At 45.9% G+C, this 69,170-nt stretch overlaps 23 non-coding genes across 23 annotated transcripts; all 23 read right to left on the bottom strand.

Annotated features, from left to right (window-relative positions):
• Positions 1-920: 920 nt before the first annotated feature.
• TRNAL-AAG (transfer RNA leucine (anticodon AAG)) lies at positions 921-1,002 on the bottom strand. The gene has a single exon. It is a non-coding gene; the product is annotated as a tRNA-Leu (tRNA).
• A 1,730-nt stretch (positions 1,003-2,732) lies between these two features.
• Positions 2,733-2,814, bottom strand: TRNAL-CAG (transfer RNA leucine (anticodon CAG)). Its single transcript has one exon. It is a non-coding gene; the product is annotated as a tRNA-Leu (tRNA).
• A 3,811-nt stretch (positions 2,815-6,625) lies between these two features.
• TRNAL-AAG (transfer RNA leucine (anticodon AAG)) lies at positions 6,626-6,707 on the bottom strand. Its single transcript has one exon. It is a non-coding gene; the product is annotated as a tRNA-Leu (tRNA).
• A 1,776-nt stretch (positions 6,708-8,483) lies between these two features.
• On the bottom strand, positions 8,484-8,565 carry TRNAL-CAG (transfer RNA leucine (anticodon CAG)). The gene has a single exon. It is a non-coding gene; the product is annotated as a tRNA-Leu (tRNA).
• A 3,758-nt stretch (positions 8,566-12,323) lies between these two features.
• TRNAL-CAG (transfer RNA leucine (anticodon CAG)) lies at positions 12,324-12,405 on the bottom strand. The gene has a single exon. It is a non-coding gene; the product is annotated as a tRNA-Leu (tRNA).
• Positions 12,406-16,220: 3,815 nt separating this feature from the next.
• TRNAL-AAG (transfer RNA leucine (anticodon AAG)) lies at positions 16,221-16,302 on the bottom strand. Its single transcript has one exon. It is a non-coding gene; the product is annotated as a tRNA-Leu (tRNA).
• A 2,479-nt stretch (positions 16,303-18,781) lies between these two features.
• TRNAL-CAG (transfer RNA leucine (anticodon CAG)) lies at positions 18,782-18,863 on the bottom strand. Its single transcript has one exon. It is a non-coding gene; the product is annotated as a tRNA-Leu (tRNA).
• A 5,374-nt stretch (positions 18,864-24,237) lies between these two features.
• On the bottom strand, positions 24,238-24,319 carry TRNAL-AAG (transfer RNA leucine (anticodon AAG)). Its single transcript has one exon. It is a non-coding gene; the product is annotated as a tRNA-Leu (tRNA).
• A 1,765-nt stretch (positions 24,320-26,084) lies between these two features.
• TRNAL-CAG (transfer RNA leucine (anticodon CAG)) lies at positions 26,085-26,166 on the bottom strand. Its single transcript has one exon. It is a non-coding gene; the product is annotated as a tRNA-Leu (tRNA).
• A 3,817-nt stretch (positions 26,167-29,983) lies between these two features.
• TRNAL-AAG (transfer RNA leucine (anticodon AAG)) lies at positions 29,984-30,065 on the bottom strand. Its single transcript has one exon. It is a non-coding gene; the product is annotated as a tRNA-Leu (tRNA).
• Positions 30,066-31,797: 1,732 nt separating this feature from the next.
• Positions 31,798-31,879, bottom strand: TRNAL-CAG (transfer RNA leucine (anticodon CAG)). Its single transcript has one exon. It is a non-coding gene; the product is annotated as a tRNA-Leu (tRNA).
• A 3,815-nt stretch (positions 31,880-35,694) lies between these two features.
• TRNAL-AAG (transfer RNA leucine (anticodon AAG)) lies at positions 35,695-35,776 on the bottom strand. The gene has a single exon. It is a non-coding gene; the product is annotated as a tRNA-Leu (tRNA).
• A 1,765-nt stretch (positions 35,777-37,541) lies between these two features.
• TRNAL-CAG (transfer RNA leucine (anticodon CAG)) lies at positions 37,542-37,623 on the bottom strand. Its single transcript has one exon. It is a non-coding gene; the product is annotated as a tRNA-Leu (tRNA).
• Positions 37,624-41,438: 3,815 nt separating this feature from the next.
• On the bottom strand, positions 41,439-41,520 carry TRNAL-AAG (transfer RNA leucine (anticodon AAG)). The gene has a single exon. It is a non-coding gene; the product is annotated as a tRNA-Leu (tRNA).
• A 1,758-nt stretch (positions 41,521-43,278) lies between these two features.
• TRNAL-CAG (transfer RNA leucine (anticodon CAG)) lies at positions 43,279-43,360 on the bottom strand. Its single transcript has one exon. It is a non-coding gene; the product is annotated as a tRNA-Leu (tRNA).
• Positions 43,361-47,125: 3,765 nt separating this feature from the next.
• On the bottom strand, positions 47,126-47,207 carry TRNAL-CAG (transfer RNA leucine (anticodon CAG)). Its single transcript has one exon. It is a non-coding gene; the product is annotated as a tRNA-Leu (tRNA).
• Positions 47,208-51,015: 3,808 nt separating this feature from the next.
• TRNAL-AAG (transfer RNA leucine (anticodon AAG)) lies at positions 51,016-51,097 on the bottom strand. Its single transcript has one exon. It is a non-coding gene; the product is annotated as a tRNA-Leu (tRNA).
• Positions 51,098-52,884: 1,787 nt separating this feature from the next.
• TRNAL-CAG (transfer RNA leucine (anticodon CAG)) lies at positions 52,885-52,966 on the bottom strand. Its single transcript has one exon. It is a non-coding gene; the product is annotated as a tRNA-Leu (tRNA).
• A 3,831-nt stretch (positions 52,967-56,797) lies between these two features.
• TRNAL-AAG (transfer RNA leucine (anticodon AAG)) lies at positions 56,798-56,879 on the bottom strand. Its single transcript has one exon. It is a non-coding gene; the product is annotated as a tRNA-Leu (tRNA).
• Positions 56,880-58,647: 1,768 nt separating this feature from the next.
• Positions 58,648-58,729, bottom strand: TRNAL-CAG (transfer RNA leucine (anticodon CAG)). Its single transcript has one exon. It is a non-coding gene; the product is annotated as a tRNA-Leu (tRNA).
• A 3,815-nt stretch (positions 58,730-62,544) lies between these two features.
• On the bottom strand, positions 62,545-62,626 carry TRNAL-AAG (transfer RNA leucine (anticodon AAG)). Its single transcript has one exon. It is a non-coding gene; the product is annotated as a tRNA-Leu (tRNA).
• Positions 62,627-64,390: 1,764 nt separating this feature from the next.
• Positions 64,391-64,472, bottom strand: TRNAL-CAG (transfer RNA leucine (anticodon CAG)). The gene has a single exon. It is a non-coding gene; the product is annotated as a tRNA-Leu (tRNA).
• A 3,777-nt stretch (positions 64,473-68,249) lies between these two features.
• On the bottom strand, positions 68,250-68,331 carry TRNAL-CAG (transfer RNA leucine (anticodon CAG)). Its single transcript has one exon. It is a non-coding gene; the product is annotated as a tRNA-Leu (tRNA).
• Between the last annotated feature and the right edge of the window lie 839 nt (positions 68,332-69,170).

Here is a 69,170-nt window from a genome sequence, read left to right as displayed (position 1 = left end):
TCATCCTAGTGTGAGTACTAAACACATCAGTGAGACCAGTCAGGATGGCTGAGCAGCCCAAGGTGTTGTGTTATGGTTGTATTCTTTTTGGAGTTGTGGGTTCAAGTCCCACTTCTGATATGGATTTCTTGAGCTTTGTTTGTGTGAGAAAAACTGTTTTGATGTAGTTTCAACAATGTGTGAAATATCTTCCTTGCTTTGTTCAGGATTTTTCTTTTTCCAAAACATTTTGCAATCATTCCTGCAACATCCCTTCATTGTGAGCCAATTTTGTGAGGTCGGGGTTCAAACCCCTCCGAGTCATCACAAAGGCTTTTGAAATGGTTTGTGCTGCTTCCTTGCTTGAAGTTCAGCGTTTAAAAAGGATCGAGCCTGAATCAAAAACTACAGGTTGGCATCCATGGAAAGAAGACATTCCTCCTTGGGAAATGCCACACTGAGTATTGTGAGAAAGCCGGTGCCATTGTTGTGTCGTCGCTGGGACCCAGAGTGCCCTGAAAAGTGACGACACTTCTCCCAAACTCAGTGTCAGTCACGTCCATCAGTCTTGTTTTGTGTCGCTTCTGCTAACCCTAACAGCATCCGTGTGTGTGTATGTGCGTGTGCGTGTGCGTGTGTGTGTGTGTGTGTGTGTGTGTGTGTGTGTGTGTGTGTGTGTGTGTGTGTGTGTGTGTGTGTGTGTGTGTGTGTGTGTGTGTGTACCAGGTCCACAACGAAACTTGCATCATGGAAAACAAATTTACTCACAAATGAAAGGATGGGATGCAATTGATGCACAAAAATTTGGAGGACAAAGAAACTTTCACAGTGTCTCTGGAAGTGGAGACAGAAATGAACAACGACTTTGACAACGCATGGAAGTTGTTGTTGCAGCTTGTTGAAACCACCTCAAGACTTGTCAAAGAAAAAAACAAGTTTGATGTCAGGAGTGGGATTCGAACCCACACCTCCAAAGAGACTGCAACCTTAACGCAGCGCCTTCGACCGCTCGGCCATCCTGACTGTTCTCTGAGTTGCTCGAATCAAACTTGGTGATTGGAACTCAAGCCATTGGAGAAGAGGAAGGATTTGATGTCGGAAGCATGATGGATTCCATGACTGCTGATGATTGGGGGAAACCTGACTCGTCTGTCGTTTCAGGGATCTGTTTTTGCACCTTTTTATGCAGAGTGGTCATATTTGCTGACTTCCAGCCAGATGGCAGATGACCTTGTGCAAATGAGAGGGTGAATAGAACAGAGAGGGTTCATTGAAGCATCAGAGCAGGTTCTTCGGAAACATGGGCTGATGCCGTCTGGGGCGAGGTTTGAGAGCAAATTCTCCACCTTGTCTTGACACAAGGGCACAGAGTCCAGGAGCAGCTCCGTGCAATGGTGCCAGGTGGGAACAGAAAGCGATGGGTTTGGGACACACCCTTTGGTCATTGATCCCAAATTCAAAGTTTGCATTGATCGGATAAGCAGTTTGAGGTAATATGATTCATATTTTTCCTGAAATCCAAAATGGTGCCAAAGCAAGGTCAAAATTCAAGAACTTTAGGGACCTTCAAACCTGATGATGACCTCTTTATTGGTGGATGTGGGTGGGATGCCATGAACAAAGCTGAGTTCCACCACACAAAAGATCATTTAAGCCAAGTTGAGTCACAATCTCATCAGAAGTGTCAGCGAAGTTGTTGTGAGTGTTTCCGGATGGAAGGATGACACACCATACCACAAACTCACTTGAACTGTTTCAGGTGGGCAAAAAAAATATGGAATCTGGGCGGTCGGTGGTTCAAATCCTGTCTGAGTCACACCAGACTTTCAAAAGGGTGTGTGCTGCAACGTCACTTGATGATGTTTTCCTTTCTTATGTGAATCCTGAAAAACTCAATAAAACCAGTCAGTTTGGCTGAGGAGTCCAAGTTGCTTTGTTCAGGTTGTGTCCTTTCTGGAGATGTGGGTTCAAATCCCAATTCTGATGTGAATTTCTTGTTGTGTTTTTTTCAGGTGAGAAGACTGTTTTGATGTGGTTTCAACAAGGTGTGAAATATGGAACACGATTTTGAAAGGATTCATCTCCCAAAATTTTGGGAAATCATTCAAATGCAATCCTTTCATTGTGAGCCACTTTTGGGAGGTCGTTGGTTCAAACACCTCCGAGTCATTACAAAGGCTTTTGAAATGGGATGTGCTGGTTTTCTGCTTGAAGTTCAGCATTCAAAAAGGACAGAGCCTGGATAAACAACCATCGGTTGGCATCCATGGTAAAGAAGACATTCCTCCTTGGGAAATGCTCCACTGAGTGTGGTGAGAAAGCTGGTGCAATTGTTGTGTCGTCGCTGGAACCCAGAGTGCCCTGAGAAGTGACGACACTTCTCCCAAACTCAGGGACAGTCTCGTCCAACACTCATGTCTTGTGTCGCTTCTGCTCGTCTGTGCATCCACGTGTGTGTGTGTGTGTGTGTGTGTGTGTGTGTGTGTGTGTGTGTGTGTGTGTGTGTGTGTGTGTGTGTGTGTGTGCGTGTGTGTACCAGGGCCACAACGAGGGTTGGATAATGGAAAACAAATTGGCTCACAAATGAAAGGATGGGATGCAATTAATTACAAAAATTTTCAAGGAAGAAGAAACTTTTCCAGTGTCTCTCTGAAAGTAAAGATAAATCACCTCCGACTTTTACATAGAATGCAAGATGATGCTGCACTTTGTTGAAACCACATCAAAACTTGTCACCGAAAAATAAAAATCCATGTCAGGAGTGGGATTCGAACCCACGCCGCCAGAGAGACTGCGACCTGAACGCAGCGCCTTAGACCGCTCGGCCATCCTGACTGGTCACTTTGCTGCTTGAATCCAACTTGGTGATTGCAAATCAATCCATTGGAGAAGAGGAAGTCTTTGATGTCGGAAGCAATGATGGATTCCATGACCTTGCTCATGATTGGAAGCAAGCTGATTGATCTGCAGTTTCAGGGATCTGTTTTTGCACCTTTCTCTGCAGAGTGGTCATGTTCGCTGACTTCCGTGCAGATAGCAGATGACCTTGTGCAAACGAGAGGGTGAATGGAACAGAGGGTGAGGAAGAGCAGCAGAGCAGGTTTTTCGGACACGTGGGCTGAAGCCGTCTGGGAAGAGGTTTGAGAGCAAACTCTCAACCTTGTCTTGACACATGGACACAGAGTCCAGATGCTGCTCGGTGCAACTGTGTCAGGTGGGTACAGAATGGGTTGGGTTTGGGACACACCCTTTCGTGGTTGATCCCAAATTTAAAGTTTTGCATCGATCGGTCATCAGTTTGAGATAATATGAATCAAGTTTTTCCTGTGATCCAAAATCGTGGCCAAGCAAGGTCAAAATTCAAGAACTTTTGGGGACCTTCACACCTGATGATGACCTCTTTGTTGGTGGATGGGGGTGGGATGCCATAAACAAAGCTGAGTTCCACCACACCAAAAATCATTTTAGCCAAGTTCAGTCACAATCTCGTCAGCAGTTTCAGAGAAATCTTTGAAAGTGTTCATGGACGGAAGGATGACACACCATCCCACAAGCTCACCTGAACTGTGTTCCAGGTGAGCGAATGAAAATGGAGTCTGGGAGGTCGGTGGATCAAATCCTTTCCGAGTCACACCAGACTTTCAAAAGGGTATGTGCTGCTGCCTTGCTTGACAATATTTTAATTTCTCGCGTGAGTTTGCCTGGTGTTGTCTTCACGGTGAGAGTAGTGGACTTTGGATCCTCAGTTCCTGAGTTTGATTCCTGCTGAGCTGTTGAATTCATACCAGGTGGGCATAACTTAGCCCGTCATCCTTCCGAGGTCGGCAAAATGAGTGCCAGCATGCTGGTATGTGAAGTCCACCATCGACGAGCTTGACCGTTTTCACCAAGAAAATAAGCATGCAGCAGCTTGGCAGGTCCTGAGAGAGATCACCAACAAGAAGGCTTCCGCAGCTATCAGTATCAAAGGTAACACCACAGCAGAACATCTGTACTGCTGGTTTAAACATTTTAGCAATCTGCAAGGTTATCCTGAGCAGAACACCAATCCTGACGATCCACTCCTCAATCACAGAGTTGTTGACATTGTTTCCATCAACACCGGTCCGTTCTTTGTGGAGGACCTCCAGAAATTCCTGAGAAAGTTCAAACAATTCAAGACTCCTGGCCTCACCAACATTCCAGCTGTCGTCTGGAAGAGCCCACTTTTTCATCAAGAGCTGCCAGACTTTTACAACGAAAGCTATGGAGGCAAAAAACCAGCGACCTTCTCCAAATTTGCCATCATTCCTCTGCCTAAAAAAGGCAAACTCTCTCTTCCATCTTATTACAGAGGTATAACATTGTCACCTCTCGCCTCAAAAATCTACAATTCTATGCTGCTTCATCGGATTATCCCTCAGCTCCATCCTATTCTCTGACGCAACGAGAATGGTTTCTGGAAAGGCAGATCTGCAGCACCACAGATTCTTGCCTTAAAGAGGATGATAGAAGAACTAAAGATCTGCAAGAGGAAAGCAAGCTTCGTATTTGTGGATTTCTCAAAGGCCTTTGACAATGTCAACAGAAGGTCATGCTTCAAATTATTTTGAACTCGGGCATCCCAGAAGAAACAGTGCAAGCAATTGCCATGAGGTACAACAACTCCTCGAGCGCTGTTCAAAGTATGGATGGCTCAACAATGGAGTTTCTCACAACTGCAGGCATCCTCCAAGGGGACACCCTTTCTTCTTATGTTTTTGGAAGAGTTGTGGATTCCATTCTCAGGCAGTCATTGGAGACCATGAAAGAGAAAGGAATTGACAGCAAGCCAAAAAGATCAAATAATGACAGAGATAAGCATCTTGCAGACATTGACTCAACAGATGGCATCGCCTGACAAGCGACACTTTTCAAGGATGCTCGAGACCTTCTAATTTCTGTTGAGGATGCTTCAGCGAAGGTCGGTCTGTTTCTCAATGCCAAGAAAACAGAATACATCACAATAAGTGAGGGTGCTAATCATCTACCAATCTTCTCCAAGAATGGCTCATAACTAAATTAAGTCAAAGACTTTATGTACTTCGGGTCTTATGTAGCTAACTCCAAGAAGGACTTCATATCACGCAAAGGTCAAGCCTGGAGTGCATTTCACAGGCTGCAGCACATCTGGTCGTCTAACATTTCAAGATCTACTAAACTTGCATTCTTTAGAGCTTGCGTTGAGAACACACTCTTGCGTGGATCAGAGACATGAACGATGAAGAAGGCCGTGCAGGACCGGCTCGATGGCACAAACACTCGGCTTCTTATGAGAGTTCAGAACATCAGCTGGCGGGAACACAGAACAAAAGCAGAGATATACGGAGACATATCACCCATTTCTTCCACTGTAGCTCGTCGCAGAACATGTTTTGCTGGTCACTCTTTCCACGCCAAAGACCAAATAATATCTGACATGATCTGCTTGAGATTGCCTTGTCCAACAAACAGAAGAAGGCCACGGAACGACATCGACTGCGCAGCAAGGGATATCCAGCATGACATGACGGACATGCAGAAACTGATGATGGACAAAAACTCATGGCGCGGCATTGTGAACACGATCTCGGATGCGTCCGCTGAGTCGGAGTAGTATGCTGGTATCCTGTGTCGGTGTGCCGACCCATTCAGGATTGTGACCAATAGCCAAGGAGACTGCTTCAGCAGCAACAACGCTCTGCACAGAGGATGGTTCCAATCCCCTCATCCTAGTGTGAGTACTGAACACATCAGTGAGACCAGTCAGGATGGCTGAGCAGCCCAAGGTGTTGTGTTATGGTTGTATTCTTTTTGGAGTTGTGGGTTCAAGTCCCACTTCTGATATGGATTTCTTGAGCTTTGTTTGTGTGAGAAAAACTGTTTTGATGTGGTTTCAACAATGTGTGAAATATCTTCCTTGCTTTGTTCAGGATTTTTCTTTTTCCAAAACATTTTGCAATCATTCCTGCAACATCCCTTCATTGTGAGCCAATTTTGTGAGGTCGGGGTTCAAACCCCTCCGAGTCATCACAAAGGCTTTTGAAATGGTTTGTGCTGCTTCCTTGCTTGAAGTTCAGCGTTTAAAAAGAATCGAGCCTGAAACAAAAATTACAGGTTGGCATCCATGGAAAGAAGACATTCCTCCTTGGGAAATGCCACACTGAGTATTGTGAGAAAGCCGGTGCCATTGTTGTGTCGTCGCTGGGACCCAGAGTGCCCTGAAAAGTGACGACACTTCTCCCAAACTCAGTGTCAGTCACGTCCATCAGTCTTGTTTTGTGTCGCTTCTGCTAACCCTAACAGCATCCGTGTGTGTGTATGTGCGTGTGCGTGTGTGTGTGTGTGTGTGTGTGTGTGTGTGTGTGTGTGTGTGTGTGTGTGTGTGTGTGTGTGTGTGTGTGTGTGTGTGTGTGTGTGTGTGTGTGTACCAGGTCCACAACAAAACTTGCATCATGGAAAACAAATTTACTCACAAATGAAAGGATGGGATGCAATTGATGCACAAAAATTTGGAGGACGAAGAAACTTTCACAGTGTCTCTGGAAGTGGAGACAGAAATCAACAACGACTTTGACAACGCATGGAAGTTGTTGTTGCAGCTTGTTGAAACCACCTCAAGACTTGTCAAAGAAAAAAACAAGTTTGATGTCAGGAGTGGGATTCGAACCCACGCCTCCAGAGAGACTGCGACCTTAACGCAGCGCCTTAGACCGCTCGGCCATCCTGACAGTTTTCTGTGTTGCTCGAATCAAACTTGGTGATTGGAAATCAAGCCATTGGAGAAGAGGAAAGATTTGATGTCGGAAGCATGATGGATTCCATGACTGCTGATGATTGGGAGAAACCTGACTGGTCTGTCATTTCAGGGATTTGTTTTTGCACCTTTTTATGCAGAGGGGTCATATTTGCTGACTTCCAGGCAGATGGCAGATGACCTTGTGCAAATGAGAGGGTGAAGAGAACAGAGAGGGTTCATTGAAGCAGCAGAGCAGGTTTTTCGGAAACATGGGCTGATGCCGTCTGGGGCGAGGTTGAAGAGCAAATTCTCCACCTTGTCTTGACACAAGTGCACAGAGTCCAGGAGCAGCTCCGTGCAATGGTGCCAGGTGGGAACAGAAAGCGATAGGTTTGGGACAAACCCTTTGGTCATTGATCCCAAATTCAAAGTTTTGCATTGATCGGATAAGCAGTTTGAGGGAATATGATTCATGTTTTTCCTGAAATCCAAAATGGTGCTAAAGCAAGGTCAAAATTCAAGAACTTTTGGGACCTTCAAACCTGATGATGACCTCTTTATTGGTGGATGTGGGTGGGATGCCATGAACAAAGCTGAGTTCCACCACACAAAAGATCATTTAAGCCAAGTTGAGTCACAATCTCATCAGAAGTGTCAGCGAAGTTGTTTTGAGTGTTTCCGGATGGAAGGACGACACACCATACCACAAACTCACCTGAACTGTTTGAGGTGGGCAAAAAAAATATGGAATCTGGGCGGTCGGTGGTTCAAATCCTGTCTGAGTCACACCAGACTTTCAAAAGGGTGTGTGCTGCAACGTCACTTGATGATGTTTTCACTTCTTGTGTGAATCCTGAAAAAACTCGATAAAACCAGTCAGTTTGGCTGAGGAGTCCAAGTTGCTTTGTTCAGGTTGTGTCCTTTCTGGAGATGTGGGTTCAAATCCCAATTCTGATGTGAATTTCTTGTTGTGTTTTTTTCAGGTGAGAAGACTGTTTTGATGTGGTTTCAACAAGATGTAAAATATCGAACACGATTTTTAAAGGATTCATCTTCCAAAATTCTCAGAAATCATTCAAATGCAATCCTTTCATTGTGAGCCAATTTTGGGAGGTCGTTGGTTCAAACACCTCTGAGTCATTGCAAAGGCTTCTGAAATGGGATGTGCTGGTTTCCTGCTTGAAGTTCAGCATTCAGAAAGGACAGAGCCTGGATAAACAACCATCTGTTGGCATCCATGGTAAAGAAGACATTCCTCCTTGGGAAATGCTCCACTCAGTGTGGTGAGAAAGCTGGTGCAATTGTTGTGTCGTCGCTGGAACCCAGAGTGCCCTGAGAAGTGACGACACTTCTCCCAAACTCAGGGACAGTCTCGTCCAACAGTCTTGTCTTGTATCGCTTCTGCTCGTCTGTGCATCCACGTGTGTGTGTGTGTGTGTGTGTGTGTGTGTGTGTGTGCGTGCGTGCGTGCGTGAGTGCGTGCGTGCGTGCGTGCGTGCGTGCATGCGTGCGTGCGTGTGTGTGTGTGTGTGTGTGTGTGTGTGTGTGTGCCAGGGCCACAAGGAGGGTTGGAAAATGGAAAACAAATTGGCTCACAAATGAAAGGATGGGATGCAATTAATTCCAAAAATTTTGAAGGAAGAAGAAACTTTTCCAGTGTCTCTCTGAAAATAAAGATAAATCACCTCCGACTTTTACATAGAATGCAAGATGTTGTTGCACTTTGTTGAAACCACATCAAAACTTGTCACCGAAAAATAAAAATCCATGTCAGGAGTGGGATTCGAACCCACGCCTCCAGAGAGACTGCGACCTGAACGCAGCGCCTTCGACCGCTCGGCCATCCTGACTGGTCACTTTGCTGCTTGAATCCAACTTGGTGATTGCAAATCAATCCATTGGAGAAGAGGAAGTCTTTGATGTCGGAAGCAATGATGGATTCCATGACCTTGCTCATGATTGGAAGCAAGCTGATTGGTCTGCAGTTTCAGGGATCTGTTTTTGCACCTTTCTCTGCAGAGTGGTCATGTTCGCTGACTTCCGTGCAGATGGCAGATGACCTTGTGCAAACGAGAGGGTGAATGGAACAGAGGGTGAGGAAGAGCAGCAGAGCAGGTTTTTCGGACACGTGGGCTGAAGCCGTCTGGGACGAGGTTTGAGAGCAAACTCTCAACCTTGTCTTGACACATGGACACAGAGTCCAGATGCGACTCGGTGCAACTGTGTCAGGTGGGTACAGAATGGGTTGGGTTTGGGACACACCCTTTCGTGGTGGATCCCAAATTTAAAGTTTTGCATCGATCGGTCATCAGTTTGAGATAATATGAATCAAGTTTTTCCTGTGATCCAAAATCGTGGCCAAGCAAGGTCAAAATTCAAGAACTTTTGGGGACCTTCACACCTGATGATGACCTCTTTGTTGGTGGATGGGGGTGGGATGCCACAAACAAAGCTGAGTTCCACCACACCAAAAATCATTTTAGCCAAGTTCAGTCACAATCTCGTCAGCAGTTTCAGAGAAATCTTTGAAAGTGTTCATGGATGGAAGGATGACACACCATCCCACAAGCTCACCTGAACTGTGTTCCAGGTGAGCGAATGAAAATGGAGTCTGGGAGGTCGGTGGATCAAATCCTTTCCGAGTCACACCAGACTTTCAAAAGGGTATGTGCTGCTGCCTTGCTTGACAATATTTTAATTTCTCGCGTGAGTTTGCCTGGTGTTGTCTTCATGGTGAGAGTAGTGGACTTTGGATCCTCAGTTCCTGAGTTTGATTCCTGCTGAGCTGTTGAATTCATACCAGGTGGGCATAACTTAGCCCGTCATCCTTCCAAGGTCGGCAAAATGAGTGCCAGCATGCTGGTATGTGAAGTCCACCATCGAAGAGCTTGACCGTTTTCACCAAGCAAATAAGCATGCAGCAGCTTGGCAGGTCCTGAGAGAGATCACCAACAAGAAGGCTTCCACAGCTATCAGTATCAAAGGTAACACCACAGCGGAACATCTGTACTGCTGGTTTGAACATTTTAGCAATCTGCAAGGTTATCCTGAGCAGAACACCAATCCTGACGATCCACTCCTCAATCACAGAGTTGTTGACATTGTTTCCATCAACACCGGTCCGTTCTTTGTGGAGGACCTCCAGAAATTCCTGAGAAAGTTCAAACAATTCAAGACTCCTGGCCTCACCAACATTCCAGCTGTCATCTGGAAGAGCCCACTTTTTCATCAAGAGCTGCCAGACTTTTACAACGAAAGCTATGGAGGCAAAAAACCAGCGACCTTCTCCAAATTTGCTATCATTCCTCTGCCGAAAAAAGACAACCTCTCTCTTCCATCTTATTACAGAGGTATAACATTGTCACCTCTCGCCTCAAAAATCTACAATTCTATGCTGCTTCATCGGATTATCCCACAGCTCGATCCTATTCTCTGACGCAACGAGAATGGTTTCTGGAAAGGCAGATCTGCAGCACCACAGATTCTTGCCTTAAAGAGGATCATAGAAGAACTAAAGATCTGCAAGAAGAAAGCAAGCTTTGTATTTGTGGATTTCTCAAAGGCCTTTGACAATGTCAACAGAAGGTCATGCTTCAAATTATTTTGAACTCTGGCATCCCAGAAGAAACAGTGCAAGCAATTGCCATAAGGTACAACAACTCCTCGAGCACTGTTCAAAGTATGGATGGCTCAACAATGGAGTTTCTCACAACTGCAGGCATCCTCCAAGGGGACACCCTTTCTTCTTATGTTTTTGTAAGAGTTGTGGATTCCATTCTCAGGCAGTCATTAGAGACCATGAAAGAGAAAGGAATTGACAGCAAGCCAAAAAGATCAAATAATGACAGAGATAAGCATCTTGCAGACATTGACTCAACAGATGGCATCGCCTGACAAGCGACACTTTTCAAGGATGCTCGAGACCTTCTAATTTCTGTTGAGGATGCTTCAGCGAAGGTCGGTCTGTTTCTCAATGCCAAGAAAACAATACATCACAATAAGTGAGGGTGCTAATCATCTACCAATCTTCTCCAAGAATGGCTCACAACTAAATTAAGTCAAAGACTTTATGTACTTCGGGATCTTCTGTAGCTAACTCCAAGAAGGACTTCATATCACGCAAAGGTCAAGCCTGGAGTGCATTTCACAGGCTGCAGCACATCTGGTCGTCTAACATTTCAAGATCGACCAAACTTGCATTCTTTAGAGCTTGCGTTGAGAACACACTCTTGCGTGGATCAGAGACATGAACGATGAAGAAGGCCGTGCACGACCAGCTCGATGGCACAAACACTCGGCTTCTTATGAGAGTTCAGAACATCAGCTGGCGGGAACACAGAACAAAAGCAGAGATATATGGAGACATATCACCCATTTCTTCCACTGTAGCTCGTCGCAGAACATGTTTTGCTGGTCACTCTTTCCACGCCAAAGACCAAATAATATCTGACATGATCTGCTTGAGATTGCCTTGTCCAACAAACAGAAGAAGGCCACGGAACGACATCGACTGCGCAGCAAGGGATATCCAGCATGACATGACGGACATGCAGAAACTGATGATGGACAAAAACTCATGGCGCGGCATTGTGAACACGATCTCGGATGCGTCCGCTGAGTCGGAGTAGTATGCTGGTATACTGTGTCGGTGTGCCGACCCATTCAGGATTGTGACCAATAGCCAAGGAGACTGCTTCAGCAGCAACAACGCTCTGCACAGAGGATGGTTCCAATCCCCTCATCCTAGTGTGAGTACTGAACACATCAGTGAGACCAGTCAGGATGGCTGAGCAGCCCAAGGTGCTGTGTTATGGTTGTATTCTTTTTGGAGTTGTGGGTTCAAATCCCACTTCTGATATGGATTTCTTGAGGTTTGTTTGTGTGAGAAAAACTGTTTTGATGTGGTTTCAACAATGTGTGAAATATCTTCCTTGCTTTGTTCAGGATTTTTCTTTTTCCAAAACATTTTGCAATCATTCCTGCAACATCCCTTCATTGTGAGCCAATTTTGTGAGGTCGGGGTTCAAACCCCTCCGAGTCATCACAAAGGCTTTTGAAATGGTTTGTGCTGCTTCCTTGCTTGAAGTTCAGCGTTTAAAAAGGATCGAGCCTGAATCAAAAACTACAGGTTGGCATCCATGGAAAGAAGACATTCCTCCTTGGGAAATGCCACACTGAGTATTGTGAGAAAGCCGGTGCCATTGTTGTGTCGTCGCTGGGACCCAGAGTGCCCTGAAAAGTGATGACACTTCTCCCAAACTCAGGGACAGTCTCGTCCAACAGTCTTGTCTTGTATCGCTTCTGCTCGTCTGTGCATCCACGTGTGTGTGTGTGTGTGTGTGTGCGTGCGTGCGTGCGTGCGTGCGTGCGTGCGTGCGTGTGTGTGTGTACCAGGGCCACAACGAGGGTTGGAAAATGGAAAACAAATTGGCTCACAAATGAAAGGATGGGATGCAATTAATTCCAAAAATTTTGAAGGAAGAAGAAACTTTTCCAGTGTCTCTCTGAAAGTAAAGATAAATCACCTCCGACTTTTACATAGAATGCAAGATGTTGTTGCACTTTGTTGAAACCACATCAAAACTTGTCACCGAAAAATAAAAATCCATGTCAGGAGTGGGATTCGAACCCACGCCTCCAGAGAGACTGCGACCTGAACGCAGCGCCTTAGACCGCTCGGCCATCCTGACTGGTCGCTTTGCTGCTTGAATCCAACTTGGTGATTGCAAATCAATCCATTGGAGAAGAGGAAGTCTTTGATGTCGGAAGCAATGATGGATTCCATGACCTTGCTCATGATTGGAAGCAAGCTGATTGGTCTGCAGTTTCAGGGATCTGTTTTTGCACCTTTCTCTGCAGAGTGGTCATGTTCGCTGACTTCCGTGCAGATGGCAGATGACCTTGTGCAAACGAGAGGGTGAATGGAACAGAGGGTGAGGAAGAGCAGCAGAGCAGGTTTTTCGGACACGTGGGCTGAAGCCGTCTGGGACGAGGTTTGAGAGCAAACTCTCAACCTTGTCTTGACACATGGACACAGAGTCCAGATGCGACTCGGTGCAACTGTGTCAGGTGGGTACAGAATGGGTTGGGTTTGGGACACACCCTTTCGTGGTGGATCCCAAATTTAAAGTTTTGCATCGATCGGTCATCAGTTTGAGATAATATGAATCAAGTTTTTCCTGTGATCCAAAATCGTGGCCAAGCAAGGTCAAAATTCAAGAACTTTTGGGGACCTTCACACCTGATGATGACCTCTTTGTTGGTGGATGGGGGTGGGATGCCATAAACAAAGCTGAGTTCCACCACACCAAAAATCATTTTAGCCAAGTTCAGTCACAATCTCGTCAGCAGTTTCAGAGAAGTCTTTGAAAGTGTTCACGGACGGAAGGATGACACACCATCCCACAAGCTCACCTGAACTGTGTTCCAGGTGAGCGAATGAAAATGGAGTCTGGGAGGTCGGTGGATCAAATCCTTTCCGAGTCACACCAGACTTTCAAAAGGGTATGTGCTGCTGCCTTGCTTGACAATATTTTAATTTCTCGCGTGAGTTTGCCTGGTGTTGTCTTCATGGTGAGAGTAGTGGACTTTGGATCCTCAGTTCCTGAGTTTGATTCCTGCTGAGCTGTTGAATTCATACCAGGTGGGCATAACTTAGCCCGTCATCCTTCCGAGGTCGGCAAAATGAGTGCCAGCATGCTGGTATGTGAAGTCCACCATCGAAGAGCTTGACCGTTTTCACCAAGAAAATAAGCATGCAGCAGCTTGGCAGGTCCTGAGAGAGATCACCAACAAGAAGGCTTCCACAGCTATCAGTATCAAAGGTAACACCACAGCGGAACATCTGTACTGCTGGTTTAAACATTTTAGCAATCTGCAAGGTTATCCTGAGCAGAACACCAATCCTGACGATCCACTCCTCAATCACAGAGTTGTTGACATTGTTTCCATCAACACCGGTCCGTTCTTTGTGGAGGACCTCCAGAAATTCCTGAGAAAGTTCAAACAATTCAAGACTCCTGGCCTCACCAACATTCCAGCTGTCATCTGGAAGAGCCCACTTTTTCATCAAGAGCTGCCAGACTTTTACAACGAAAGCTATGGAGGCAAAAAACCAGCGACCTTCTCCAAATTTGCTATCATTCCTCTGCCGAAAAAAGACAACCTCTCTCTTCCATCTTATTACAGAGGTATAACATTGTCACCTCTCGCCTCAAAAATCTACAATTCTATGCTGCTTCATCGGATTATCCCTCAGCTCGATCCTATTCTCTGACGCAACGAGAATGGTTTCTGGAAAGGCAGATCTGCAGCACCACAGATTCTTGCCTTAAAGAGGATCATAGAAGAACTAAAGATCTGCAAGAGGAAAGCAAGCTTCGTATTTGTGGATTTCTCAAAGGCCTTTGACAATGTCAACAGAAGGTCATGCTTCAAATTATTTTGAACTCTGGCATCCCAGAAGAAACAGTGCAAGCAATTGCCATGAGGTACAACAACTCCTCGAGCGCTGTTCAAAGTATGGATGGCTCAACAATGGAGTTTCTCACAACTGCAGGCATCCTCCAAGGGGACACCCTTTCTTCTTATGTTTTTGGAAGAGTTGTGGATTCCATTCTCAGGCAGTCATTGGAGACCATGAAAGAGAAAGGAATTGACAGCAAGCCAAAAAGATCAAATAATGACAGAGATAAGCATCTTGCAGACATTGACTCAACAGATGGCATCGCCTGACAAGCGACACTTTTCAAGGATGCTCGAGACCTTCTAATTTCTGTTGAGGATGCTTCAGCGAAGGTCGGTCTGTTTCTCAATGCCAAGAAAACAGAATACATCACAATAAGTGAGGGTGCTAATCATCTACCAATCTTCTCCAAGAATGGCTCACAACTAAATTAAGTCAAAGACTTTATGTACTTCGGGTCTTATGTAGCTAACTCCAAGAAGGACTTCATATCACGCAAAGGTCAAGCCTGGAGTGCATTTCACAGGCTGCAGCACATCTGGTCGTCTAACATTTCAAGATCTACTAAACTTGCATTCTTTAGAGCTTGCGTTGAGAACACACTCTTGCGTGGATCAGAGACATGAACGATGAAGAAGGCCGTGCAGGACCGGCTCGATGGCACAAACACTCGGCTTCTTATGAGAGTTCAGAACATCAGCTGGCGGGAACACAGAACAAAAGCAGAGATATACGTAGACATATCACCCATTTCTTCCACTGTAGCTCGTCGCAGAACATGTTTTGCTGGTCACTCTTTCCACGCCAAAGACCAAATAATATCTGACATGATCTGCTTGAGATTGCCTTGTCCAACAAACAGAAGAAGGCCACGGAACGACATCGACTGCGCAGCAAGGGATATCCAGCATGACATGACGGACATGCAGAAACTGATGATGGACAAAAACTCATGGCGCGGCATTGTGAACACGATCTCGGATGCGTCCGCTGAGTCGGAGTAGTATGCTGGTATCCTGTGTCGGTGTGCCGACCCATTCAGGATTGTGACCAATAGCCAAGGAGACTGCTTCAGCAGCAACAACGCTCTGCACAGAGGATGGTTCCAATCCCCTCATCCTAGTGTGAGTACTGAACACATCAGTGAGACCAGTCAGGATGGCTGAGCAGCCCAAGGTGTTGTGTTATGGTTGTATTCTTTTTGGAGTTGTGGGTTCAAGTCCCACTTCTGATATGGATTTCTTGAGCTTTGTTTGTGTGAGAAAAACTGTTTTGATGTGGTTTCAACAATGTGTGAAATATCTTCCTTGCTTTGTTCAGGATTTTTCTTTTTCCAAAACATTTTGCAATCATTCCTGCAACATCCCTTCATTGTGAGCCAATTTTGTGAGGTCGGGGTTCAAACCCCTCCGAGTCATCACAAAGGCTTTTGAAATGGTTTGTGCTGCTTCCTTGCTTGAAGTTCAGCGTTTAAAAAGAATCGAGCCTGAAACAAAAACTACAGGTTGGCATCCATGGAAAGAAGACATTCCTCCTTGGGAAATGCCACACTGAGTATTGTGAGAAAGCCGGTGCCATTGTTGTGTCGTCGCTGGGACCCAGAGTGCCCTGAAAAGTGACGACACTTCTCCCAAACTCAGTGTCAGTCACGTCCATCAGTCTTGTTTTGTGTCGCTTCTGCTAACCCTAACAGCATCCGTGTGTGTGTATGTGCGTGTGCGTGTGTGTGTGTGTGTGTGTGTGTGTGTGTGTGTGTGTGTGTGTGTGTGTGTGTGTGTGTGTGTGTGTGTGTGTGTGTGTGTGTGTGTGTGTGTGTGTGTACCAGGTCCACAACAAAACTTGCATCATGGAAAACAAATTTACTCACAAATGAAAGGATGGGATGCAATTGATGCACAAAAATTTGGAGGACGAAGAAACTTTCACAGTGTCTCTGGAAGTGGAGACAGAAATCAACAACGACTTTGACAACGCATGGAAGTTGTTGTTGCAGCTTGTTGAAACCACCTCAAGACTTGTCAAAGAAAAAAACAAGTTTGATGTCAGTAGTGGAATTCGAACCCACGCCTCCAGAGAGACTGCGACCTTAACGCAGCGCCTTAGACCGCTCGGCCATCCTGACAGTTTTCTGTGTTGCTCGAATCAAACTTGGTGATTGGAAATCAAGCCATTGGAGAAGAGGAAAGATTTGATGTCGGAAGCATGATGGATTCCATGACTGCTGATGATTGGGAGAAACCTGACTGGTCTGTCATTTCAGGGATCTGTTTTTGCACCTTTTTATGCAGAGGGGTCATATTTGCTGACTTCCAGGCAGATGGCAGATGACCTTGTGCAAATGAGAGGGTGAAGAGAACAGAGAGGGTTCATTGAAGCAGCAGAGCAGGTTTTTCGGAAACATGGGCTGATGCCGTCTGGGGCGAGGTTGAAGAGCAAATTCTCCACCTTGTCTTGACACAAGGGCACAGAGTCCAGGAGCAGCTCCGTGCAATGGTGCCAGGTGGGAACAGAAAGCGATAGGTTTGGGACAAACCCTTTGGTCATTGATCCCAAATTCAAAGTTTTGCATTGATCGGATAAGCAGTTTGAGGGAATATGATTCATGTTTTTCCTGAAATCCAAAATGGTGCTAAAGCAAGGTCAAAATTCAAGAACTTTTTTTTTTTTTTTTTTTTTTTTTTGTATACCTTGGTCGAGGCTCGTATGAGAGCTAACACACAACTCACAGCAAGGAGGCATGAGACAAGAGGGGCGGGAGTGGAAGGGACAAAACATTGGGGAACAGACACAGGTGAACTGTGGAAGGGAGAGGGATGGGGATGGGACGGGGAACATGGCGAGGGGAAGATGGACATTAAAGGGACTTTCAGGAAGGAAAGCAGGAGAATTGAAGGAAGTGGGCTTGGGTGGATTATCGGGGTAGAAAAGATCGAGGATTTGGATGGGGGAAGATAAGAGGTGGTGGTGAACAGCTGTTTTGAAAGCCTGAAGGGAAGAATGGGAAAGAATAGAGTGAGGAAGTTTATTCCAAAGGCGGGAAAAAAGAGGAATGAAAGAGTGAAGATGAGCAGTGATTCGTGATTTTGGTAGTTTTACCAGAAGGGGGTTGTTGGCGGACCTTGAGCGCCCTGTGCAAATGTGGTTGGGACAAATCGCAGAGAGAGCAGGGGGGGCAAGGCTGGAGAGGAGTCGGTAGAAGACAGAAAGACCACCGACCAACCTGCGGTGATTGAGTGAGAGGCCCAAAGACTCAGCTTCATTGCGGGAGATGCCAATGATCTTAAAAGCCCTGGTTTCGACAGCGTGAAGTCGAGAAAGGTGGGAGGCAGGAGCACCAGCCCAGAGGGGAGAGCAGTACTCCATCAGGCTACGGACAAAAACCTGATGATGAACTTTTGGGACCTTCAAACCTGATGATGACCTCTTTATTGGTGGATGTGGGTGGGATGCCATGAACAAAGCTGAGTTCCACCACACAAAAGATCATTTAAGCCAAGTTGAGTCACAATCTCATCAGAAGTGTCAGCGAAGTTGTTGTGAGTGTTTCCGGATGGAAGGATGACACACCATACCACAAACTCACTTGAACTGTTTCAGGTGGGCAAAAAAAATATGGAATCTGGGCGGTCGGTGGTTCAAATCCTGTCTGAGTCACACCAGACTTTCAAAAGGGTGTGTGCTGCAACGTCACTTGATGATGTTTTCCTTTCTTGTGTGAATCCTGAAAAGCTCAATAAAACCAGTCAGTTTGGCTGAGGAGTCCAAGTTGCTTTGTTCAGGTTGTGTCCTTTCTGGAGATGTGGGTTCAAATCCCAATTCTGATGTGAATTTCTTGTTGTGTTTTTTTCAGGTGAGAAGACTGTTTTGATGTGGTTTCAACAAGGTGTGAAATATCGAACACGATTTTGAAAGGATTCATCTTCCAAAATTCTCAGAAATCATTCAAATGCAATCCTTTCATTGTGAGCCAATTTTGGGAGGTCGTTGGTTCAAACACCTCCGAGTCATTACAAAGGCTTTTGAAATGGGATGTGCTGGTTTTCTGCTTGAAGTTCAGCATTCAAAAAGGACAGAGCCTGGATAAACAACCATCGGTTGGCATCCATGGAAAAGAAGACATTCCTCCTTGGAAAATGCTCCACTGAGTGTGGTGAGAAAGCTGGTGCAATTGTTGTGTCGTCGCTGGAACCCAGAGTGCCCTGAGAAGTGACGACACTTCTCCCAAACTCAGGGACAGTCTCGTCCAACACTCATGTCTTGTGTCGCTTCTGCTCGTCTGTGCATCCACGTGTGTGTGTGTGTGTGTGTGTGTGTGTGTGTGTGTGTGTGTGTGTGTGTGTGTGTGTGTGTGTGTGTGTGTGTGTGTGTGTATGCGTGTGTGTACCAGGGCCACAACGAGGGTTGGATCATGGAAAACAAATTAGCTCACAAATGAAAGGATGGGATGCAATTAATTACAAAAATTTTCAAGGAAGAAGAAACTTTTCCAGTGTCTCTCTGAAAGTAAAGATAAATCACATCCGACTTTTACATAGAATGCAAGATGTTGTTGCACTTTGTTGAAACCACATCAAAACTTGTCACCGAAAAATAAAAATCCATGTCAGGAGTGGGATTCGAACCCACGCCTCCAGAGAGACTGCGACCTGAACGCAGCGCCTTAGACCGCTCAGCCATCCTGACTGGTCACTTTGCTGCTTGAATCCAACTTGGTGATTGCAAATCAATCCATTGGAGAAGAGGAAGTCTTTGATGTCGGAAGCAATGATGGATTCCATGACCTTGCTCATGATTGGAAGCAAGCTGATTGATCTGCAGTTTCAGGGATCTGTTTTTGCACCTTTCTCTGCAGAGTGGTCATGTTCGCTGACTTCCGTGCAGATGGCAGATGACCTTGTGCAAACGAGAGGGTGAATGGAACAGAGGGTGAGGAAGAGCAGCAGAGCAGGATATTCGGACACGTGGGCTGAAGCCGTCTGGGACGAGGTTTGAGAGCAAACTCTCAACCTTGTCTTGACACATGGACACAGAGTCCAGATGCTGCTCGGTGCAACTGTGTCAGGTGGGTACAGAATGGGTTGGGTTTGGGACACACCCTTTCGTGGTTGATCCCAAATTTAAAGTTTTGCATCGATCGGTCATCAGTTTGAGATAATATGAATCAAGTTTTTCCTGTGATCCAAAATCGTGGCCAAGCAAGGTCAAAATTCAAGAACTTTTGGGGACCTTCACACCTGATGATGACCTCTTTGTTGGTGGATGGGGGTGGGATGCCATAAACAAAGCTGAGTTCCACCACACCAAAAATCATTTTAGCCAAGTTCAGTCACAATCTCGTCAGCAGTTTCAGAGAAATTTTTGAAAGTGTTCATGGACGGAAGGATGACACACCATCCCACAAGCTCACCTGAACTGTGTTCCAGGTGAGCGAATGAAAATGGAGTCTGGGAGGTCGGTGGATCAAATCCTTTCCGAGTCACACCAGACTTTCAAAAGGGTATGTGCTGCTGCCTTGCTTGACAATATTTTAATTTCTCGCGTGAGTTTGCCTGGTGTTGGCTTCATAGTGAGAGTAGTGGACTTTGGATCCTCAGTTCCTGAGTTTGATTCCTGCTGAGCTGTTGAATTCATACCAGGTGGGCATAACTTAGCCCGTCATCCTTCCGAGGTCGGCAAAATGAGTGCCAGCATGCTGGTATGTGAAGTCCACCATCGAAGAGCTTGACCGTTTTCACCAAGAAAATAAGCATGCAGCAGCTTGGCAGGTCCTGAGAGAGATCACCAACAAGAAGGCTTCCCCAGCTATCAGTATCAAAGGTAACACCACAGCGGAACATCTGTACTGCTGGTTTAAACATTTTAGCAATCTGCAAGGTTATCCTGAGCAGAACACCAATCCTGACGATCCACTCCTCAATCACAGAGTTGTTGACATTGTTTCCATCAACACCGGTCCGTTCTTTGTGGAGGACCTCCAGAAATTCCTGAGAAAGTTCAAACAATTCAAGACTCCTGGCCTCACCAACATTCCAGCTGTCGTCTGGAAGAGCCCACTTTTTCATCAAGAGTTGCCAGACTTTTACAACGAAAGCTATGGAGGCAAAAAACCAGCGACCTTCTCCAAATTTGCCATCATTCCTCTGCCTAAAAAAGGCAAACTCTCTCTTCCATCTTATTACAGAGGTATAACATTGTCACCTCTCGCTTCAAAAATCTACAATTCTATGCTGCTTCATGGGATTATCCCTCAGCTCCATCCTATTCTCTGACGCAACGAGAATGGTTTCTGGAAAGGCAGATCTGCAGCACCACAGATTCTTGCCTTAAAGAGGATCATAGAAGAACTAAAGATCTGCAAGAGGAAAGCAAGCTTCGTATTTGTGGATTTCTCAAAGGCCTTTGACAATGTCAACAGAAGGTCATGCTTCAAATTATTTTGAACTCTGGCATCCCAAAAGAAACAGCGCAAGCAATTGCCATGAGGTACAACAACTCCTCGAGCACTGTTCAAAGTATGGATGGCTCAACAATGGAGTTTCTCACAACTGCAGGCATCCTCCAAGGGGACACCCTTTCTTCTTATGTTTTTGGAAGAGTTGTGGATTCCATTCTCAGGCAGTCATTGGAGACCATGAAAGAGAAAGGAATTGACAGCAAGCCAAAAAGATCAAATAATGACAGAGATAAGCATCTTGCAGACATTGACTCAACAGATGGCATCGCCTGACAAGCGACACTTTTCAAGGATGCTCGAGACCTTCTAATTTCTGTTGAGGATGCTTCAGCGAAGGTCGGTCTGTTTCTCAATGCCAAGAAAACAGAATACATCACAATAAGTGAGGGTGCTAATCATCTACCAATCTTCTCCAAGAATGGCTCACAACTAAATTAAGTCAAAGACTTTATGTACTTCGGGTCTTATGTAGCTAACTCCAAGAAGGACTTCATATTTTTTTTTTTTTTGTATACCTTGGTCGAGGCTCGTATGAGAGCTAACACACAACTCACAGCAAGGAGGCATGAGACAAGAGGGGCGGGAGTGGAAGGGACAAAACATTGGGGAACAGACACAGGTGAACTGTGGAAGGGAGAGGGATGGGGATGGGACGGGGAACATGGCGAGGAGAAGATGGACATTACAGGGACTTTCAGGAAGGAAAGCAGGAGAATTGAAGGAAGTGGGCTTGGGTGGATTATCGGGGGTCGAAAAGATCGAGGATTTGGATGGGGGAAGATAAGAGGTGGTGGTGAACAGCTGTTTTGAAAGCCTGGAGGGAAGAATGGGAAAGAATAGAGTGAGGAAGTTTATTCCACAGGCGGGAAAAAGAGGAATGAAAGAGTGAAGATGAGCAGTGATTCGTGATTTTGGTAGTTTTACCAGAAGGGGGTTGTTGGCGGACCTTGAGCGCCCTGTGGAAATGTGGTTGGGACAAATCGCAGAGAGAGCAGGGGGGGCAAGGCTGGAGAGGAGTCGGTAGAAGACAGAAAGACCACCGACCAACCTGCGCTGATTGAGTGAGAGGCCCAAAGACTCAGCTTCATTGCGGGAGATGCCAATGATCTTAAATGCCCTGGTTTCGACAGCGTGAAGTCGAGAAACGTGGGAGGCAGGAGCACCAGCCCAGAGGGGAGAGCAGTACTCCATCAGGCTACGGACAAAAGCTTTGTAAGTGGTCAGGAGCTCAAGAGGGCCGAGGAAGGACTTTGCACGACGGAGGATTCCCAGTCGGCGACTGGCTTTTGAGGCAAGGTTGGAAATGTGACTTTCCCAGGAAAGGTCATGGCAGATAGTGAGACCCAGAAGCTTGAAAGAAAAGACTTCTTCCAGAGGATTGTTGAGAAAGTGGATGGGGGGGTTTTGTAAACGGTCCTTTCGAAGAGACATAGTGAGAGTGTGAGATTTGTCTGGATTGAAAGACATGTTCCACTTGTTGGACCAGTTTGTGATTTTATCCAGATCTGCAGTGAGCGAAGAAGCTGCTGCTTGCCGGTCTGAGGGATGACAGATGGTACGGCAGAGGGTGGAGTCATCGGCAAAGAGAAATGGAGGATTTTCCAGAGAGTCCGAGAGATCATTGATGAAAACCAGAAAAAGAACAGGGCCCAGAACGCTACCTTGAGGAACTCCAGCCTGCACAGGAAGAGGGGATGAAAGAACTCCATTTAGGGCCACACGTTGACTGCGACAGGAGAGGAAGTCTGCGAGCCATGAGTGGAGATGGCCTTGAATACCATGGGAAGAGAGTTTGGTGAGTAGGGCAGGGTGCCAGACTGTGTCAAAAGCACGTGATATGTCCAGGGATACGGCTCGGATTTCCTGTCTGGCATTGAGGACCTCCATCCATTGATGGGAGAGCAGTAGCAGCATATCCAGGGTAGAGTGACCTGGTCTGAAACCAAATTGATGATTGGAAATCAAGCCATTGGAGAAGAGGAAGGATTTCATGTCTGAAGCGATGATGGATTCCATAACCTTGCTGATGATTGGGAGAAGGCTGATTGGTCTGTAGTTACTGTATCACGCAAAGGTCAAGCCTGGAGTGCATTTCACAGGCTGCAGCACATCTGGTCTTCCAACATTTCAAGATCTACTAAACTTGCATTCTTTAGAGCTTGCGTTGAGAACACACTCTTGCGTGGATCAGAGACATGAACGATGAAGAAGGCCGTGCAGGACCGGCTCGATGGCACAAACACTCGGCTTCTTATGAGAGTTCAGAACATCAGCTGGCGGGAACACAGAACAAAAGCAGAGATATACGGAGACATATCACCCATTTCTTCCACTGTAGCTCGTCGCAGAACATGTTTTGCTGGTCACTCTTTCCACGCCAAAGACAAAATAATATCTGACATGATCTGCTTGAGATTGCCTTGTCCAACAAACAGAAGAAGGCCACGGAACGACATCGACTGCGCAGCAAGGGATATCCAGCATGACATGACGGACATGCAGAAACTGATGATGGACAAAAACTCATGGCGCGGCATTGTGAACACGATCTCGGATGCGTCCGCTGAGTCGGAGTAGTATGCTGGTATCCTGTGTCGGTGTGCCGACCCATTCAGGATTGTGACCAATAGCCAAGGAGACTGCTTCAGCAGCAACAACGCTCTGCACAGAGGATGGTTCCAATCCCCTCATCCTAGTGTGAGTACTGAACACATCAGTGAGACCAGTCAGGATGGCTGAGCAGCCCAAGGTGTTGTGTTATGGTTGTATTCTTTTTGGAGTTGTGGGTTCAAGTCCCACTTCTGAGATGGATTTCTTGAGCTTTGTTTGTGTGAGAAAAACTGTTTTGATGTGGTTTCAACAATGTGTGAAATATCTTCCTTGCTTTGTTCAGGATTTTTCTTTTTCCAAAACATTTTGCAATCATTCCTGCAACATCCCTTCATTGTGAGCCAATTTTGTGAGGTCGGGGTTCAAACCCCTCCGAGTCATCACAAAGGCTTTTGAAATGGTTTGTGCTGCTTCCTTGCTTGAAGTTCAGCGTTTAAAAAGGATCGAGCCTGAATCAAAAACTACAGGTTGGCATCCATGGAAAGAAGACATTCCTCCTTGGGAAATGCCACACTGAGTATTGTGAGAAAGCCGGTGCCATTGTTGTGTCGTCGCTGGGACCCAGAGTGCCCTGAAAAGTGACGACACTTCTCCCAAACTCAGTGTCAGTCACGTCCATCAGTCTTGTTTTGTGTCGCTTCTGCTAACCCTAACAACATCCGTGTGTGTGTATGTGCGTGTGCGTGTGCGTGTGCGTGTGCGTGTGCGTGTGCGTGTGCGTGTGCGTGTGCGTGTGCGTGTGCGTGTGCGTGTGTGTGTGTGTGTGTGTGTGTACAAGGTCCACAACGAAACTTGCATCATGGAAAACAAATTTACTCACAAATGAAAGGATGGGATGCAATTGATGCACAAAAATTTGGAGGACGAAGAAACTTTCACAGTGTCTCTGGAAGTGGAGACAGAAATGAACACCGACTTTGACAACGCATGGAAGTTGTTGTTGCAGCTTGTTGAAACCACCTCAAGACTTGTCAAAGAAAAAAACAAGTTTGATGTCAGGAGTGGGATTCGAACCCACGCCTCCAAAGAGACTGCAACCTTAACGCAGCGCCTTAGACCGCTCGGCCATCCTGACTGTTCTCTGTGTTGCTCGAATCAAACTTGGTGATTGGAAATCAAGCCATTGGAGAAGAGGAAGGATTTGATGTCGGAAGCATGATGGATTCCATGACTGCTGATGATTGGGGGAAACCTGACTCGTCTGTCGTTTCAGGGATCTGTTTTTGCACCTTTTTATGCAGAGTGGTCATATTTGCTGACTTCCAGCCAGATGGCAGATGACCTTGTGCAAATGAGAGGGTGAATAGAACAGAGAGGGTTCATTGAAGCATCAGAGCAGGTTTTTCGGTAACATGGGCTGATGCCGTCTGAGGCGAGGTTTGAGAGCAAATTCTCCACCTTGTCTTGACACAAGGGCACAGAGTCCAGGAGCAGCTCCGTGCAATGGTGCCAGGTGGGAACAGAAAGCGATGGGTTTGGGACACACCCTTTGGTCATTGATCCCAAATTCAAAGTTTTGCATTGATCGGATAAGCAGTTTGAGGTAATATGATTCATATTTTTCCTGAAATCCAAAATGGTGCCAAAGCAAGGTCAAAATTCAAGAACTTTAGGGACCTTCAAACCTGATGATGACCTCTTTATTGGTGGATGTGGGTGGGATGCCATGAACAAAGCTGAGTTCCACCACACAAAAGATCATTTAAGCCAAGTTGAGTCACAATCTCATCAGAAGTGTCAGCGAAGTTGTTGTGAGTGTTTCCGGATGGAAGGATGACACACCATACCACAAACTCACTTGAACTGTTTCAGGTGGGCAAAAAAAATATGGAATCTGGGCGGTCGGTGGTTCAAATCCTGTCTGAGTCACACCAGACTTTCAAAAGGGTGTGTGCTGCAACGTCACTTGATGATGTTTTCCTTTCTTATGTGAATCCTGAAAAACTCAATAAAACCAGTCAGTTTGGCTGAGGAGTCCAAGTTGCTTTGTTCAGGTTGTGTCCTTTCTGGAGATGTGGGTTCAAATCCCAATTCTGATGTGAATTTCTTGTTGTGTTTTTTTCAGGTGAGAAGACTGTTTTGATGTGGTTTCAACAAGGTGTGAAATATCGAACACGATTTTGAAAGGATTCATCTCCCAAAATTTTGGGAAATCATTCAAATGCAATCCTTTCATTGTGAGCCACTTTTGGGAGGTCGTTGGTTCAAACACCTCCGAGTCATTACAAAGGCTTTTGAAATGGGATGTGCTGGTTTTCTGCTTGAAGTTGAGCATTCAAAAAGGACAGAGCCTGGATAAACAACCATCGGTTGGCATCCATGGTAAAGAAGACATTCCTCCTTGGGAAATGCTCCACTGAGTGTGGTGAGAAAGCTGGTGCAATTGTTGTGTCGTCGCTGGAACCCAGAGTGCCCTGAGAAGTGACGACACTTCTCCCAAACTCAGGGACAGTCTCGTCCAACACTCATGTCTTGTGTCGCTTCTGCTCGTCTGTGCATCCACGTGTGTGTGTGTGTGTGTGTGTGTGTGTGTGTGTGTGTGTGTGTGTGTGTGTGTGTGTGTGTGGGTGTGTGGGTGTGTGTGTGTGTGTGTGTGTGTGTGTGTGTGTGTGTGCGTGTGTACCAGGGCCACAACGAGGGTTGGATAATGGAAAACAAATTGGCTCACAAATGAAAGGATGGGATGCAATTAATTACAAAAATTTTCAAGGAAGAAGAAACTTTTCCAGTGTCTCTCTGAAAGTAAAGATAAATCACCTCCGACTTTTACATCGAATGCAAGATGATGTTGCACTTTGTTAAAACCACATCAAAACTTGTCACCGAAAAATAAAAATCCATGTCAGGAGTGGGATTCGAACCCACGCCTCCAGAGAGACTGCGACCTGAACGCAGCGCCTTAGACCGCTCGGCCATCCTGACTGGTCACTTTGCTGCTTGAATCCAACTTGGTGATTGCAAATCAATCCATTGGAGAAGAGGAAGTCTTTGATGTCGGAAGCAATGATGGATTCCATGACCTTGCTCATGATTGGCAGCAAGCTGATTGGTCTGCAGTTTCAGGGATCTGTTTTTGCACCTTTCTCTGCAGAGTGGTCATGTTCGCTGACTTCCGTGCAGATGGCAGATGACCTTGTGCAAACGAGAGGGTGAATGGAACAGAGGGTGAGGAAGAGCAGCAGAGCAGGTTTTTCGGACACGTGGGCTGAAGCCGTCTGGGACGAGGTTTGAGAGCAAACTCTCAACCTTGTCTTGACACATGGACACAGAGTCCAGATGCTGCTCGGTGCAACTGTGTCAGGTGGGTACAGAATGGGTTGGGTTTGGGACACACCCTTTCGTGGTTGATCCCAAATTTAAAGTTTTGCATCGATCGGTCATCAGTTTGAGATAATATGAATCAAGTTTTTCCTGTGATCCAAAATCGTGGCCAAGCAAGGTCAAAATTCAAGAACTTTTGGGGACCTTCACACCTGATGATGACCTCTTTGTTGGTGGATGGGGGTGGGATGCCATAAACAAAGCTGAGTTCCACCACACCAAAAATTATTTTAGCCAAGTTCAGTCACAATCTCGTCAGCAGTTTCAGAGAAATCTTTGAAAGTGTTCATGGACGGAAGGATGACACACCATCCCACAAGCTCACCTGAACTGTGTTCCAGGTGAGCGAATGAAAATGGAGTCTGGGAGGTCGGTGGATCAAATCCTTTCCGAGTCACACCAGACTTTCAAAAGGGTATGTGCTGCTGCCTTGCTTGACAATATTTTAATTTCTCGCGTGAGTTTGCCTGGTGTTGTCTTCATGGTGAGAGTAGTGGACTTTGGATCCTCAGTTCCTGAGTTTGATTCCTGCTGAGCTGTTGAATTCATTCCAGGTGGGCATAACTTAGCCCGTCATCCTTCCGAGGTCGGCAAAATGAGTGCCAGCATGCTGGTATGTGAAGTCCACCATCGACGAGCTTGACCGTTTTCACCAAGAAAATAAGCATGCAGCAGCTTGGCAGGTCCTGAGAGAGATCACCAACAAGAAGGCTTCCCCAGCTATCAGTATCAAAGGCAACACCACAGCGGAACATCTGTACTGCTGGTTTAAACATTTTAGCAATCTGCAAGGTTATCCTGAGCAGAACACCAATCCTGACGATCCACTCCTCAATCACAGAGTTGTTGACATTGTTTCCATCAACACCGGTCCGTTCTTTGTGGAGGACCTCCAGAAATTCCTGAGAAAGTTCAAACAATTCAAGACTCCTGGCCTCACCAACATTCCAGCTGTCGTCTGGAAGAGCCCACTTTTTCATCAAGAGCTGCCAGACTTTTACAACGAAAGCTATGGAGGCAAAAAACCAGCGACCTTCTCCAAATTTGCCATCATTCCTCTGCCTAAAAAAGGCAACCTCTCTCTTCCATCTTATTACAGAGGTATAACATTGTCACCTCTCGCCTCAAAAATCTACAATTCTATGCTGCTTCATCGGATTATCCCTCAGCTCGATCCTATTCTCTGACGCAACGAGAATGGTTTCTGGAAAGGCAGATCTGCAGCACCACAGATTCTTGCCTTAAAGAGGATCATAGAAGAACTAAAGATCTGCAAGAGGAAAGCAAGCTTCGTATTTGTGGATTTCTCAAAGGCCTTTGACAATGTCAACAGAAGGTCATGCTTCAAATTATTTTGAACTCGGGCATCCCAGAAGAAACAGTGCAAGCAATTGCCATGAGGTACAACAACTCCTCGAGCACTGTTCAAAGTATGGATGGCTCAACAATGGAGTTTCTCACAACTGCAGGCATCCTCCAAGGGGACACCCTTTCTTCTTATGTTTTTGGAAGAGTTGTGGATTCCATTCTCAGGCAGTCATTGGAGACCATGAAAGAGAAAGGAATTGACAGCAAGCCAAAAAGATCAAATAATGACAGAGATAAGCATCTTGCAGACATTGACTCAACAGATGGCATCGCCTGACAAGCGACACTTTTCAAGGATGCTCGAGACCTTCTAATTTCTGATGAGGATGCTTCAGCGAAGGTCGGTCTGTTTCTCAATGCCAAGAAAACAGAATACATCACAATAAGTGAGGGTGCTAATCATCTACCAATCTTCTCCAAGAATGGCTCACAACTAAATTAAGTCAAAGACTTTATGTACTTCGGGTCTTATGTAGCTAACTCCAAGAAGGACTTCATATCACGCAAAGGTCAAGCCTGGAGTGCATTTCACAGGCTGCAGCACATCTGGTCGTCTAACATTTCAAGATCTACAAAACTTGCATTCTTTAGAGCTTGCGTTGAGAACACACTCTTGCATGGATCAGAGACATGAACGATGAAGAAGGCCGTGCAGGACCGGCTCGATGGCACAAACACTCGGCTTCTTATGAGAGTTCAGAACATCAGCTGGCGGGAACACAGAACAAAAGCAGAGATATACGGACACATATCACCCATTTCTTCCACTGTAGCTCGTCGCAGAACATGTTTTGCTGGTCACTCTTTCCACGCCAAAGACAAAATAATATCTGACATGATCTGCTTGAGATTGCCTTGTCCAACAAACAGAAGAAGGCCACGGAACGACATCGACTGCGCAGCAAGGGATATCCAGCATGACATGACGGACATGCAGAAACTGATGATGGACAAAAACTCATGGCGCGGCATTGTGAACACGATCTCGGATGCGTCCGCTGAGTCGGAGTAGTATGCTGGTATCCTGTGTCGGTGTGCCGACCCATTCAGGATTGTGACCAATAGCCAAGGAGACTGCTTCAGCAGCAACAACGCTCTGCACAGAGGATGGTTCCAATCCCCTCATCCTAGTGTGAGTACTGAACACATCAGTGAGACCAGTCAGGATGGCTGAGCAGCCCAAGGTGTTGTGTTATGGTTGTATTCTTTTTGGAGTTGTGGGTTCAAGTCCCACTTCTGATATGGATTTCTTGAGCTTTGTTTGTGTGAGAAAAACTGTTTTGATGTAGTTTCAACAATGTGTGAAATATCTTCCTTGCTTTGTTCAGGATTTTTCTTTTTCCAAAACATTTTGCAATCATTCCTGCAACATCCCTTCATTGTGAGCCAATTTTGTGAGGTCGGGGTTCAAACCCCTCCGAGTCATCACAAAGGCTTTTGAAATGGTTTGTGCTGCTTCCTTGCTTGAAGTTCAGCGTTTAAAAAGGATCGAGCCTGAATCAAAAACTACAGGTTGGCATCCATGGAAAGAAGACATTCCTCCTTGGGAAATGCCACACTGAGTATTGTGAGAAAGCCGGTGCCATTGTTGTGTCGTCGCTGGGACCCAGAGTGCCCTGAAAAGTGACGACACTTATCCCAAACTCAGTGTCAGTCACGTCCATCAGTCTTGTTTTGTGTCGCTTCTGCTAACCCTAACAGCATCCGTGTGTGTGTATGTGCGTGTGCGTGTGCGTGTGTGTGTGTGTGTGTGTGTGTGTGTGTGTGTGTGTGTGTGTGTGTGTGTGTGTGTGTGTGTGTGTGTGTGTGTGTGTGTGTGTGTGTGTGTGTACCAGGTCCACAACGAAACTTGCATCATGGAAAACAAATTTACTCACAAATGAAAGGATGGGATGCAATTGATGCACAAAAATTTGGAGGACGAAGAAACTTTCACAGTGTCTCTGGAAGTGGAGACAGAAATGAACAACGACTTTGACAACGCATGGAAGTTGTTGTTGCAGCTTGTTGAAACCACCTCAAGACTTGTCAAAGAAAAAAACAAGTTTGATGTCAGGAGTGGGATTCGAACCCACGCCTCCAAAGAGACTGCAACCTTAACGCAGCGCCTTAGACCGCTCGGCCATCCTGACTGTTCTCTGTGTTGCTCGAATCAAACTTGGTGATTGGAACTCAAGCCATTGGAGAAGAGGAAGGATTTGATGTCGGAAGCATGATGGATTCCATGACTGCTGATGATTGGGGGAAACCTGACTCGTCTGTCGTTTCAGGGATCTGTTTTTGCACCTTTTTATGCAGAGTGGTCATATTTGCTGACTTCCAGCCAGATGGCAGATGACCTTGTGCAAATGAGAGGGTGAATAGAACAGAGAGGGTTCATTGAAGCATCAGAGCAGGTTCTTCGGAAACCTGGGCTGATGCCGTCTGGGGCAAGGTTTGAGAGCAAATTCTCCACCTTGTCTTGACACAAGGGCACAGAGTCCAGGAGCAGCTCCGTGCAATGGTGCCAGGTGGGAACAGAAAGCGATGGGTTTGGGACACACCCTTTGGTCATTGATCCCAAATTCAAAGTTTTGCATTGATCGGATAAGCAGTTTGAGGTAATATGATTCATATTTTTCCTGAAATCCAAAATGGTGCCAAAGCAAGGTCAAAATTCAACAACTTTAGGGACCTTCAAACCTGATGATGACCTCTTTATTGGTGGATGTGGGTGGGATGCCATGAACAAAGCTGAGTTCCACCACACAAAAGATCATTTAAGCCAAGTTGAGTCACAATCTCATCAGAAGTGTCAGCGAAGTTGTTGTGAGTGTTTCCGGATGGAAGGATGACACACCATACCACAAACTCACTTGAACTGTTTCAGGTGGGCAAAAAAAATATTGAATCTGGGCGGTCGGTGGTTCAAATCCTGTCTGAGTCACACCAGACTTTCAAAAGGGTGTGTGCTGCAACGTCACTTGATGATGTTTTCCTTTCTTATGTAAATCCTGAAAAACTCAATAAAACCAGTCAGTTTGGCTGAGGAGTCCAAGTTGCTTTGTTCAGGTTGTGTCCTTTCTGGAGATGTGGGTTCAAATCCCAATTCTGATGTGAATTTCTTGTTGTGGTTTTTCAGGTGAGAAGACTGTTTTGATGTGGTTTCAACAAGGTGTGAAATATGGAATACGATTTTGAAAGGATTCATCTCCCAAAATTTTGGGAAATCATTCAAATGCAATCCTTTCATTGTGAGCCACTTTTGGGAGGTCGTTGGTTCAAACACCTCCGAGTCATTACAAAGGCTTTTGAAATGGGATGTGCTGGTTTTCTGCTTGAAGTTCAGCATTCAAAAAGGACAGAGCCTGGATAAACAACCATCGGTTGGCATCCATGGGAAAGAAGACATTCCTCCTTGGGAAATGCTCCACTGAGTGTGGTGAGAAAGCTGGTGCAATTGTTGTGTCGTCGCTGGAACCCAGAGTGCCCTGAGAAGTGACGACACTTCTCCCAAACTCAGGGACAGTCTCGTCCAACACTCATGTCTTGTGTCGCTTCTGCTCGTCTGTGCATCCACGTGTGTGTGTGTGTGTGTGTGTGTGTGTGTGTGTGTGTGTGTGTGTGTGTGTGTGTGTGTGTGTGTGTGTGTGTGTGCGTGTGTGTACCAGGGCCACAACGAGGGTTGGATAATGGAAAACAAATTGGCTCACAAATGAAAGGATGGGATGCAATTAATTACAAAAATTTTCAAGGAAGAAGAAACTTTTCCAGTGTCTCTCTGAAAGTAAAGATAAATCACCTCCGACTTTTACATCGAATGCAAGATGATGTTGCACTTTGTTAAAACCACATCAAAACTTGTCACCGAAAAATAAAAATCCATGTCAGGAGTGGGATTCGAACCCACGCCTCCAGAGAGACTGCGACCTGAACGCAGCGCCTTAGACCGCTCGGCCATCCTGACTGGTCACTTTGCTGCTTGAATCCAACTTGGTGATTGCAAATCAATCCATTGGAGAAGAGGAAGTCTTTGATGTCGGAAGCAATGATGGATTCCATGACCTTGCTCATGATTGGCAGCAAGCTGATTGGTCTGCAGTTTCAGGGATCTGTTTTTGCACCTTTCTCTGCAGAGTGGTCATGTTCGCTGACTTCCGTGCAGATGGCAGATGACCTTGTGCAAACGAGAGGGTGAATGGAACAGAGGGTGAGGAAGAGCAGCAGAGCAGGTTTTTCGGACACGTGGGCTGAAGCCGTCTGGGACGAGGTTTGAGAGCAAACTCTCAACCTTGTCTTGACACATGGACACAGAGTCCAGATACTGCTCGGTGCAACTGTGTCAGGTGGGTACAGAATGGGTTGGGTTTGGGACACACCCTTTCGTGGTTGATCCCAAATTTAAAGTTTTGCATCGATCGGTCATCAGTTTGAGATAATATGAATCAAGTTTTTCCTGTGATCCAAAATCGTGGCCAAGCAAGGTCAAAATTCAAGAACTTTTGGGGACCTTCACACCTGATGATGACCTCTTTGTTGGTGGATGGGGGTGGGATGCCATAAACAAAGCTGAGTTCCACCACACCAAAAATTATTTTAGCCAAGTTCAGTCACAATCTCGTCAGCAGTTTCAGAGAAATCTTTGAAAGTGTTCATGGACGGAAGGATGACACACCATCCCACAAGCTCACCTGAACTGTGTTCCAGGTGAGCGAATGAAAATGGAGTCTGGGAGGTCGGTGGATCAAATCCTTTCCGAGTCACACCAGACTTTCAAAAGGGTATGTGCTGCTGCCTTGCTTGACAATATTTTAATTTCTCGCGTGAGTTTGCCTGGTGTTGTCTTCATGGTGAGAGTAGTGGACTTTGGATCCTCAGTTCCTGAGTTTGATTCCTGCTGAGCTGTTGAATTCATTCCAGGTGGGCATAACTTAGCCCGTCATCCTTCCGAGGTCGGCAAAATGAGTGCCAGCATGCTGGTATGTGAAGTCCACCATCGACGAGCTTGACCGTTTTCACCAAGAAAATAAGCATGCAGCAGCTTGGCAGGTCCTGAGAGAGATCACCAACAAGAAGGCTTCCCCAGCTATCAGTATCAAAGGCAACACCACAGCGGAACATCTGTACTGCTGGTTTAAACATTTTAGCAATCTGCAAGGTTATCCTGAGCAGAACACCAATCCTGACGATCCACTCCTCAATCACAGAGTTGTTGACATTGTTTCCATCAACACCGGTCCGTTCTTTGTGGAGGACCTCCAGAAATTCCTGAGAAAGTTCAAACAATTCAAGACTCCTGGCCTCACCAACATTCCAGCTGTCGTCTGGAAGAGCCCACTTTTTCATCAAGAGCTGCCAGACTTTTACAACGAAAGCTATGGAGGCAAAAAACCAGCGACCTTCTCCAAATTTGCCATCATTCCTCTGCCTAAAAAAGGCAACCTCTCTCTTCCATCTTATTACAGAGGTATAACATTGTCACCTCTCGCCTCAAAAATCTACAATTCTATGCTGCTTCATCGGATTATCCCTCAGCTCGATCCTATTCTCTGACGCAACGAGAATGGTTTCTGGAAAGGCAGATCTGCAGCACCACAGATTCTTGCCTTAAAGAGGATCATAGAAGAACTAAAGATCTGCAAGAGGAAAGCAAGCTTCGTATTTGTGGATTTCTCAAAGGCCTTTGACAATGTCAACAGAAGGTCATGCTTCAAATTATTTTGAACTCGGGCATCCCAGAAGAAACAGTGCAAGCAATTGCCATGAGGTACAACAACTCCTCGAGCACTGTTCAAAGTATGGATGGCTCAACAATGGAGTTTCTCACAACTGCAGGCATCCTCCAAGGGGACACCCTTTCTTCTTATGTTTTTGGAAGAGTTGTGGATTCCATTCTCAGGCAGTCATTGGAGACCATGAAAGAGAAAGGAATTGACAGCAAGCCAAAAAGATCAAATAATGACAGAGATAAGCATCTTGCAGACATTGACTCAACAGATGGCATCGCCTGACAAGCGACACTTTTCAAGGATGCTCGAGACCTTCTAATTTCTGATGAGGATGCTTCAGCGAAGGTCGGTCTGTTTCTCAATGCCAAGAAAACAGAATACATCACAATAAGTGAGGGTGCTAATCATCTACCAATCTTCTCCAAGAATGGCTCACAACTAAATTAAGTCAAAGACTTTATGTACTTCGGGTCTTATGTAGCTAACTCCAAGAAGGACTTCATATCACGCAAAGGTCAAGCCTGGAGTGCATTTCACAGGCTGCAGCACATCTGGTCGTCTAACATTTCAAGATCTACTAAACTTGCATTCTTTAGAGCTTGCGTTGAGAACACACTCTTGCATGGATCAGAGACATGAACGATGAAGAAGGCCGTGCAGGACCGGCTCGATGGCACAAACACTCGGCTTCTTATGAGAGTTCAGAACATCAGCTGGCGGGAACACAGAACAAAAGCAGAGATATACGGACACATATCACCCATTTCTTCCACTGTAGCTCGTCGCAGAACATGTTTTGCTGGTCACTCTTTCCACGCCAAAGACAAAATAATATCTGACATGATCTGCTTGAGATTGCCTTGTCCAACAAACAGAAGAAGGCCACGGAACGACATCGACTGCGCAGCAAGGGATATCCAGCATGACATGACGGACATGCAGAAACTGATGATGGACAAAAACTCATGGCGCGGCATTGTGAACACGATCTCGGATGCGTCCGCTGAGTCGGAGTAGTATGCTGGTATCCTGTGTCGGTGTGCCGACCCATTCAGGATTGTGACCAATAGCCAAGGAGACTGCTTCAGCAGCAACAACGCTCTGCACAGAGGATGGTTCCAATCCCCTCATCCTAGTGTGAGTACTGAACACATCAGTGAGACCAGTCAGGATGGCTGAGCAGCCCAAGGTGTTGTGTTATGGTTGTATTCTTTTTGGAGTTGTGGGTTCAAGTCCCACTTCTGATATGGATTTCTTGAGCTTTGTTTGTGTGAGAAAAACTGTTTTGATGTAGTTTCAACAATGTGTGAAATATCTTCCTTGCTTTGTTCAGGATTTTTCTTTTTCCAAAACATTTTGCAATCATTCCTGCAACATCCCTTCATTGTGAGCCAATTTTGTGAGGTCGGGGTTCAAACCCCTCCGAGTCATCACAAAGGCTTTTGAAATGGTTTGTGCTGCTTCCTTGCTTGAAGTTCAGCGTTTAAAAAGGATCGAGCCTGAATCAAAAACTACAGGTTGGCATCCATGGAAAGAAGACATTCCTCCTTGGGAAATGCCACACTGAGTATTGTGAGAAAGCCGGTGCCATTGTTGTGTCGTCGCTGGGACCCAGAGTGCCCTGAAAAGTGACGACACTTATCCCAAACTCAGTGTCAGTCACGTCCATCAGTCTTGTTTTGTGTCGCTTCTGCTAACCCTAACAGCATCCGTGTGTGTGTATGTGCGTGTGCGTGTGCGTGTGTGTGTGTGTGTGTGTGTGTGTGTGTGTGTGTGTGTGTGTGTGTGTGTGTGTGTGTGTGTGTGTGTGTGTGTGTGTGTGTGTGTGTGTGTACCAGGTCCACAACGAAACTTGCATCATGGAAAACAAATTTACTCACAAATGAAAGGATGGGATGCAATTGATGCACAAAAATTTGGAGGACGAAGAAACTTTCACAGTGTCTCTGGAAGTGGAGACAGAAATGAACAACGACTTTGACAACGCATGGAAGTTGTTGTTGCAGCTTGTTGAAACCACCTCAAGACTTGTCAAAGAAAAAAACAAGTTTGATGTCAGGAGTGGGATTCGAACCCACGCCTCCAAAGAGACTGCAACCTTAACGCAGCGCCTTAGACCGCTCGGCCATCCTGACTGTTCTCTGTGTTGCTCGAATCAAACTTGGTGATTGGAACTCAAGCCATTGGAGAAGAGGAAGGATTTGATGTCGGAAGCATGATGGATTCCATGACTGCTGATGATTGGGGGAAACCTGACTCGTCTGTCGTTTCTGGGATCTGTTTTTGCACCTTTTTATGCAGAGTGGTCATATTTGCTGACTTCCAGCCAGATGGCAGATGACCTTGTGCAAATGAGAGGGTGAATAGAACAGAGAGGGTTCATTGAAGCATCAGAGCAGGTTCTTCGGAAACATGGGCTGATGCCGTCTGGGGCAAGGTTTGAGAGCAAATTCTCCACCTTGTCTTGACACAAGGGCACAGAGTCCAGGAGCAGCTCCGTGCAATGGTGCCAGGTGGGAACAGAAAGCGATGGGTTTGGGACACACCCTTTGGTCATTGATCCCAAATTCAAAGTTTTGCATTGATCGGATAAGCAGTTTGAGGTAATATGATTCATATTTTTCCTGAAATCCAAAATGGTGCCAAAGCAAGGTCAAAATTCAACAACTTTAGGGACCTTCAAACCTGATGATGACCTCTTTATTGGTGGATGTGGGTGGGATGCCATGAACAAAGCTGAGTTCCACCACACAAAAGATCATTTAAGCCAAGTTGAGTCACAATCTCATCAGAAGTGTCAGCGAAGTTGTTGTGAGTGTTTCCGGATGGAAGGATGACACACCATACCACAAACTCACTTGAACTGTTTCAGGTGGGCAAAAAAAATATTGAATCTGGGCGGTCGGTGGTTCAAATCCTGTCTGAGTCACACCAGACTTTCAAAAGGGTGTGTGCTGCAACGTCACTTGATGATGTTTTCCTTTCTTATGTAAATCCTGAAAAACTCAATAAAACCAGTCAGTTTGGCTGAGGAGTCCAAGTTGCTTTGTTCAGGTTGTGTCCTTTCTGGAGATGTGGGTTCAAATCCCAATTCTGATGTGAATTTCTTGTTGTGTTTTTTTCAGGTGAGAAGACTGTTTTGATGTGGTTTCAACAAGGTGTGAAATATGGAATACGATTTTGAAAGGATTCATCTCCCAAAATTTTGGGAAATCATTCAAATGCAATCCTTTCATTGTGAGCCACTTTTGGGAGGTCGTTGGTTCAAACACCTCCGAGTCATTACAAAGGCTTTTGAAATGGGATGTGCTGGTTTTCTGCTTGAAGTTCAGCATTCAAAAAGGACAGAGCCTGGATAAACAACCATCGGTTGGCATCCATGGGAAAGAAGACATTCCTCCTTGGGAAATGCTCCACTGAGTGTGGTGAGAAAGCTGGTGCAATTGTTGTGTCGTCGCTGGAACCCAGAGTGCCCTGAGAAGTGACGACACTTCTCCCAAACTCAGGGACAGTCTCGTCCAACACTCATGTCTTGTGTCGCTTCTGCTCGTCTGTGCATCCACGTGTGTGTGTGTGTGTGTGTGTGTGTGTGTGTGTGTGTGTGTGTGTGTGTGTGTGTGTGTGTGTGTGTGTGTGTGTGTGTGTGTGTGTGTGTGTGTGTGTGTGTGTGTGCGTGTGTGTACCAGGGCCACAACGAGGGTTGGATAATGGAAAACAAATTGGCTCACAAATGAAAGGATGGGATGCAATTAATTACAAAAATTTTCAAGGAAGAAGAAACTTTTCCAGTGTCTCTCTGAAAGTAAAGATAAATCACCTCCGACTTTTACATAGAATGCAAGATGATGTTGCACTTTGTTGAAACCACATCAAAACTTGTCACCGAAAAATAAAAATCCATGTCAGGAGTGGGATTCGAACCCACGCCTCCAGAGAGACTGCGACCTGAACGCAGCGCCTTAGACCGCTCGGCCATCCTGACTGGTCACTTTGCTGCTTGAATCCAACTTGGTGATTGCAAATCAATCCATTGGAGAAGAGGAAGTCTTTGATGTCGGAAGCAATGATGGATTCCATGACCTTGCTCATGATTGGAAGCAAGCTGATTGATCTGCAGTTTCAGGGATCTGTTTTTGCACCTTTCTCTGCAGAGTGGTCATGTTCGCTGACTTCCGTGCAGATGGCAGATGACCTTGTGCAAACGAGAGGGTGAATGGAACAGAGGGTGAGGAAGAGCAGCAGAGCAGGTTTTTCGGACACGTGGGCTGAAGCCGTCTGGGAAGAGGTTTGAGAGCAAACTCTCAACCTTGTCTTGACACATGGACACAGAGTCCAGATGCTGCTCGGTGCAACTGTGTCAGGTGGGTACAGAATGGGTTGGGTTTGGGACACACCCTTTCGTGGTTGATCCCAAATTTAAAGTTTTGCATCGATCGGTCATCAGTTTGAGATAATATGAATCAAGTTTTTCCTGTGATCCAAAATCGTGGCCAAGCAAGGTCAAAATTCAAGAACTTTTGGGGACCTTCACACCTGATGATGACCTCTTTGTTGGTGGATGGGGGTGGGATGCCATAAACAAAGCTGAGTTCCACCACACCAAAAATCATTTTAGCCAAGTTCAGTCACAATCTCGTCAGCAGTTTCAGAGAAATCTTTGAAAGTGTTCATGGACGTAAGGATGACACACCATCCCACAAGCTCACCTGAACTGTGTTCCAGGTGAGCGAATGAAAATGGAGTCTGGGAGGTCGGTGGATCAAATCCTTTCCGAGTCACACCAGACTTTCAAAAGGGTATGTGCTGCTGCCTTGCTTGACAATATTTTAATTTCTCGCGTGAGTTTGCCTGGTGTTGTCTTCACAGTGAGAGTAGTGGACTTTGGATCCTCAGTTCCTGAGTTTGATTCCTGCTGAGCTGTTGAATTCATACCAGGTGGGCATAACTTAGCCCGTCATCCTTCCGAGGTCGGCAAAATGAGTGCCAGCATGCTGGTATGTGAAGTCCACCATCGACGAGCTTGACCGTTTTCACCAAGAAAATAAGCATGCAGCAGCTTGGCAGGTCCTGAGAGAGATCACCAACAAGAAGGCTTCCCCAGCTATCAGTATCAAAGGTAACACCACAGCAGAACATCTGTACTGCTGGTTTAAACATTTTAGCAATCTGCAAGGTTATCCTGAGCAGAACACCAATCCTGACGATCCACTCCTCAATCACAGAGTTGTTGACATTGTTTCCATCAACACCAGTCCGTTCTTTGTGGAGGACCTCCAGAAATTCCTGAGAAAGTTCAAACAATTCAAGACTCCTGGCCTCACCAACATTCCAGCTGTCGTCTGGAAGAGCCCACTTTTTCATCAAGAGCTGCCAGACTTTTACAACGAAAGCTATGGAGGCAAAAAACCAGCGACCTTCTCCAAATTTGCCATCATTCCTCTGCCTAAAAAAGGCAAACTCTCTCTTCCATCTTATTACAGAGGTATAACATTGTCACCTCTCGCCTCAAAAATCTACAATTCTATGCTGCTTCATCGGATTATCCCTCAGCTCCATCCTATTCTCTGACGCAACGAGAATGGTTTCTGGAAAGGCAGATCTGCAGCACCACAGATTCTTGCCTTAAAGAGGATCATAGAAGAACTAAAGATCTGCAAGAGGAAAGCAAGCTTCGTATTTGTGGATTTCTCAAAGGCCTTTGACAATGTCAACAGAAGGTCATGCTTCAAATTATTTTGAACTCTGGCATCCCAGAAGAAACAGTGCAAGCAATTGCCATGAGGTACAACAACTCCTCGAGCGCTGTTCAAAGTATGGATGGCTCAACAATGGAGTTTCTCACAACTGCAGGCATCCTCCAAGGGGACACCCTTTCTTCTTATGTTTTTGGAAGAGTTGTGGATTCCATTCTCAGGCAGTCATTGGAGACCATGAAAGAGAAAGGAATTGACAGCAAGCCAAAAAGATCAAATAATGACAGAGATAAGCATCTTGCAGACATTGACTCAACAGATGGCATCGCCTGACAAGCGACACTTTTCAAGGATGCTCGAGACCTTCTAATTTCTGTTGAGGATGCTTCAGCGAAGGTCGGTCTGTTTCTCAATGCCAAGAAAACAGAATACATCACAATAAGTGAGGGTGCTAATCATCTACCAATCTTCTCCAAGAATGGCTCACAACTAAATTAAGTCAAAGACTTTATGTACTTCGGGTCTTATGTAGCTAACTCCAAGAAGGACTTCATATCACGCAAAGGTCAAGCCTGGAGTGCATTTCACAGGCTGCAGCACATCTGGTCGTCTAACATTTCAAGATCTACTAAACTTGCATTCTTTAGAGCTTGCGTTGAGAACACACTCTTGCGTGGATCAGAGACATGAACGATGAAGAAGGCCGTGCAGGACCGGCTCGATGGCACAAACACTCGGCTTCTTATGAGAGTTCAGAACATCAGCTGGCGGGAACACAGAACAAAAGCAGAGATATACGGAGACATATCACCCATTTCTTCCACTGTAGCTCGTCGCAGAACATGTTTTGCTGGTCACTCTTTCCACGCCAAAGACCAAATAATATCTGACATGATCTGCTTGAGATTGCCTTGTCCAACAAACAGAAGAAGGCCACGGAACGACATCGACTGCGCAGCAAGGGATATCCAGCATGACATGACGGACATGCAGAAACTGATGATGGACAAAAACTCATGGCGCGGCATTGTGAACACGATCTCGGATGCGTCCGCTGAGTCGGAGTAGTATGCTGGTATCCTGTGTCGGTGTGCCGACCCATTCAGGATTGTGACCAATAGCCAAGGAGACTGCTTCAGCAGCAACAACGCTCTGCACAGAGGATGGTTCCAATCCGCTCATCCTAGTGTGAGTACTGAACACATCAGTGAGACCAGTCAGGATGGCTGAGCAGCCCAAGGTGTTGTGTTATGGTTGTATTCTTTTTGGAGTTGTGGGTTCAAGTCCCACTTCTGATATGGATTTCTTGAGCTTTGTTTGTGTGAGAAAAACTGTTTTGATGTGGTTTCAACAATGTGTGAAATATCTTCCTTGCTTTGTTCAGGATTTTTCTTTTTCCAAAACATTTTGCAATCATTCCTGCAACATCCCTTCATTGTGAGCCAATTTTGTGAGGTCGGGGTTCAAACCCCTCCGAGTCATCACAAAGGCTTTTGAAATGGTTTGTGCTGCTTCCTTGCTTGAAGTTCAGCGTTTAAAAAGAATCGAGCCTGAAACAAAAACTACAGGTTGGCATCCATGGAAAGAAGACATTCCTCCTTGGGAAATGCCACACTGAGTATTGTGAGAAAGCCGGTGCCATTGTTGTGTCGTCGCTGGGACCCAGAGTGCCCTGAAAAGTGACGACACTTCTCCCAAACTCAGTGTCAGTCACGTCCATCAGTCTTGTTTTGTGTCGCTTCTGCGAACCCTAACAGCATCCGTGTGTGTATGTGCGTGTGCGTGTGTGTGTGTGTGTGTGTGTGTGTGTGTGTGTGTGTGTGTGTGTGTGTGTGTGTGTGTGTGTGTGTGTGTGTGTGTGTGTGTGTGTGTGTGTGTGTGTGTACCAGGTCCACAACAAAACTTGCATCATGGAAAACAAATTTACTCAGAAATAAAAGGATGGGATGCAATTGATGCACAAAAATTTGGAGGACGAAGAAACTTTCACAGTGTCTCTGGAAGTGGAGACAGAAATCAACAACGACTTTGACAACGCATGGAAGTTGTTGTTGCAGCTTGTTGAAACCACCTCTCGACTTGTCAAAGAAAAAAACAAGTTTGATGTCAGGAGTGGGATTCGAACCCACGCCTCCAGAGAGACTGCGACCTTAACGCAGCGCCTTAGACCGCTCGGCCATCCTGACAGTTTTCTGTGTTGCTCGAATCAAACTTGGTGATTGGAAATCAAGCCATTGGAGAAGAGGAAAGATTTGATGTCGGAAGCATGATGGATTCCATGACTGCTGATGATTGGGAGAAACCTGACTGGTCTGTCATTTCAGGGATCTGTTTTTGCACCTTTTTATGCAGAGGGGTCATATTTGCTGACTTCCAGGCAGATGGCAGATGACCTTGTGCAAATGAGAGGGTGAAGAGAACAGAGAGGGTTCATTGAAGCAGCAGAGCAGGTTTTTCGGAAACATGGGCTGATGCCGTCTGGGGCGAGGTTGAAGAGCAAATTCTCCACCTTGTCTTGACACAAGGGCACAGAGTCCAGGAGCAGCTCCGTGCAATGGTGCCAGGTGGGAACAGAAAGCGATAGGTTTGGGACAAACCCTTTGGTCATTGATCCCAAATTCAAAGTTTTGCATTGATCGGATAAGCAGTTTGAGGGAATATGATTCATGTTTTTCCTGAAATCCAAAATGGTGCAAAAGCAAGGTCAAAATTCAAGAACTTTTCGGACCTTCAAACCTGATGATGACCTCTTTATTGGTGGATGTGGGTGGGATGCCATGAACAAAGCTGAGTTCCACCACACAAAAGATCATTTAAGCCAAGTTGAGTCACAATCTCATCAGAAGTGTCAGCGAAGTTGTTTTGAGTGTTTCCGGATGGAAGGACGACACACCATACCACAAACTCACCTGAACTGTTTGAGGTGGGCAAAAAAAATATGGAATCTGGGCGGTCGGTGGTTCAAATCCTGTCTGAGTCACACCAGACTTTCAAAAGAGTGTGTGCTGCAACGTCACTTGATGATGTTTTCCTTTCTTGTGTGAATCCTGAAAAAACTCGATAAAACCAGTCAGTTTGGCTGAGGAGTCCAAGTTGCTTTGTTCAGGTTGTGTCCTTTCTGGAGATGTGGGTTCAAATCCCAATTCTGATGTGAATTTCTTGTTGTGTTTTTTTCAGGTGAGAAGACTGTTTTGATGTGGTTTCAACAAGATGTAAAATATCGAACACGATTTTTAAAGGATTCATCTTCCAAAATTCTCAGAAATCATTCAAATGCAATCCTTTCATTGTGAGCCAATTTTGGGAGGTCGTTGGTTCAAACACCTCTGAGTCATTGCAAAGGCTTCTGAAATGGGATGTGCTGGTTTCCTGCTTGAAGTTCAGCATTCAGAAAGGACAGAGCCTGGATAAACAACCATTGGTTGGCATCCATGGTAAAGAAGACATTCCTCCTTGGGAAATGCTCCACTCAGTGTGGTGAGAAAGCTGGTGCAATTGTTGTGTCGTCGCTGGAACCCAGAGTGCCCTGAGAAGTGACGACACTTCTCCCAAACTCAGGGACAGTCTCGTCCAACAGTCTTGTCTTGTATCGCTTCTGCTCGTCTGTGCATCCACGTGTGTGTGTGTGTGTGTGTGTGCGTGCGTGCGTGCGTGCGTGCGTGCGTGCGTGCGTGCGTGCGTGCGTGCGTGCGTGCGTGCGTGCGTGCGTGTGTGTGTGTGTGTGTACCAGGGCCACAAGGAGGGTTGGAAAATGGAAAACAAATTGGCTCACAAATGAAAGGATGGGATGCAATTAATTCCAAAAATTTTGAAGGAAGAAGAAACTTTTCCAGTGTCTCTCTGAAAGTAAAGATAAATCACCTCCGACTTTTACATAGAATGCAAGATGTTGTTGCACTTTGTTGAAACCACATCAAAACTTGTCACCGAAAAATAAAAATCCATGTCAGGAGTGGGATTCGAACCCACGCCTCCAGAGAGACTGCGACCTGAACGCAGCGCCTTCGACCGCTCGGCCATCCTGACTGGTCACTTTGCTGCTTGAATCCAACTTGGTGATTGCAAATCAATCCATTGGAGAAGAGGAAGTCTTTGATGTCGGAAGCAATGATGGATTCCATGACCTTGCTCATGATTGGAAGCAAGCTGATTGGTCTGCAGTTTCAGGGATCTGTTTTTGCACCTTTCTCTGCAGAGTGGTCATGTTCGCTGACTTCCGTGCAGATGGCAGATGACCTTGTGCAAACGAGAGGGTGAATGGAACAGAGGGTGAGGAAGAGCAGCAGAGCAGGTTTTTCGGACACGTGGGCTGAAGCCGTCTGGGACGAGGTTTGAGAGCAAACTCTCAACCTTGTCTTGACGCATGGACACAGAGTCCAGATGCGACTCGGTGCAACTGTGTCAGGTGGGTACAGAATGGGTTGGGTTTGGGACACACCCTTTCGTGGTGGATCCCAAATTTAAAGTTTTGCATCGATCGGTCATCAGTTTGAGATAATATGAATCAAGTTTTTCCTGTGATCCAAAATCGTGGCCAAGCAAGGTCAAAATTCAAGAACTTTTGGGGACCTTCACACCTGATGATGACCTCTTTGTTGGTGGATGGGGGTGGGATGCCATAAACAAAGCTGAGTTCCACCACACCAAAAATCATTTTAGCCAAGTTCAGTCACAATCTCGTCAGCAGTTTCAGAGAAATCTTTGAAAGTGTTCATGGATGGAAGGATGACACACCATCCCACAAGCTCACCTGAACTGTGTTCCAGGTGAGCGAATGAAAATGGAGTCTGGGAGGTCGGTGGATCAAATCCTTTCCGAGTCACACCAGACTTTCAAAAGGGTATGTGCTGCTGCCTTGCTTGACAATATTTTAATTTCTCGCGTGAGTTTGCCTGGTGTTGTCTTCATGGTGAGAGTAGTGGACTTTGGATCCTCAGTTCCTGAGTTTGATTCCTGCTGAGCTGTTGAATTCATACCAGGTGGGCATAACTTAGCCCGTCATCCTTCCGAGGTCGGCAAAATGAGTGCCAGCATGCTGGTATGTGAAGTCCACCATCGAAGAGCTTGACCGTTTTCACCAAGAAAATAAGCATGCAGCAGCTTGGCAGGTCCTGAGAGAGATCACCAACAAGAAGGCTTCCACAGCTATCAGTATCAAAGGTAACACCACAGCGGAACATCTGTACTGCTGGTTTAAACATTTTAGCAATCTGCAAGGTTATCCTGAGCAGAACACCAATCCTGACGATCCACTCCTCAATCACAGAGTTGTTGACATTGTTTCCATCAACACCGGTCCGTTCTTTGTGGAGGACCTCCAGAAATTCCTGAGAAAGTTCAAACAATTCAAGACTCCTGGCCTCACCAACATTCCAGCTGTCATCTGGAAGAGCCCACTTTTTCATCAAGAGCTGCCAGACTTTTACAACGAAAGCTATGGAGGCAAAAAACCAGCGACCTTCTCCAAATTTGCTATCATTCCTCTGCCGAAAAAAGACAACCTCTCTCTTCCATCTTATTACAGAGGTATAACATTGTCACCTCTCGCCTCAAAAATCTACAATTCTATGCTGCTTCATCGGATTATCCCTCAGCTCGATCCTATTCTCTGACGCAACGAGAATGGTTTCTGGAAAGGCAGATCTACAGCACCACAGATTCTTGCCTTAAAGAGGATCACAGAAGAACTAAAGATCTGCAAGAAGAAAGCAAGCTTCGTATTTGTGGATTTCTCAAAGGCCTTTGACAATGTCAACAGAAGGTCATGCTTCAAATTATTTTGAACTCTGGCATCCCAGAAGAAACAGTGCAAGCAATTGCCATAAGGAACAACAACTCCTCGAGCACTGTTCAAAGTATGGATGGCTCAACAATGGAGTTTCTCACAACTGCAGGCATCCTCCAAGGGGACACCCTTTCTTCTTATGTTTTTGTAAGAGTTGTGGATTCCATTCTCAGGCAGTCATTAGAGACCATGAAAGAGAAAGGAATTGACAGCAAGCCAAAAAGATCAAATAATGACAGAGATAAGCATCTTGCAGACATTGACTCAACAGATGGCATCGCCTGACAAGCGACACTTTTCAAGGATGCTCGAGACCTTCTAATTTCTGTTGAGGATGCTTCAGCGAAGGTCGGTCTGTTTCTCAATGCCAAGAAAACAATACATCACAATAAGTGAGGGTGCTAATCATCTACCAATCTTCTCCAAGAATGGATCACAACTAAATTAAGTCAAAGACTTTATGTACTTCGGGATCTTCTGTAGCTAACTCCAAGAAGGACTTCATATCACGCAAAGGTCAAGCCTGGAGTGCATTTCACAGGCTGCAGCACATCTGGTCGTCTAACATTTCAAGATCGACCAAACTTGCATTCTTTAGAGCTTGCGTTGAGAACACACTCTTGCGTGGATCAGAGACATGAACGATGAAGAAGGCCGTGCACGACCAGCTCGATGGCACAAACACTCGGCTTCTTATGAGAGTTCAGAACATCAGCTGGCGGGAACACAGAACAAAAGCAGAGATATATGGAGACATATCACCCATTTCTTCCACTGTAGCTCGTCGCAGAACATGTTTTGCTGGTCACTCTTTCCACGCCAAAGACCAAATAATATCTGACATGATCTGCTTGAGATTGCCTTGTCCAACAAACAGAAGAAGGCCACGGAACGACATCGACTGCGCAGCAAGGGATATCCAGCATGACATGACGGACATGCAGAAACTGATGATGGACAAAAACTCATGGCGCGGCATTGTGAACACGATCTCGGATGCGTCCGCTGAGTCGGAGTAGTATGCTGGTATACTGTGTCGGTGTGCCGACCCATTCAGGATTGTGACCAATAGCCAAGGAGACTGCTTCAGCAGCAACAACGCTCTGCACAGAGGATGGTTCCAATCCCCTCATCCGAGTGTGAGTACTGAACACATCAGTGAGACCAGTCAGGATGGCTGAGCAGCCCAAGGTGCTGTGTTATGGTTGTATTCTTTTTGGAGTTGTGGGTTCAAATCCCACTTCTGATATGGATTTCTTGAGGTTTGTTTGTGTGAGAAAAACTGTTTTGATGTGGTTTCAACAATGTGTGAAATATCTTCCTTGCTTTGTTCAGGATTTTTCTTTTTCCAAAACATTTTGCAATCATTCCTGCAACATCCCTTCATTGTGAGCCAATTTTGTGAGGTCGGGGTTCAAACCCCTCCGAGTCATCACAAAGGCTTTTGAAATGGTTTGTGCTGTTCCTTGCTTGAAGTTCAGCGTTTAAAAAGGATCGAGCCTGAATCAAAAACTACAGGTTGGCATCCATGGAAAGAAGACATTCCTCCTTGGGAAATGCCACACTGAGTATTGTGAGAAAGCCGGTGCCATTGTTGTGTCGTCGCTGGGACCCAGAGTGCCCTGAAAAGTGACGACACTTCTCCCAAACTCAGGGACAGTCTCGTCCAACAGTCTTGTCTTGTATCGCTTCTGCTCGTCTGTGCATCCACGTGTGTGTGTGTGTGCGTGCGTGCGTGCGTGCGTGCGTGCGTGCGTGCGTGCGTGCGTGCGTGTGTGTGTGTGTGTACCAGGGCCACAACGAGGGTTGGAAAATGGAAAACAAATTGGCTCACAAATGAAAGGATGGGATGCAATTAATTACAAAAATTTTGAAGGAAGAAGAAACTTTTCCAGTGTCTCTCTGAAAGTAAAGATAAATCACCTCCGACTTTTACATAGAATGCAAGATGTTGTTGCACTTTGTTGAAACCACATCAAAACTTGTCACCGAAAAATAAAAATCCATGTCAGGAGTGGGATTCGAACCCACGCCTCCAGAGAGACTGCGACCTGAACGCAGCGCCTTCGACCGCTCGGCCATCCTGACTGGTCACTTTGCTGCTTGAATCCAACTTGGTGATTGCAAATCAATCCATTGGAGAAGAGGAAGTCTTTGATGTCGGAAGCAATGATGGATTCCATGACCTTGCTCATGATTGGAAGCAAGCTGATTGGTCTGCAGTTTCAGGGATCTGTTTTTGCACCTTTCTCTGCAGAGTGGTCATGTTCGCTGACTTCCGTGCAGATGGCAGATGACCTTCTGCAAACGAGAGGGTGAATGGAACAGAGGGTGAGGAAGAGCAGCAGAGCAGGTTTTTCGGACACGTGGGCTGAAGCCGTCTGGGACGAGGTTTGAGAGCAAACTCTCAACCTTGTCTTGACAAATGGACACAGAGTCCAGATGCGACTCGGTGCAACTGTGTCAGGTGGGTACAGAATGGGTTGGGTTTGGGACACACCCTTTCGTGGTGGATCCCAAATTTAAAGTTTTGCATCGATCGGTCATCAGTTTGAGATAATATGAATCAAGTTTTTCCTGTGATCCAAAATCGTGGCCAAGCAAGGTCAAAATTCAAGAACTTTTGGGGACCTTCACACCTGAAGATGACCTCTTTGTTGGTGGATGGGGGTGGGATGCCATAAACAAAGCTGAGTTCCACCACACCAAAAATCATTTTCGCCAAGTTCAGTCACAATCTCGTCAGCAGTTTCAGAGAAATCTTTGAAAGTGTTCATGGATGGAAGGATGACACACCATCCCACAAGCTCACCTGAACTGTGTTCCAGGTGAGCGAATGAAAATGGAGTCTGGGTGGTCGGTGGATCAAATCCTTTCCGAGTCACACCAGACTTTCAAAAGGGTATGTGCTGCTGCCTTGCTTGACAATATTTTAATTTCTCGCGTGAGTTTGCCTGGTGTTGTCTTCATGGTGAGAGTAGTGGACTTTGGATCCTCAGTTCCTGAGTTTGATTCCTGCTGAGCTGTTGAATTCATACCAGGTGGGCATAACTTAGCCCGTCATCCTTCCGAGGTCGGCAAAATGAGTGCCAGCATGCTGGTATGTGAAGTCCACCATCGAAGAGCTTGACCGTTTTCACCAAGAAAATAAGCATGCAGCAGCTTGGCAGGTCCTGAGAGAGATCACCAACAAGAAGGCTTCCACAGCTATCAGTATCAAAGGTAACACCACAGCGGAACATCTGTACTGCTGGTTTAAACATTTTAGCAATCTGCAAGGTTATCCTGAGCAGAACACCAATCCTGACGATCCACTCCTCAATCACAGAGTTGTTGACATTGTTTCCATCAACACCGGTCCGTTCTTTGTGGAGGACCTCCAGAAATTCCTGAGAAAGTTCAAACAATTCAAGACTCCTGGCCTCACCAACATTCCAGCTGTCATCTGGAAGAGCCCACTTTTTCATCAAGAGCTGCCAGACTTTTACAACTAAAGCTATGGAGGCAAAAAACCAGCGACCTTCTCCAAATTTGCTATCATTCCTCTGCCGAAAAAAGACAACCTCTCTCTTCCATCTTATTACAGAGGTATAACATTGTCACCTCTCGCCTCAAAAATCTACAATTCTATGCTGCTTCATCGGATTATCCCTCAGCTCGATCCTATTCTCTGACGCAACGAGAATGGTTTCTGGAAAGGCAGATCTACAGCACCACAGATTCTTGCCTTAAAGAGGATCACAGAAGAACTAAAGATCTGCAAGAAGAAAGCAAGCTTCGTATTTGTGGATTTCTCAAAGGCCTTTGACAATGTCAACAGAAGGTCATGCTTCAAATTATTTTGAACTCTGGCATCCCAGAAGAAACAGTGCAAGCAATTGCCATAAGGTACAACAACTCCCCGAGCACTGTTCAAAGTATGGATGGCTCAACAATGGAGTTTCTCACAACTGCAGGCATCCTCCAAGGGGACACCCTTTCTTCTTATGTTTTTGTAAGAGTTGTGGATTCCATTCTCAGGCAGTCATTAGAGACCATGAAAGAGAAAGGAATTGACAGCAAGCCAAAAAGATCAAATAATGACAGAGATAAGCATCTTGCAGACATTGACTCAACAGTTGGCATCGCCTGACAAGCGACACTTTTCAAGGATGCTCGAGACCTTCTAATTTCTGTTGAGGATGCTTCAGCGAAGGTCGGTCTGTTTCTCAATGCCAAGAAAACAATACATCACAATAAGTGAGGGTGCTAATCATCTACCAATCTTCTCCAAGAATGGCTCACAACTAAATTAAGTCAAAGACTTTATGTACTTCGGGATCTTCTGTAGCTAACTCCAAGAAGGACTTCATATCACGCAAAGGTCAAGCCTGGAGTGCATTTCACAGGCTGCAGCACATCTGGTCGTCTAACATTTCAAGATCGACCAAACTTGCATTCTTTAGAGCTTGCGTTGAGAACACACTCTTGCGTGGATCAGAGACATGAACGATGAAGAAGGCCGTGCACGACCAGCTCGATGGCACAAACACTCGGCTTCTTATGAGAGTTCAGAACATCAGCTGGCGGGAACACAGAACAAAAGCAGAGATATATGGAGACATATCACCCATTTCTTCCACTGTAGCTCGTCGCAGAACATGTTTTGCTGGTCACTCTTTCCACGCCAAAGACCAAATAATATCTGACATGATCTGCTTGAGATTGCCTTGTCCAACAAACAGAAGAAGGCCACGGAACGACATCGACTGCGCAGCAAGGGATATCCAGCATGACATGACGGACATGCAGAAACTGATGATGGACAAAAACTCAAGGCGCGGCATTGTGAACACGATCTCGGATGCGTCCGCTGAGTCGGAGTAGTATGCTGGTATCCTGTGTCGGTGTGCCGACCCATTCAGGATTGTGACCAATAGCCAAGGAGACTGCTTCAGCAGCAACAACGCTCTGCACAGAGGATGGTTCCAATCCCCTCATCCTAGTGTGAGTACTGAACACATCAGTGAGACCAGTCAGGATGGCTGAGCAGCCCAAGGTGCTGTGTTATGGTTGTATTCTTTTTGGAGTTGTGGGTTCAAATCCCACTTCTGATATGGATTTCTTGAGGTTTGTTTGTGTGAGAAAAACTGTTTTGATGTGGTTTCAACAATGTGTGAAATATCTTCCTTGCTTTGTTCAGGATTTTTCTTTTTCCAAAACATTTTGCAATCATTCCTGCAACATCCCTTCATTGTGAGCCAATTTTGTGAGGTCGGGGTTCAAACCCCTCCGAGTCATCACAAAGGCTTTTGAAATGGTTTGTGCTGCTTCCTTGCTTGAAGTTCAGCGTTTAAAAAGAATCGAGCCTGAAACAAAAACTACAGGTTGGCATCCATGGAAAGAAGACATTCCTCCTTGGGAAATGCCACACTGAGTATTGTGAGAAAGCCGGTGCCATTGTTGTGTCGTCGCTGGGACCCAGAGTGCCCTGAAAAGTGACGACACTTCTCCCAAACTCAGTGTCAGTCACGTCCATCAGTCTTGTTTTGTGTCGCTTCTGCTAACCCTAACAGCATCCGTGTGTGTGTATGTGCGTGTGCGTGTGTGTGTGTGTGTGTGTGTGTGTGTGTGTGTGTGTGTGTGTGTGTGTGTGTGTGTGTGTGTGTGTGTGTGTGTGTGTGTGTGTGTGTGTGTACCAGGTCCACAACAAAACTTGCATCATGGAAAACAAATTTACTCACAAATGAAAGGATGGGATGCAATTGATGCACAAAAATTTGGAGGACGAAGAAACTTTCACAGTGTCTCTGGAAGTGGAGACAGAAATCAACAACGACTTTGACAACGCATGGAAGTTGTTGTTGCAGCTTGTTGAAACCACCTCTCGACTTGTCAAAGAAAAAAACAAGTTTGATGTCAGGAGTGGGATTCGAACCCACGCCTCCAAAGAAACTGCGACCTTAACGCAGCGCCTCAGACCGCTCGGCCATCCTGACAGTTTTCTGTGTTGCTCGAATCAAACTTGGTGATTGGAAATCAAGCCATTGGAGAAGAGGAAAGATTTGATGTCGGAAGCATGATGGATTCCATGACTGCTGATGATTGGGAGAAACCTGACTGGTCTGTCATTTCAGGGATCTGTTTTTGCACCTTTTTATGCAGAGGGGTCATATTTGCTGACTTCCAGGCAGATGGCAGATGACCTTGTGCAAATGAGAGGGTGAAGAGAACAGAGAGGGTTCATTGAAGCAGCAGAGCAGGTTTTTCGGAAACATGGGCTGATGCCGTCTGGGGCGAGGTTGAAGAGCAAATTCTCCACCTTGTCTTGACACAAGGGCACAGAGTGCAGGAGCAGTTCCGTGCAATGGTGCCAGGTGGGAACAGAAAGCGATAGGTTTGGGACAAACCCTTTGGTCATTGATCTCAAATTCAAAGTTTTGCATTGATCGGATAAGCAGTTTGAGGGAATATGATTCATGTTTTTCCTGAAATCCAAAATGGTGCTAAAGCAAGGTCAAAATTCAAGAACTTTTGGGACCTTCAAACCTGATGATGACCTCTTTATTGGTGGATGTGGGTGGGATGCCATGAACAAAGCTGAGTTCCACCACACAAAAGATCATTTAAGCCAAGTTGAGTCACAATCTCATCAGAAGTGTCAGCGAAGTTGTTGTGAGTGTTTCCGGATGGAAGGACGACACACCATACCACAAACTCACCTGAACTGTTTCAGGTGGGCAAAAAAAATATGGAATCTGGGCGGTCGGTGGTTCAAATCCTGTCTGAGTCACACCAGACTTTCAAAAGGGTGTGTGCTGCAACGTCACTTGATGATGTTTTCCTTTCATGTGTGAATCCTGAAAAAAACTCAATAAAACCAGTCAGTTTGGCTGAGCAGTCCAAGTTGCTTTGTTCAGGTTGTGTCTTTTCTGGAGATGTGGGTTCAAATCCCAATTCTGATGTGAATTTCTTGTTGTGTTTTTTTCAGGTGAGAAGACTGTTTTGATGTGGTTTCAACAAGTTGTGAAATATCGAACACGATTTTTAAAGGATTCATCTTCCAAAATTCTCAGAAATCATTCAAATGCAATCCTTTCATTGTGAGCCAATTTTGGGAGGTCGTTGGTTCAAACACCTCTGAGTCATTGCAAAGGCTTCTGAAATGGGATGTGCTGGTTTCCTGCTTGAAGTTCAGCATTCAGAAAGGACAGAGCCTGGATAAACAACCATCGGTTGGCATCCATGGTAAAGAAGACATTCCTCCTTGGGAAATGCTCCACTCAGTGTGGTGAGAAAGCTAGTGCAATTGTTGTGTCGTCGCTGGAACCCAGAGTGCCCTGAGAAGTGACGACACTTCTCCCAAACTCAGGGACAGTCTCGTCCAACACTCATGTCTTGTGTCGCTTCTGCTCGTCTGTGCATCCACGTGTGTGTGTGTGTGTGTGTGTGTGTGTGTGTGTGTGTGTGTGTGTGTGTGTGTGTGTGTGTGTGTGTGTGTGTGTGTGTGTGTGTGTGTGTGTGTGTGTGTGTGTGTGTGTGTGTGTGTGTGTGTGTGTGTGTGTGTACCAGGGCCACAACGAGGGTTGGATAATGGAAAACAAATTGGCTCACAAATGAAAGGATGGGATGCAATTAATTACAAAAATTTTCAAGGAAGAAGAAACTTTTCCAGTGTCTCTCTGAAAGTAAAGATAAATCACCTCCGACTTTTACATAGAATGCAAGATGATGTTGCACTTTGTTGAAACCACATCAAAACTTGTCACCGAAAAATAAAAATCCATGTCAGGAGTGGGATTCGAACCCACGCCGCCAGAGAGACTGCGACCTGAACGCAGCGCCTTAGACCGCTCAGCCATCCTGACTGGTCACTTTGCTGCTTGAATCCAACTTGGTGATTGCAAATCAATCCATTGGAGAAGAGGAAGTCTTTGATGTCGGAAGCAATGATGGATTCCATGACCTTGCTCATGATTGGAAGCAAGCTGATTGATCTGCAGTTTCAGGGATCTGTTTTTGCACCTTTCTCTGCAGAGTGGTCATGTTCGCTGACTTCCGTGCAGATGGCAGATGACCTTGTGCAAACGAGAGGGTGAATGGAACAGAGGGTGAGGAAGAGCAGCAGAGCAGGTTTTTCGGACACGTGGGCTGAAGCCGTCTGGGAAGAGGTTTGAGAGCAAACTCTCAACCTTGTCTTGACACATGGACACAGAGTCCAGATGCTGCTCGGTGCAACTGTGTCAGGTGGGTACAGAATGGGTTGGGTTTGGGACACACCCTTTCGTGGTTGATCCCAAATTTAAAGTTTTGCATCGATCGGTCATCAGTTTGAGATAATATGAATCAAGTTTTTCCTGTGATCCAAAATCGTGGCCAAGCAAGGTCAAAATTCAAGAACTTTTGGGGACCTTCACACCTGATGATGACCTCTTTGTTGGTGGATGGGGGTGGGATGCCATAAACAAAGCTGAGTTCCACCACACCAAAAATCATTTTAGCCAAGTTCAGTCACAATCTCGTCAGCAGTTTCAGAGAAATCTTTGAAAGTGTTCATGGACGGAAGGATGACACACCATCCCACAAGCTCACCTGAACTGTGTTCCAGGTGAGCGAATGAAAATGGAGTCTGGGAGGTCGGTGGATCAAATCCTTTCCGAGTCACACCAGACTTTCAAAAGGGTATGTGCTGCTGCCTTGCTTGACAATATTTTAATTTCTCGCGTGAGTTTGCCTGGTGTTGTCTTCACGGTGAGAGTAGTGGACTTTGGATCCTCAGTTCCTGAGTTTGATTCCTGCTGAGCTGTTGAATTCATACCAGGTGGGCATAACTTAGCCCGTCATCCTTCCGAGGTCGGCAAAATGAGTGCCAGCATGCTGGTATGTGAAGTCCACCATCGACGAGCTTGACCGTTTTCACCAAGAAAATAAGCATGCAGCAGCTTGGCAGGTCCTGAGAGAGATCACCAACAAGAAGGCTTCCCCAGCTATCAGTATCAAAGGTAACACCACAGCAGAACATCTGTACTGCTGGTTTAAACATTTTAGCAATCTGCAAGGTTATCCTGAGCAGAACACCAATCCTGACGATCCACTCCTCAATCACAGAGTTGTTGACATTGTTTCCATCAACACCGGTCCGTTCTTTGTGGAGGACCTCCAGAAATTCCTGAGAAAGTTCAAACAATTCAAGACTCCTGGCCTCACCAACATTCCAGCTGTCGTCTGGAAGAGCCCACTTTTTCATCAAGAGCTGCCAGACTTTTACAACGAAAGCTATGGAGGCAAAAAACCAGCGACCTTCTCCAAATTTGCCATCATTCCTCTGCCTAAAAAAGGCAAACTCTCTCTTCCATCTTATTACAGAGGTATAACATTGTCACCTCTCGCCTCAAAAATCTACAATTCTATGCTGCTTCATCGGATTATCCCTCAGCTCCATCCTATTCTCTGACGCAACGAGAATGGTTTCTGGAAAGGCAGATCTGCAGCACCACAGATTCTTGCCTTAAAGAGGATCATAGAAGAACTAAAGATCTGAAAGAGGAAAGCAAGCTTCGTATTTGTGGATTTCTCAAAGGCCTTTGACAATGTCAACAGAAGGTCATGCTTCAAATTATTTTGAACTCTGGCATCCCAGAAGAAACAGTGCAAGCAATTGCCATGAGGTACAACAACTCCTCGAGCGCTGTTCAAAGTATGGATGGCTCAACAATGGAGTTTCTCACAACTGCAGGCATCCTCCAAGGGGACACCCTTTCTTCTTATGTTTTTGGAAGAGTTGTGGATTCCATTCTCAGGCAGTCAATGGAGACCATGAAAGAGAAAGGAATTGACAGCAAGCCAAAAAGATCAAATAATGACAGAGATAAGCATCTTGCAGACATTGACTCAACAGATGGCATCGCCTGACAAGCGACACTTTTCAAGGATGCTCGAGACCTTCTAATTTCTGTTGAGGATGCTTCAGCGAAGGTCGGTCTGTTTCTCAATGCCAAGAAAACAGAATACATCACAATAAGTGAGGGTGCTAATCATCTACCAATCTTCTCCAAGAATGGCTCATAACTAAATTAAGTCAAAGACTTTATGTACTTCGGGTCTTATGTAGCTAACTCCAAGAAGGACTTCATATCACGCAAAGGTCAAGCCTGGAGTGCATTTCACAGGCTGCAGCACATCTGGTCGTCTAACATTTCAAGATCTACTAAACTTGCATTCTTTAGAGCTTGCGTTGAGAACACACTCTTGCGTGGATCAGAGACATGAACGATGAAGAAGGCCGTGCAGGACCGGCTCGATGGCACAAACACTCGGCTTCTTATGAGAGTTCAGAACATCAGCTGGCGGGAACACAGAACAAAAGCAGAGATATACGGAGACATATCACCCATTTCTTCCACTGTAGCTCGTCGCAGAACATGTTTTGCTGGTCACTCTTTCCACGCCAAAGACCAAATAATATCTGACATGATCTGCTTGAGATTGCCTTGTCCAACAAACAGAAGAAGGCCACGGAACGACATCGACTGCGCAGCAAGGGATATCCAGCATGACATGACGGACATGCAGAAACTGATGATGGACAAAAACTCATGGCGCGGCATTGTGAACACGATCTCGGATGCGTCCGCTGAGTCGGAGTAGTATGCTGGTATCCTGTGTCGGTGTGCCGACCCATTCAGGATTGTGACCAATAGCCAAGGAGACTGCTTCAGCAGCAACAACGCTCTGCACAGAGGATGGTTCCAATCCCCTCATCCTAGTGTGAGTACTGAACACATCAGTGAGACCAGTCAGGATGGCTGAGCAGCCCAAGGTGTTGTGTTATGGTTGTATTCTTTTTGGAGTTGTGGGTTCAAGTCCCACTTCTGATATGGATTTCTTGAGCTTTGTTTGTGTGAGAAAAACTGTTTTGATGTGGTTTCAACAATGTGTGAAATATCTTCCTTGCTTTGTTCAGGATTTTTCTTTTTCCAAAACATTTTGCAATCATTCCTGCAACATCCCTTCATTGTGAGCCAATTTTGTGAGGTCGGGGTTCAAACCCCTCCGAGTCATCACAAAGGCTTTTGAAATGGTTTGTGCTGCTTCCTTGCTTGAAGTTCAGCGTTTAAAAAGAATCGAGCCTGAAACAAAAACTACAGGTTGGCATCCATGGAAAGAAGACATTCCTCCTTGGGAAATGCCACACTGAGTATTGTGAGAAAGCCGGTGCCATTGTTGTGTCGTCGCTGGGACCCAGAGTGCCCTGAAAAGTGACGACACTTCTCCCAAACTCAGTGTCAGTCACGTCCATCAGTCTTGTTTTGTGTCGCTTCTGCTAACCCTAACAGCATCCGTGTGTGTGTATGTGCGTGTGCGTGTGTGTGTGTGTGTGTGTGTGTGTGTGTGTGTGTGTGTGTGTGTGTGTGTGTGTGTGTGTGTGTGTGTGTGTGTGTGTGTGTGTGTGTGTGTGTGTGTGTGTGTGTGTGTGTGTACCAGGTCCACAACAAAACTTGCATCATGGAAAACAAATTTACTCACAAATGAAAGGATGGGATGCAATTGATGCACAAAAATTTGGAGGACGAAGAAACTTTCATAGTGTCTCTGGAAGTGGAGACAGAAATCAACAACGACTTTGACAACGCATGGAAGTTGTTGTTGCAGCTTGTTGAAACCACCTCTCGACTTGTCAAAGAAAAAAACAAGTTTGATGTCAGGAGTGGGATTCGAACCCACGCCTCCAGAGAGACTGCGACCTTAACGCAGCGCCTTAGACCACTCGGCCATCCTGACAGTTTTCTGTGTTGCTCGAATCAAACTTGGTGATTGGAAATCAAGCCATTGGAGAAGAGGAAAGATTTGATGTCGGAAGCATGATGGATTCCATGACTGCTGATGATTGGGAGAAACCTGACTGGTCTGTCATTTCAGGGATCTGTTTTTGCACCTTTTTATGCAGAGGGGTCATATTTGCTGACTTCCAGGCAGATGGCAGATGACCTTGTGCAAATGAGAGGGTGAAGAGAACAGAGAGGGTTCATTGAAGCAGCAGAGCAGGTTTTTCGGAAACATGGGCTGATGCCGTCTGGGGCGAGGTTGAAGAGCAAATTCTCCACCTTGTCTTGACACAAGGGCACAGAGTCCAGGAGCAGCTCCGTGCAATGGTGCCAGGTGGGAACAGAAAGCGATAGGTTTGGGACAAACCCTTTGGTCATTGATCCCAAATTCAAAGTTTTGCATTGATCGGATAAGCAGTTTGAGGGAATATGATTCATGTTTTTCCTGAAATCCAAAATGGTGCTAAAGCAAGGTCAAAATTCAAGAACTTTTGGGACCTTCAAACCTGATGATGACCTCTTTATTGGTGGATGTGGGTGGGATGCCATGAACAAAGCTGAGTTCCACCACACAAAAGATCATTTAAGCCAAGTTGAGTCACAATCTCATCAGAAGTGTCAGCGAAGTTGTTTTGAGTGTTTCCGGATGGAAGGACGACACACCATACCACAAACTCACCTGAACTGTTTGAGGTGGGCAAAAAAAATATGGAATCTGGGCGGTCGGTGGTTCAAATCCTGTCTGAGTCACACCAGACTTTCAAAAGGGTGTGTGCTGCAACGTCACTTGATGATGTTTTCCTTTCTTGTGTGAATCCTGAAAAAACTCGATAAAACCAGTCAGTTTGGCTGAGGAGTCCAAGTTGCTTTGTTCAGGTTGTGTCCTTTCTGGAGATGTGGGTTCAAATCCCAATTCTGATGTGAATTTCTTGTTGTGTTTTTTTCAGGTGAGAAGACTGTTTTGATGTGGTTTCAACAAGATGTAAAATATCGAACAAGATTTTTAAAGGATTCATCTTCCAAAATTCTCAGAAATCATTCAAATGCAATCCTTTCATTGTGAGCCAATTTTGGGAGGTCGTTGGTTCAAACACCTCTGAGTCATTGCAAAGGCTTCTGAAATGGCATGTGCTGGTTTCCTGCTTGAAGTTCAGCATTCAGAAAGGACAGAGCCTGGATAAACAACCATCGGTTGGCATCCATGGTAAAGAAGACATTCCTCCTTGGGAAATGCTCCACTCAGTGTGGTGAGAAAGCTGGTGCAATTGTTGTGTCGTCGCTGGAACCCAGAGTGCCCTGAGAAGTGACGACACTTCTCCCAAACTCAGGGACAGTCTCGTCCAACAGTCTTGTCTTGTATCGCTTCTGCTCGTCTGTGCATCCACGTGTGTGTGTGTGTGTGTGTGTGTGTGTGTGTGTGTGTGTGTGCGTGCGTGCGTGCGTGCGTGCGTGCGTGCGTGCGTGCATGCGTGCGTGCGTGTGTGTGTGTGTGTGTGTGCGTGTGTACCAGGGCCACAAGGAGGGTTGGAAAATGGAAAACAAATTGGCTCACAAATGAAAGGATGGGATGCAATTAATTCCAAAAATTTTGAAGGAAGAAGAAACTTTTCCAGTGTCTCTCTGAAAGTAAAGATAAATCACCTCCGACTTTTACATAGAATGCAAGATGTTGTTGCACTTTGTTGAAACCACATCAAAACTTGTCACCGAAAAATAAAAATCCATGTCAGGAGTGGGATTCGAACCCACGCCTCCAGAGAGACTGCGACCTGAACGCAGCGCCTTCGACCGCTCGGCCATCCTGACTGGTCACTTTGCTGCTTGAATCCAACTTGGTGATTGCAAATCAATCCATTGGAGAAGAGGAAGTCTTTGATGTCGGAAGCAATGATGGATTCCATGACCTTGCTCATGATTGGAAGCAAGCTGATTGGTCTGCAGTTTCAGGGATCTGTTTTTGCACCTTTCTCTGCAGAGTGGTCATGTTCGCTGACTTCCGTGCAGATGGCAGATGACCTTGTGCAAACGAGAGGGTGAATGGAACAGAGGGTGAGGAAGAGCAGCAGAGCAGGTTTTTCGGACACGTGGGCTGAAGCCGTCTGGGAAGAGGTTTGAGAGCAAACTCTCAACCTTGTCTTGACACATGGACACAGAGTCCAGATGCTGCTCGGTGCAACTGTGTCAGGTGGGTACAGAATGGGTTGGGTTTGGGACACACCCTTTCGTGGTTGATCCCAAATTTAAAGTTTTGCATCGATCGGTCATCAGTTTGAGATAATATGAATCAAGTTTTTCCTGTGATCCAAAATCGTGGCCAAGCAAGGTCAAAATTCAAGAACTTTTGGGGACCTTCACACCTGATGATGACCTCTTTGTTGGTGGATGGGGGTGGGATGCCATAAACAAAGCTGAGTTCCACCACACCAAAAATCATTTTAGCCAAGTTCAGTCACAATCTCGTCAGCAGTTTCAGAGAAATCTTTGAAAGTGTTCATGGACGGAAGGATGACACACCATCCCACAAGCTCACCTGAACTGTGTTCCAGGTGAGCGAATGAAAATGGAGTCTGGGAGGTCGGTGGATCAAATCCTTTCCGAGTCACACCAGACTTTCAAAAGGGTATGTGCTGCTGCCTTGCTTGACAATATTTTAATTTCTCGCGTGAGTTTGCCTGGTGTTGTCTTCACGGTGAGAGTAGTGGACTTTGGATCCTCAGTTCCTGAGTTTGATTCCTGCTGAGCTGTTGAATTCATACCAGGTGGGCATAACTTAGCCCGTCATCCTTCCGAGGTCGGCAAAATGAGTGCCAGCATGCTGGTATGTGAAGTCCACCATCGACGAGCTTGACCGTTTTCACCAAGAAAATAAGCATGCAGCAGCTTGGCAGGTCCTGAGAGAGATCACCAACAAGAAGGCTTCCCCAGCTATCAGTATCAAAGGTAACACCACAGCAGAACATCTGTACTGCTGGTTTAAACATTTTAGCAATCTGCAAGGTTATCCTGAGCAGAACACCAATCCTGACGATCCACTCCTCAATCACAGAGTTGTTGACATTGTTTCCATCAACACCGGTCCGTTCTTTGTGGAGGACCTCCAGAAATTCCTGAGAAAGTTCAAACAATTCAAGACTCCTGGCCTCACCAACATTCCAGCTGTCGTCTGGAAGAGCCCACTTTTTCATCAAGAGCTGCCAGACTTTTACAACGAAAGCTATGGAGGCAAAAAACCAGCGACCTTCTCCAAATTTGCCATCATTCCTCTGCCTAAAAAAGGCAAACTCTCTCTTCCATCTTATTACAGAGGTATAACATTGTCACCTCTCGCCTCAAAAATCTACAATTCTATGCTGCTTCATCGGATTATCCCTCAGCTCCATCCTATTCTCTGACGCAACGAGAATGGTTTCTGGAAAGGCAGATCTGCAGCACCACAGATTCTTGCCTTAAAGAGGATCATAGAAGAACTAAAGATCTGAAAGAGGAAAGCAAGCTTCGTATTTGTGGATTTCTCAAAGGCCTTTGACAATGTCAACAGAAGGTCATGCTTCAAATTATTTTGAACTCTGGCATCCCAGAAGAAACAGTGCAAGCAATTGCCATGAGGTACAACAACTCCTCGAGCGCTGTTCAAAGTATGGATGGCTCAACAATGGAGTTTCTCACAACTGCAGGCATCCTCCAAGGGGACACCCTTTCTTCTTATGTTTTTGGAAGAGTTGTGGATTCCATTCTCAGGCAGTCATTGGAGACCATGAAAGAGAAAGGAATTGACAGCAAGCCAAAAAGATCAAATAATGACAGAGATAAGCATCTTGCAGACATTGACTCAACAGATGGCATCGCCTGACAAGCGACACTTTTCAAGGATGCTCGAGACCTTCTAATTTCTGTTGAGGATGCTTCAGCGAAGGTCGGTCTGTTTCTCAATGCCAAGAAAACAGAATACATCACAATAAGTGAGGGTGCTAATCATCTACCAATCTTCTCCAAGAATGGCTCATAACTAAATTAAGTCAAAGACTTTATGTACTTCGGGTCTTATGTAGCTAACTCCAAGAAGGACTTCATATCACGCAAAGGTCAAGCCTGGAGTGCATTTCACAGGCTGCAGCACATCTGGTCGTCTAACATTTCAAGATCTACTAAACTTGCATTCTTTAGAGCTTGCGTTGAGAACACACTCTTGCGTGGATCAGAGACATGAACGATGAAGAAGGCCGTGCAGGACCGGCTCGATGGCACAAACACTCGGCTTCTTATGAGAGTTCAGAACATCAGCTGGCGGGAACACAGAACAAAAGCAGAGATATACGGAGACATATCACCCATTTCTTCCACTGTAGCTCGTCGCAGAACATGTTTTGCTGGTCACTCTTTCCACGCCAAAGACCAAATAATATCTGACATGATCTGCTTGAGATTGCCTTGTCCAACAAACAGAAGAAGGCCACGGAACGACATCGACTGCGCAGCAAGGGATATCCAGCATGACATGACGGACATGCAGAAACTGATGATGGACAAAAACTCATGGCGCGGCATTGTGAACACGATCTCGGATGCGTCCGCTGAGTCGGAGTAGTATGCTGGTATCCTGTGTCGGTGTGCCGACCCATTCAGGATTGTGACCAATAGCCAAGGAGACTGCTTCAGCAGCAACAACGCTCTGCACAGAGGATGGTTCCAATCCCCTCATCCTAGTGTGAGTACTGAACACATCAGTGAGACCAGTCAGGATGGCTGAGCAGCCCAAGGTGTTGTGTTATGGTTGTATTCTTTTTGGAGTTGTGGGTTCAAGTCCCACTTCTGATATGGATTTCTTGAGCTTTGTTTGTGTGAGAAAAACTGTTTTGATGTGGTTTCAACAATGTGTGAAATATCTTCCTTGCTTTGTTCAAGATTTTTCTTTTTCCAAAACATTTTGCAATCATTCCTGCAACATCCCTTCATTGTGAGCCAATTTTGTGAGGTCGGGGTTCAAACCCCTCCGAGTCATCACAAAGGCTTTTGAAATGGTTTGTGCTGCTTCCTTGCTTGAAGTTCAGCGTTTAAAAAGAATCGAGCCTGAAACAAAAACTACAGGTTGGCATCCATGGAAAGAAGACATTCCTCCTTGGGAAATGCCACACTGAGTATTGTGAGAAAGCCGGTGCCATTGTTGTGTCGTCGCTGGGACCCAGAGTGCCCTGAAAAGTGACGACACTTCTCCCAAACTCAGTGTCAGTCACGTCCATCAGTCTTGTTTTGTGTCGCTTCTGCTAACCCTAACAGCATCCGTGTGTGTGTATGTGCGTGTGCGTGTGTGTGTGTGTGTGTGTGTGTGTGTGTGTGTGTGTGTGTGTGTGTGTGTGTGTGTGTGTGTGTGTGTGTGTGTGTGTGTGTGTGTGTGTGTGTGTGTACCAGGTCCACAACAAAACTTGCATCATGGAAAACAAATTTACTCACAAATGAAAGGATGGGATGCAATTGATGCACAAAAATTTGGAGGACGAAGAAACTTTCATAGTGTCTCTGGAAGTGGAGACAGAAATCAACAACGACTTTGACAACGCATGGAAGTTGTTGTTGCAGCTTGTTGAAACCACCTCTCGACTTGTCAAAGAAAAAAACAAGTTTGATGTCAGGAGTGGGATTCGAACCCACGCCTCCAGAGAGACTGCGACCTTAACGCAGCGCCTTAGACCGCTCGGCCATCCTGACAGTTTTCTGTGTTGCTCGAATCAAACTTGGTGATTGGAAATCAAGCCATTGGAGAAGAGGAAAGATTTGATGTCGGAAGCATGATGGATTCCATGACTGCTGATGATTGGGAGAAACCTGACTGGTCTGTCATTTCAGGGATCTGTTTTTGCACCTTTTTATGCAGAGGGGTCATATTTGCTGACTTCCAGGCAGATGGCAGATGACCTTGTGCAAATGAGAGGGTGAAGAGAACAGAGAGGGTTCATTGAAGCAGCAGAGCAGGTTTTTCGGAAACATGGGCTGATGCCGTCTGGGGCGAGGTTGAAGAGCAAATTCTCCACCTTGTCTTGACACAAGGGCACAGAGTCCAGGAGCAGCTCCGTGCAATGGTGCCAGGTGGGAACAGAAAGCGATAGGTTTGGGACAAACCCTTTGGTCATTGATCCCAAATTCAAAGTTTTGCATTGATCGGATAAGCAGTTTGAGGGAATATGATTCATGTTTTTCCTGAAATCCAAAATGGTGCTAAAGCAAGGTCAAAATTCAAGAACTTTTGGGACCTTCAAACCTGATGATGACCTCTTTATTGGTGGATGTGGGTGGGATGCCATGAACAAAGCTGAGTTCCACCACACAAAAGATCATTTAAGCCAAGTTGAGTCACAATCTCATCAGAAGTGTCAGCGAAGTTGTTTTGAGTGTTTCCGGATGGAAGGACGACACACCATACCACAAACTCACCTGAACTGTTTGAGGTGGGCAAAAAAAATATGGAATCTGGGCGGTCGGTGGTTCAAATCCTGTCTGAGTCACACCAGACTTTCAAAAGGGTGTGTGCTGCAACGTCACTTGATGATGTTTTCCTTTCTTGTGTGAATCCTGAAAAAACTCGATAAAACCAGTCAGTTTGGCTGAGGAGTTCAAGTTGCTTTGTTCAGGTTGTGTCCTTTCTGGAGATGTGGGTTCAAATCCCAATTCTGATGTGAATTTCTTGTTGTGTTTTTTTCAGGTGAGAAGACTGTTTTGATGTGGTTTCAACAAGATGTAAAATATCGAACAAGATTTTTAAAGGATTCATCTTCCAAAATTCTCAGAAATCATTCAAATGCAATCCTTTCATTGTGAGCCAATTTTGGGAGGTCGTTGGTTCAAACACCTCTGAGTCATTGCAAAGGCTTCTGAAATGGCATGTGCTGGTTTCCTGCTTGAAGTTCAGCATTCAGAAAGGACAGAGCCTGGATAAACAACCATCGGTTGGCATCCATGGTAAAGAAGACATTCCTCCTTGGGAAATGCTCCACTGAGTGTGGTGAGAAAGCTGGTGCAATTGTTGTGTCGTCGCTGGAACCCAGAGTGCCCTGAGAAGTGACGACACTTCTCCCAAACTCAGGGACAGTCTCGTCCAACAGTCTTGTCTTGTATCGCTTCTGCTCGTCTGTGCATCCACGTGTGTGTGTGTGTGTGTGTGTGTGTGTGTGTGTGTGCGTGCGTGCGTGCGTGCGTGCGTGCGTGCGTGCGTGCATGCGTGCGTGCGTGTGTGTGTGTGTGTGTGTGTGCGTGTGTACCAGGGCCACAAGGAGGGTTGGAAAATGGAAAACAAATTGGCTCACAAATGAAAGGATGGGATGCAATTAATTCCAAAAATTTTGAAGGAAGAAGAAACTTTTCCAGTGTCTCTCTGAAAGTAAAGATAAATCACCTCCGACTTTTACATAGAATGCAAGATGTTGTTGCACTTTGTTGAAACCACATCAAAACTTGTCACCGAAAAATAAAAATCCATGTCAGGAGTGGGATTCGAACCCACGCCTCCAGAGAGACTGCGACCTGAACGCAGCGCCTTCGACCGCTCGGCCATCCTGACTGGTCACTTTGCTGCTTGAATCCAACTTGGTGATTGCAAATCAATCCATTGGAGAAGAGGAAGTCTTTGATGTCGGAAGCAATGATGGATTCCATGACCTTGCTCATGATTGGAAGCAAGCTGATTGGTCTGCAGTTTCAGGGATCTGTTTTTGCACCTTTCTCTGCAGAGTGGTCATGTTCGCTGACTTCCGTGCAGATGGCAGATGACCTTGTGCAAACGAGAGGGTGAATGGAACAGAGGGTGAGGAAGAGCAGCAGAGCAGGTTTTTCGGACACGTGGGCTGAAGCCGTCTGGGACGAGGTTTGAGAGCAAACTCTCAACCTTGTCTTGACACATGGACACAGAGTCCAGATGCGACTCGGTGCAACTGTGTCAGGTGGGTACAGAATGGGTTGGGTTTGGGACACACCCTTTCGTGGTGGATCCCAAATTTAAAGTTTTGCATCGATCGGTCATCAGTTTGAGATAATATGAATCAAGTTTTTCCTGTGATCCAAAATCGTGGCCAAGCAAGGTCAAAATTCAAGAACTTTTGGGGACCTTCACACCTGATGATGACCTCTTTGTTGGTGGATGGGGGTGGGATGCCATAAACAAAGCTGAGTTCCACCACACCAAAAATCATTTTAGCCAAGTTCAGTCACAATCTCGTCAGCAGTTTCAGAGAAGTCTTTGAAAGTGTTCACGGACGGAAGGATGACACACCATCCCACAAGCTCACCTGAACTGTGTTCCAGGTGAGCGAATGAAAATGGAGTCTGGGAGGTCGGTGGATCAAATCCTTTCCGAGTCACACCAGACTTTCAAAAGGGTATGTGCTGCTGCCTTGCTTGACAATATTTTAATTTCTCGCGTGAGTTTGCCTGGTGTTGTCTTCATGGTGAGAGTAGTGGACTTTGGATCCTCAGTTCCTGAGTTTGATTCCTGCTGAGCTGTTGAATTCATACCAGGTGGGCATAACTTAGCCCGTCATCCTTCCGAGGTCGGCAAAATGAGTGCCAGCATGCTGGTATGTGAAGTCCACCATCGAAGAGCTTGACCGTTTTCACCAAGAAAATAAGCATGCAGCAGCTTGGCAGGTCCTGAGAGAGATCACCAACAAGAAGGCTTCCACAGCTATCAGTATCAAAGGTAACACCACAGCGGAACATCTGGACTGCTGGTTTAAACATTTTAGCAATCTGCAAGGTTATCCTGAGCAGAACACCAATCCTGACGATCCACTCCTCAATCACAGAGTTGTTGACATTGTTTCCATCAACACCGGTCCGCTCTTTGTGGAGGACCTCCAGAAATTCCTGAGAAAGTTCAAACAATTCAAGACTCCTGGCCTCACCAACATTCCAGCTGTCATCTGGAAGAGCCCACTTTTTCATCAAGAGCTGCCAGACTTTTACAACGAAAGCTATGGAGGCAAAAAACCAGCGACCTTCTCCAAATTTGCTATCATTCCTCTGCCGAAAAAAGACAACCTCTCTCTTCCATCTTATTACAGAGGTATAACATTGTCACCTCTCGCCTCAAAAATCTACAATTCTATGCTGCTTCATCGGATTATCCCTCAGCTCGATCCTATTCTCTGACGCAACGAGAATGGTTTCTGGAAAGGCAGATCTACAGCACCACAGATTCTTGCCTGAAAGAGGATCACAGAAGAACTAAAGATCTGCAAGAAGAAAGCAAGCTTCGTATTTGTGGATTTCTCAAAGGCCTTTGACAATGTCAACAGAAGGTCATGCTTCAAATTATTTTGAACTCTGGCATCCCAGAAGAAACAGTGCAAGCAATTGCCATAAGGTACAACAACTCCTCGAGCGCTGTTCAAAGTATGGATGGCTCAACAATGGAGTTTCTCACAACTGCAGGCATCCTCCAAGGGGACACCCTTTCTTCTTATGTTTTTGTAAGAGTTGTGGATTCCATTCTCAGGCAGTCATTAGAGACCATGAAAGAGAAAGGAATTGACAGCAAGCCAAAAAGATCAAATAATGACAGAGATAAGCATCTTGCAGACATTGACTCAACAGATGGCATCGCCTGACAAGCGACACTTTTCAAGGATGCTCGAGACCTTCTATTTTCTGTTGAGGATGCTTCAGCGAAGGTCGGTCTGTTTCTCAATGCCAAGAAAACAATACATCACAATAAGTGAGGGTGCTAATCATCTGCCAATCTTCTCCAAGAATGGCTCACAACTAAATTAAGTCAAAGACTTTATGTACTTCGGGATCTTCTGTAGCTAACTCCAAGAAGGACTTCATATCACGCAAAGGTAAAGCCTGGAGTGCATTTCACAGGCTGCAGCACATCTGGTCGTCTAACATTTCAAGATCGACCAAACTTGCATTCTTTAGAGCTTGCGTTGAGAACACACTCTTGCGTGGATCAGAGACATGAACGATGAAGAAGGCCGTGCAGGACCGGCTCGATGGAACAAACACTCGGCTTCTTATGAGAGTTCAGAACATCAGCTGGCGGGAACACAGAACAAAAGCAGAGATATACGGAGACATATCACCCATTTCTTCCACTGTAGCTCGTCGCAGAACATGTTTTGCTGGTCACTCTTTCCACGCCAAAGACCAAATAATATCTGACATGATCTGCTTGAGATTGCCTTGTCCAACAAACAGAAGAAGGCCACGGAACGACATCGACTGCGCAGCAAGGGATATCCAGCATGACATGACGGACATGCAGAAACTGATGATGGACAAAAACTCATGGCGCGGCATTGTGAACACGATCTCGGATGCGTCCGCTGAGTCGGAGTAGTATGCTGGTATACTGTGTCGGTGTGCCGACCCATTCAGGATTGTGACCAATAGCCAAGGAGACTGCTTCAGCAGCAACAACGCTCTGCACAGAGGATGGTTCCAATCCCCTCATCCTAGTGTGAGTACTGAACACATCAGTGAGACCAGTCAGGATGGCTGAGCAGCCCAAGGTGCTGTGTTATGGTTGTATTCTTTTTGGAGTTGTGGGTTCAAATCCCACTTCTGATATGGATTTCTTGAGGTTTGTTTGTGTGAGAAAAACTGTTTTGATGTGGTTTCAACAATGTGTGAAATATCTTCCTTGCTTTGTTCAGGATTTTTCTTTTTCCAAAACATTTTGCAATCATTCCTGCAACATCCCTTCATTGTGAGCCAATTTTGTGAGGTCGGGGTTCAAACCCTCCGAGTCATCACAAAGGCTTTTGAAATGGTTTGTGCTGCTTCCTTGCTTGAAGTTCAGCGTTTAAAAAGGATCGAGCCTGAATCAAAAACTACAGGTTGGCATCCATGGAAAGAAGACATTCCTCCTTGGGAAATGCCACACTGAGTATTGTGAGAAAGCCGGTGCCATTGTTGTGTCGTCGCTGGGACCCAGAGTGCCCTGAAAAGTGACGACACTTCTCCCAAACTCAGGGACAGTCTCGTCCAACAGTCTTGTCTTGTATCGCTTCTGCTCGTCTGTGCATCCACGTGTGTGTGTGCGTGAGTGCGTGCGTGCGTGCGTGCGTGCGTGCGTGCGTGCGTGCGTGCGTGCGCGCGTGCGTGTGTGTGTGTGTGTACCAGGGCCACAACGAGGGTTGGAAAATGGAAAACAAATTGGCTCACAAATGAAGGGATGGGATGCAATTAATTCCAAAAATTTTGAAGGAAGAAGAAACTTTTCCAGTGTCTCTCTGAAAGTAAAGATAAATCACCTCCGACTTTTACATAGAATGCAAGATGTTGTTGCACTTTGTTGAAACCACATCAAAACTTGTCACCGAAAAATAAAAATCCATGTCAGGAGTGGGATTCGAACCCACGCCTCCAGAGAGACTGCGACCTGAACGCAGCGCCTTAGACCGCTCGGCCATCCTGACTGGTCGCTTTGCTGCTTGAATCCAACTTGGTGATTGCAAATCAATCCATTGGAGAAGAGGAAGTCTTTGATGTCGGAAGCAATGATGGATTCCATGACCTTGCTCATGATTGGAAGCAAGCTGATTGGTCTGCAGTTTCAGGGATCTGTTTTTGCACCTTTCTCTGCAGAGTGGTCATGTTCGCTGACTTCCGTGCAGATGGCAGATGACCTTGTGCAAACGAGAGGGTGAATGGAACAGAGGGTGAGGAAGAGCAGCAGAGCAGGTTTTTCGGACACGTGGGCTGAAGCCATCTGGGACGAGGTTTGAGAGCAAACTCTCAACCTTGTCTTGACACATGGACACAGAGTCCAGATGCGACTCGGTGCAACTGTGTCAGGTGGGTACAGAATGGGTTGGGTTTGGGACACACCCTTTCGTGGTGGATCCCAAATTTAAAGTTTTGCATCGATCGGTCATCAGTTTGAGATAATATGAATCAAGTTTTTCCTGTGATCCAAAATCGTGGCCAAGCAAGGTCAAAATTCAAGAACTTTTGGGGACCTTCACACCTGATGATGACCTCTTTGTTGGTGGATGGGGTGGGATGCCATAAACAAAGCTGAGTTCCACCACACCAAAAATCATTTTAGCCAAGTTCAGTCACAATCTCGTCAGCAGTTTCAGAGAAGTCTTTGAAAGTGTTCACGGACGGAAGGATGACACACCATCCCACAAGCTCACCTGAACTGTGTTCCAGGTGAGCGAATGAAAATGGAGTCTGGGAGGTCGGTGGATCAAATCCTTTCCGAGTCACACCAGACTTTCAAAAGGGTATGTGCTGCTGCCTTGCTTGACAA

The sequence above is a fragment of the Eptatretus burgeri genome, unplaced genomic scaffold, assembly GCF_056783735.1.
Source record: "Eptatretus burgeri isolate ZD-2024b unplaced genomic scaffold, Ebu_testis_v1 Ebu_testis_scaffold_65, whole genome shotgun sequence".
Taxonomy (NCBI): domain Eukaryota; kingdom Metazoa; phylum Chordata; class Myxini; order Myxiniformes; family Myxinidae; genus Eptatretus; species Eptatretus burgeri.
Note: the sequence above shows the minus strand (reverse complement) of the source record. Positions and strands in the feature narration are given on the sequence as shown.